The following is a 70,691-nucleotide window of genomic DNA, read 5'->3' on the forward strand; positions in this document are numbered from 1 at the left end:
GTCATTTCCTCCAGTAGTATTATAAGTATAAGTGACAGTAACAGTGATAACCTATCATGATAACCTTCATGATATCGATCAAGACAATGCAAGCTGAGCATTTCAGGTCAGGCAACCAGCTGGTAAGCTGTTCCCAGGAATCCCAACTCGTGTGGATCCCTGTGTTATAAAACACCTGCAGGGCATTCCTAAGTTCCTGGGCCTTCCGGTTCAATCGTTGATTGAACAAATCAATCATTGGTTCAATCATCAAATAATCAAACAATCATCAAACAAATCAATCATTGGCTCTTCCTGGGAGATGATGAATATCGCCCTTTCCAGTCCAATTACCCCAGACTGGATAGGATTGCCCTCCAGGCCATGTGAAACCCTGTGTTCCACACTGCCATCGATTGGCTTTCGATACCAATGCAGAAAGCTAGATTCAATACTCCGGAGGGATTGCCACCCAAGGGGCCCTACAGGTTGGGACGTAACGGCCCTTCCACTCAGGGGGTTATGTTTTATATGCTGTTTTGTTTATATACAAAACCAATACATCCTTGGTTCATTCAGGATAGGGGAGATGCCTGATCCACATCTCTGTCCTACAGTTTCTCTTCCCACACATCACATGGCCTGTAGATTTCATCGTTGTGGGTTAATCTGGGAATCAGAAACTGAAACACCAAGGCTATGGCAGCATTGGTCTCCTTCCTGACACGCCCAACCACATGGAGTTTAGTTTGCTTGCCTCTTCCCTTTAATCTCATAACGGGTAAGAAATGAAACATCCTGTAGGTAGCACAACAATGACTCAATCAAGTAGATATTTCTGTTCTCTCAGTGTTTCTTCCCAACAATTGAGAGACATCTTACATTGGTCCTTCAGGCTGGAGCACTGGTCAGGGAGTAATCCCTGTGGTTGGCACAGATGATGCCGAGCCATAGATACCAAAAGGGGTACCCCAGGTGTACGTATCATCCCTGCATGTTTCATTGCTCACCAGAATCCCCACTCGCCTTGTACTCCCTCCATGCAAATGAACAATGTACCTGAGGGACCTGTATGTTCTCCATCATGCGGAGGGAAACACTTCCCCACATTCAGCTGTGCACTCTGACATTCCTCCCGAGGGGGCTCATAAGCATCCTATGCAGGGACAAACCCCATTCACAATGCCAACAAGCCAGGTGTGGGCACAGTAGCCATGTGGTATCCTTTTGGATGCCAATAGGATAATGCAACCAATGCTCCACTCTCCACCATTCAGGTATTCCCAAGAAGAACCAATGCCGTCCCCATGCATGGCTAAAGGCCTTAACCTCTCCTTAACCTGGGCCCCACCTCCCCTCCATGTGGGTCTCCAAGCAAGGTCAGTTAGTGTTGCTAACCCAAACAAGACCTCATCCCACACGTGGGGGGGGGCCTTATCCACCATGTGAGGGGTACCGGGCCTCCTAACCAGGCAATTTGCGCAGTATGTCAGCACATGTGCCCACCCAGAAGTCCTTAAGCCCGGTGGCAAGGCCTGTACCTTGGGGGTGGGGTATCACTTGGCCCCAAGTGGTTGGGAACAACATGGTTGGGGGGAATACAGCAACCCACAGTCAAACCTGAGTGACTAAACAGGTAACTTGGCTTCTCCTACCCCACTGAGTGCTCCTCAATATCTGTGACAGAAATCCACAGTAACACACAAAAATGCATTCACAAGTATGCTGCAAGAGCCATCCCCAACCCCACAGTCACGGACATCAAGGCTCCCCAGACTGTACACGTAGAGGCTGGTCAGCAGTAGGTTGGGGACACAGGCATATCCGGTAACAAGTCTCTGCACCAGTTCCTGTACACACACACCTGCTGTTCATCATCCCCCCTCACAAGCAAGTCAATGTCAATCGTGACATTCGAAATGGGAACCGCCCATAGAACACCTCAAAAAGGGGCAAAAGGGTCAGACGTGCACAAGAGAGCCAATGGCAATGCCCCAACCCAGTTTCAATGAAGCTCCAAAGCCCAACACGTCAAGTGTTTCTTTAAAAAAAACTTATCCATCCAGGAATTCTTCACCCAGCAAGGCTGCTTGACACTTCAAATCACGACATGAATGCCCGCTCCCTCTGTTGACAACCACAACCTATCCCCTCCCCACTTCTTCGAACACAACCGGGTGTTAAGGATCAACTTGGGGTCAACAAAAGGCTGGGGTCGTCGAACAGGTAGAGTCACTGTCCCTCTCGGGGAATGAGAGGCACCAAGTAGAGTGGGTATAGGCTTCTCAGGGCACGGATATATGCAAGGCTGTCCTCTGGATGCATACAGGCCTTCCCCAGATACTTGGCACCAATTTAGATATGCGGCATCACTCTAATTCCATCAGATATTTGGCATCAGTAACTACAACACTCCGGGACGTATGAGAAGCAGGAACAAGAAACCTGCGTCACGACCCTTTCCTCGAATCCAAAACAGGGCAGCCAATGGATGTTCCGTCATCATTGGCCTGGACTGGGAATGCAAATGGGGAACCCCGCTTTCGGGTTAGCCTGGCCTGTCACACTGCCAGTCCTTTCTGGGTCAGGACTGTTGTCCTCTGCTCAAGACAATCCTGAGGCTATTTTCAATTTGATCATTAGGCATTTTCTTTCCAACTTTCCTTTCCTGCTTGACCTTTTTGCCTTTCCCCAAAGTCCAAAATAGGGGATGTCCTCAATTGGGACTTGCGACAACTGCTGTTGACAACAGGTTAAATGCTTCACCCAATGAGCAATCCGGAGCAGGAGGCAAAAACAATAAAAACCCAAAGGGAAAACAATAATGAAGTCCACATCCGTCCCCCCTTGTTGGAAAACACAGTCTCATCACTCGAGAGGCCACAACAGAAATTCCAGCGCTTGAATGTCACGAAGGCCCTTTGGGTGGAACTGACAGTCCCATTCCCCCATCGCCTCATAGAGTCTCTCTTATGTCCAGCTGTTCTCCTGAAAAGTCCAAAGCAGTGTACTACATAAGTCCTATGTCTGTACACAACAATCTTTCAAGGCAGGCCAAGCAGTGTAAGTGGCTGGTTCAATATCACCCAGCAAGTGTCATGGTCAAATGAGGATCCGAACTCAGGTCTCCCCTTCCTAGCCCAGCACTCTAACCTAAGTGGCTGCCTACATACTCACAGATTCCTGTTAGGGCAATCAATCTCCATCCAGCGTACCTGACTTCAATTGTCAGTAACATTTGGCCTTTGGGATTTTCACTGTCCCCATCTAAGCCACGTGTAGGTAGTGTTCCAGCTCTCCATCTTCAGCCTTATTACTAGCAAGCTTGGTAGGGCAACAGTATCCCCATAAAAACCTATAAAAGAAACAGTCCTTGCCCCAAACAAAAATACTATACCTTTAAAATCTCTTTTGCGAGGTCTAAAGTCTCATGAAACAAACAGGCTTCTTTAATAAAAAATGTGTTGTCCATAGTCTTGCAGAAAAGTGAAGCCTGTGATAAACACAATTTATTATCAAATCTCTAATCAGGAGCTGTGAAAACAGGGTGTGGGTTTTACAATAACACACAAAAACTTGATCCCTTTAAAACTGGGAGGTTTCCCGGGTAAAATGCAAACTGGTCCTTTGGAACTCTCTGCTACTTGGTATAAATAATCTGGAGTCCTAAAGTTCCCTGTGAAAGCAAAGCAGGGCTGGCGGTAGGACAAATTTATAAATTTTTAAGCCTCAGACCCATTGATAATACTCTTAGTTTACATCAAAATCAATTAGCAGAAATATCTCATCCATATTGCAAAAATATAAAACAATAACTCCATTCGACTATTTGACTTGAAATCCTTTTTCCTTCTCACCCACAATAACAAGTTGCCATTCAGAGATCTTCCTTCTCACTCAATAGTCTCCATTGGCTCTGAATTTGACCAATTCCATGTTGGAGACACTTTTCCATGTATAGTCTATATAAAAAAAAACAACTTAAACAAAGTTAGAGGAACCGATATACCTGCTTGGTGTACCTACACACTTACACTCAAGCAATTTCATTACAGCCATAGGCCATACAGAAAACGTGACGAAAATTAAAAGTATACATTTATACAAGGCTTTTCTCCAGCCTCCCTTTAGCTCAAGAAAGTATTACAGGTTTGTAAATAAAGAAGTCATCAAAGGCCAGTACTACAGTATAAAATCACATTTGGCAAAAACAATTGCATCCCGTGTAACAAGGAATACACACGCAAGCTGACACTGGGAGAATGGAGTAGACAAAACCCGCCCTTTCTCCTGCATACCTTGCAACCATTTAGCAGCCGTCTCCCACTTTGCAGAAGAATCCAGCAACCTTTCTCCCCCTTTGCAGAAGGAGGAAAACCCACAAAAAAGCCACTAAAACACTTTCACATATATAACAAAAGTCCCATCAGCAAAATGAATAGGCAAAAAGGCAGAATACCCTCTGCATTCTAACAAAATGTGGAATTCCACACAAAACCTAACAGAAGCATAACTGGAATCATAACATCCCCCTGGAATCAACATAAGACACAGTCAATATTAAACAGTGTTAGATGGGGGGGACAGAGTTATACACAGTTCCCCTAGAATTAACATCAGGCATAGTAACACTGAACACATACACAAACACCCCCACAGCAACCCTGAAATTAACATCAGACGCAGACAATATTTAAACAAAGCTCTTGATGGGAGGCAGAAAAGCTCACACGTTCGTGATACAATTAAATATCATTTCAAAAGCACACACACATACATAGCTCCCCTGGAACTAACAGCAAACGCAGTTAACCTTCAGACAAAGTGTTTGGAGGGAGGCAGATAAGTTCGCAGGTTAGGGATACAATCAAATTCCATTTTAACAAAATGAACAGTTACATACTTTAGACTGCATTTAAACAAAATAAAACTGTGGTTCCATTTAAATACCATTTAAATAAAAACTTCCCTTTTGTCCTTCAATCCACATAGCAATACATTCCATCCAAATTCCCCTTCTTACTTACAAACTTTCCGCTCTCCTAAGCAGTGCGCTCTAAAGTGCGCTCCTTCACCCCTTCTCCCCCTTTCTCCCAGCCAAAACAACTAACCGAACACAGATAACATGATTCCAGCAGGAAGGAAGGAAGAAAAGAAAAGAAAAAAAGAAAGAAAGAAAGAGGGGAAGGGGAAAAAAAAAAAAAACAGCCTTCCCTGCCTTTTTCAATTTCAGTCCACAAACTTTAGAACATATAATGTTAAGCAAACCTCCCAGGCAGAAGTGGACCACCAACTGGACAGAAGTGGATAACCAATTCCCACCCAGGTACAAAACAATAGAAGTTGCAATATCACTTCCAAAAGCCATTTCATTCCATCCAAGTCATAACAAAACCATATTTTTGACAAAGACCAATCATTTTGCCTTAACGGGACGCCACCCGCAAGGAACCAGTCGGGTCTATAAAACACATTCCAACGGGGCTCATGACTCCCCTTTCAAAATGGCTCTGAGCATTCCCCATCACTCTATGGGGCTTGGGAGCGGGACTGAAACCAAGTGGGACCTCCACCCACCCTGTGCACCTGGACTATTGTGTCCAGGCCTGCACAACACTCACCCGTTCCCTGGGACTCTAACCCTTGCGCGCTTCTCAACCAGTGATCTGCCTCTCTGGACTCCTCACTTGTGGTGGCCACTCGGGGGCTGCTCTGCTTGTGAAAAAGGACCCGGGAAACTGCCCGGTAGCCGGCATGCCCTTTTCACCCAGCAAGAGCCCCGGAGGGGACGCACCGCCCAGTGGGGGCCCTGATTGCACCCCATATCCGAGTCACGGCACCACTTGATGTAGGGTAACCTTGTCCCCAGTAAGGAGGTTCGTTCCTGGGCAGATGGAGCCCAATAATCATCAGCCCAGGCAAGATAACAAGATCAAAGGTTTTATTCTGCCTTAAGAACAGAGGTCTTACTTTGGCTATTTGCTCAAAGTAAGACAAAGGAATATTCCAACATCCATACCTTGATCCATGACCAATGCAAAAGTCATCCTCACAAGAAAACAACATATGATGCCAAGGTGCCTAACCAAGGCCAGAAAACAAACTCTAAACACGTACGCAGGCAGACTGCCAACATCTTCCTCGTCATATCAACCCCTTCTACAGATCAACTTCAGCACATTCCACAGATGGTCGAAGTAACCTATGGGGGATGGAATATTACTGGAGAAACATAGTTTTGACAATGCTTTGCACTGACAAGCAAAGAAACGTCTCTTGCAGAGAACCATTATTTCAAACTAATTCAGGCTGTGCAATTCTATGCATTTCTAATTTATTATACATTATGGGGACCTTGCGGTAGAATGCAGCCGCTCGTCCTGGCAACTGAGCCCGCCTCCACGCCGCCAGTGTGCTATTCCAAGCTGGGCTGGCGCCACGTTCCTCAGTGCTTTTCCGACCACCGTTGCATTCGGACCTCAGTCTGTCACTCCTCATCGGAAAGTGCTTCAGAAAACTTTTTGCTATAGTGAGGTTCGTTCATATATAAAATTTTATTTCTTTTAATGGACGGTTAATTCGGTTATTTGACTGGTCATTTGGCTTCCGGACAACGTTGGCGTTTTTGACCCTCAGAACAGGCTTGGGACTACACTTCTGCTTGTCGTTCTGGCTGAGGAGAAATGGAGCTTTAAGGGGTGCAAGGTATCCGGAGCTAAACTCCCCTTAAAGACCTCCATGGTTTGTGCTTCGTCTGCCCTGGAGAAGAGCACAATGTTTCTGCTTGCAAGACATTTCTCTTTCTCAAAACAGACGCACAAAAACCAGACTCTGAGACTTTGCCTTTGTACGTAGCGGGGCGTAACTACCATTAGGCAGGGGGAGGCCGTCGTCTCGGGGCCCCACTGCCTGGAGGGGCCCCCCAGAGACCCCTCACAGGACTCCCCATTGCCCCCTGCCCAGCCCCAAGGCCCTTCAACCACTTGCCCCGCTTGCCCTCCTCCCTCCTGCTGGTCCTCCTGGCCGGCAATCACAGCAGCAGGGCAAGCTGCTTCTCTCCCTGGCGCCTCTCAGCTGGTGGGCGGGGGGGGGGGCAGCGGGGCTTGCAGGGAGGCCTCCGTGTAGGCCCCAGTGAAGTCTGAACTCGAGTCGGCTGGCAAGCCCCAGGAAGAAGCCTGGCACAGTCAGAGTGGCCACGGCAGCTCTCTGCAGCAGACCCTCTTCTGCCCAGGCCAGGCAGCTCAGCCTTTGCCAGGCAGCATGTGAATTCCTTTTGTGGTTACACTCCCCCCCCCACCCCCTATATAGGGATCTGCTTGCCATAGGGCTTTGATGGGGGGGGGTGGAGACTGAGAAGTCTCTGAATATTTAATTTAAAACTGATTGGAAAATTTGCTGGCTTAAAAAAAACCCTCTAAAAAGTCCTATAAGTGGCTTGTTTCATGGCAGGAAATTACAAAAACTTCTGGAACAAATTTATTTATGTATTAATCAATTCATTCATTCATAAATACACTTACGTTCAAGTTGTTTTGCAACCCAGGTCTGAGTGAGAACTGAGACATGAGTGAGAATTGTGACGCATGTGTTGTGCTTTTATATTGTCCCCCCTTAGGGTCAGTCTGGCCCACCTGTGAATGCAGCACCTCCATCGGTCCAGAGGAGGAGGAGGAGGAGAGGTGTGTTCAAGGGCTTGCAAAGCCTCTTGTGAACAACCTCCTGGAATAGAACTTGACTGAATTGGTTCAGGATTCTGAGAAAACAGACAGAGGCTCACCCTGCAGGGTTGAAAGTCTCCTTTGCTAATCTGCAGCGAGGGGCCCATTTTAATAATTAGTGTTTCTAGTGTGTTCTAGGCATTAAAAGTAGCACAAATATATAGTATTCAATGTATATCACTATATATTGTGAAGTGTGTGTGTGTGTATTCAGTGAAATGTATTTCTTGGCAGCATACTTATTTTGAAATATCAGACTTAAATCCTTGGAAGCCTGGGGTGTGTGGAGGCCCTGGACTTTGGGGGGGGGGGCATTTTAAAATCTCTTCTCAGGGCCCACTCCAACCTTGCTATGCCCCTGAGCGCATTCGGCTCCGCTCTTAGAGCTCTACTTCGAAAATGGAGCACAATGCAGAGAGCTTCACAGTTGAAAAGGGAGCTGGATCTGCTGTCCACAGAGCCACCACCGGGTATTCCTTGCTGGCAGACTGGAAGTCGCTTAGATGAACTTCAAGCTCAAATCCTTGGTTTTGCAAATACACCATATGAAAAAGGAATTTTTGACTTGGAAATAGTTGTGCCTGAAAGGTATCCATTTGAGCCTCCGAAGATGCGCTTCCTGACTCCTTTTAAAAAAGGTTTTACTCCCATATAATTCTTCTCTTCTCATTTGCTCAATTTTGTACATCTGTTTTTTGTATGTTTTGAATGAGGACAGAAATGTGAGAATAAAAGCCCCCTGCTTACTGGGCAAAGAGGCACCTTTTTCTCTTTGTAAACCGCCCTGAGCCATTTTTGGAAGGGCGGTATAGAAATTGAATTTTTTATTATTATTATTATTATTATTATTATTATTATTATTATTATTATTATTATAAAATTTCTCGGTGGGGGGGCCCGTTTAAGAATCTTGTCTCAGGGCCCACTCCAACCTAGGTACGCCCCTGGTACGTAGTCCGGAAGCTTCAGTTGGTACAGAACGCGGCGGCCAGGTTGGTCTCTGGGTCATCTCGGAGAGACCACATCACTCCTTTGTTGATGGAGTTACACTGGCTGCCAATAGGTTTCCGGGCAAAATACAAAGTGCTTGTCATAACTTATAAAGCCCTAAATGGCTTAGACCCTGGGTATCTAAGAAAACATCTTCTTCATTATGATCCCCACCGCTCATTGAGGTCGTCCAGAGAGGTCCGTCTCCAGTTGCCGCCAGCTCGGCTGGTGGCCATACGGGGACAGGCCTTCTCGGTTGCTGCCCCGAGACTGTGGAATGCGCTCCCTGCTGAGCTACGATCCTCCCCATCTCTGACAATTTTTAGAAAGCATTTGAAAACCCACCCAAGCTTTTTCTGTTCTTTAAATTGGAAGGTTTTAATTCATGGTTGATTTTTAAATTGCTGGGTTGTTTTAGGTTTTTGTATGTATTTTAACTTGTTTTATGCTATTGTTAACCGCCCAGAGACGAAAGTTTGGGGCGGTGTAAAAATGTAATTAATTAATTAATTAATTAAAATTCAGCTGTGCAAAAGATGGTTCAGAAGTAGGAGCTGATTTATGGAGTTTGAGTGGGTTCTGAAGGTCATTTGGTCCCCTGGTCATGGGTGTAGCCACCATTGGGCAAGGGAAGACAGTTGTTTCAGGGCCCGCTGCCTCAAGCCCCCCCCCGACATGTCACATGACTCCCCATTACCCATAGCCCAGCCCGGTATTTTTTAAAAATCTTTTTACATTTTTGTTGATGCATGGCCGAGCGATGGCTGCTGGGGAGTGAGCCAGGACATAAGTAGTCCTTCTCCTCCCCACCCGCCTCCACCGGCAGCTGCAACCTCACTCGTGAGTCCCAGAGCGATGGATGCAGGGTGTTCAGCCCCGGCCAGGTCTCTTGCCAACTGCGAGGTGCGCCTGCGCAGTGGAAAGAGCGTCGCAGCAATGGGGCGGAAGAGGGTTGGGGCCTGCCTGCCCCAGAGGGACACGCAGGGGAAGGAGATCACACCATAGGATGAGCTCTCGCTGCGTCCTGAAGGATGGTCTTCCCACTCTTCTCTCTGGCGCTCGGTCTGCCCAGTCAGGGCAGGGACAGTGCTGCTCGGTCAGCCAGGTCTCCTCCTCACCCTGTCCCCTTCCGTGGGCGTGGCGAGAGAAGCCTGTCTGCTCCGTGTGGCCTTGAGTTTCCTCGAGGTGGCAGGTGGGTGCTTCAGTTGGGCATCCGGGGCCTGTCGGGGCCTCCAGGAGAGCAGCAAGAGCGTTGGCGAGCTCTCTCCTCTGGGTGCCTTGGCCCAAGGGTGGGGAATCGTGTGTGGGGCTGGGCCGGGCGGCAGTAGAGTGGGCACAGTTGCCTGGGCAGGCAGAGGCGATCTGGGAGCCCTCGCAGTGGAGATAAAGCCCTTGTGTCCTTTGGGAACTAGTGCCATTCGAGTCTTCCCTGCGTGCTCCATGTGGGAAAGGGCAGGGAGGGAGGGAGGGGGGGGAGTTCAGCAGGCGATCGGCACCCTTTCTCTTTTCTTAGGGGGGAAAAGTGAAAAAGGAGGTTGAGAGGGGGAAAGAGGAAAGAGGGAAATGAAAAGGCAATCGATATCGAGTTGGAGAGAGAGAAGCTGCCCGGAGCACTGCAGGACTGGGAGAACTGGGGGTGGGGTCCTCCTCCCAGCATTCGCCACAGTGAGGCGCACCTCGCAGTTGGCAAGAGACGCGGCCAGGGCCGAAGGCCGTGCATTGCTCTGGGAGGGGGGGGGGGGCGAGAAGGACTACCAAAAATGTAAAAGACAAGTAACAAAGTCAACACAGAGATGTTTGGCGGGATAGGGTGGCTCCTAAAGCCTGCCGCCAGCCTGCCCCCCCTCTCTCCAAGCCTCCAGGCCTGCCCCATCCTTTCCCTCTTTCTGAAGCCTCCCTGCCCCCCATCCTCCCCCCCCCCCCATTTCTCAAGCCAAGCCTCCTGCCCATCCTTTCCCTCTTTCTTTCAAATGGAGATTTTTATTGGAAAGTTCTATGCTGGTCTCTGGCCATCATAAAGGTTGATTGACTGAGATCTAAAAGTTCAAGTTACACACCGCAGCGTCAAAACACTATCATTGGCCAGGTTTATTTACGGCAAGAAGTTGAACGGGTCTGATACAAGCATATTCCCTTAGCATCCTGCAATCAAGCAAGTACACAAGTCTATCACAGGTACACAAAAGCAAGATTGCTGGGTCATTTGACAATCCGGATCACATTAAAGAGTTCTTTACCAGCCATCCTCTTCTAAATGCGCCCCCTGCTGTGGTGCAAAGTCAATGTCCTTTTTCTGAATATGTGGGGGGGTTGTGCCAAGATAGTTAGCACAGGAATCCAAGATGCTTGGAAACAGGAACAGAAGGAGCAGCGGTTTTAGCTGCAGCATCTGCCATCCAATTACCCTTTGGCACTGGGTCATTTCCCTCTGGTGACCTCTGGTATGGATGACTGCAACCTCTTCTAGTCGTGTAACAGCAGTCTAGAGTTCTGATATCTGTGTCCCATACTTGACTTCCTTGTTTCCCACTGTTAAAATCTTCTTTCTTTCCAAGTGGCCCCATGAGTTGTGTAAAAATTACCTTGAAGGTGATGAGCTCTGCAAGCTGTGCTGAGATACCTGGAGAAAGAGATTCCACCACCAGGACTTCATGGTCAGTCACTACTGCATAGCCAGCTTACATTGTCCATCTTACATGAAGCTGCCTCCATCCATGTACAGCTCAAAGTCTGCATTTTGGAGAGGTTCATCTTTAAGATCAGGATGGCTTGGCATAGATGCAGTCCACAGCTTGCAAGCAATCATGTTCTTGGTCTTCTGTAAGCTCAAAAGGAAGTAAAGTAGCTGGATTAAGAACAAAAGTAGTAGCCATGGAAACCCCAGGATTCCCCACCAAAAGGGGGGGGGGAGTCAGCCATCTATTGCCCCAGACTAATCCCCTTTAGCTGGGAAATTTCCAAGGTGAATTGCAACCCGGTACTTTGGAACACCTTGCCACTTGCAGGGGTGAAAAAAAATCACTTCATTTCTTCAAATCTTCCGTCTGGGTTCTGGAATCTGAAGGTTCAACTACTGTGAAGGCAAAGGCAGGGCTGGCGGTGAGACAAATTAAAAATTTAAACCTTAGACCATTTGATCATTGGCTCTCAGTTTACATCAAATTCAGCTAGCAGAAATATTGCATAGATTTTGCAAAAACATGACAGTAATACAATTAGACTAATTTATCTTAAAATCCATTTTTCCTTCAGAAAATAGGTAAGAGACCATCTCAAGGAAATCAGTAAACATAACATATAAAGGCTGTTGATACTCAGTAGTGGCAGAAATATCAGAATCAACTTAATATAAGAATGAATGAAATAGAGCTTGCTCTCATGCCTAATGCATTTAGCCATAAGCAGCACTTTTGCAGAGGTGAGAAGATTCAGAACCCAGTTGGCCAGCTGGGACTCTAAAAGTTCCCCCTGTTGCTCAGGCCATGACCAATTTTATGTTCAATTAATACAATAACTGTGAATTTTGGAATTCAGTGTCAGAGCAAGTTTGGTCTGGAACAGTTTACCAAAAAAACACATGTCACTAGAATAAATACATTCAGAATAAATACAACAGAAACCTCATCTTCACAGAGATGAGCTATAAGATTGATGTAGAGTTGAATTCCTACACAGAACCAGAGCTTTGGGCTCCCGTTCAGAAACATGCACACACACACACACACACAGGCTTGTCTGTGTATTTCACAGAACAAGGGACTAAACAAAAGAAATTTTACAAAGAATTTTATAACATTATATATATAAAATTATAATATATATATAAAATTAAGAGCTAAAACCCACATTATAATATATATATAAAATTAAGAGCTAAAACCCACATTCTAGTCATTCTCCTAAGGCTGGAAGACCCCAACCCTCTTAAATACTTTTAAGCCTAGTCTTGATTCCAGGACCATGATAGTGATTTATCTCTCTATGGTTTCATCTTGCAGAGATCTTCCAAACTGGCTGAAAGAAGAAAATGGGTGAGTTTTAATTACATCTCTCTAACTCACGATATCTTAGCCTATATCTAGCTAAGCAGCATAAATATTCTTACTGTACCTCTAGTGTTTCTAGTGTGTTCTAGAGCCGGGTCTCACGATCCGTCAGACCCGGTTTCTTCGGGTGAGTGGGGAGGAAGCCCTGAGTGGCCGGATCGGCCGCCCACACAACTGCTGGCTCCGTGACGGAGCCGGCGAGGGCTGGGGGGAGCGGGGGCTTTTTGGCCCCCCCAGGCTCCAGCATGCCCTGCGCGAACACGCAGGGCATGCTGAGGAGACCCCCGGAGCCGGGAGGCGGCTTTTTGCCTTCCCTCCTAGGGTCTCCTCGGGAGTAGGCGTGGCATGAAGCCACGCCACAGCGACTCACGATCCTGGAAACCAGGTTTGCGGAGCACTCGCTCCATAAACCTGGTTTTAGACCCGTGATTTAGTGATTTAGACCAGGGATTTAGACCAGCGAGCCCAGTGGTTCCGAGGCGGGTAACCTGCCTCACTACGCCTGCCCTAAAACCAGGTTTGCGGAGCGAGAACTCCGCAAACCTGGTCTGAAAGATCGTGAGTAGCCGCAGTATTCCTCTCTTCAAAGCTCATGAGAGTCTCTTAGGGGCGATTCGCACAATCCGCAGAAATCGGGCTAGAAGAGCCGAGCTCAAGTTTTGCTGATTGCGAGAACCACCAGGCTCAGCTGCAAGCCCCGTGGTTCTAGAGTGGGTAACCCACTCAAGTACCCCACCCCTAAAACCAGGTTTGTGGAACGAGCGCTCTGCAATCCCGTTGTTTTCGATCGAGAGTAGCCGTGGTGCAGCTCCGCGCCACGGCTACTCACGAGGAGACCCCCCGAGGGGAGGCAAAAAGCCACCGCCTGGCTCCGGGGGTCTTGCCAGCATGCCCTGCGAGCACCGTCACGGAGCCAGCAATCCTGTAGGCGGCTGATCCGGCCACCCAGGGATCCCGCCCAGATCATGAGTGGGGAGAAGGGGCTTAGCCCGCTCTCCCCGCTCAGCTCACCCAACCGGGTCTCACTGATCATGAGACCCGGCTCATGGTGTAGCGGGATCACATCTCCTTGGGGTTGCTACAACCTCCCTCCCAGCTTCTGCAAATGGTGTATTTTTCAAATGGGTGTCACTGTTACAAAAACATCGTGATTCCATTAGAAATCTAGTTGGCAAAGCCTGTTTACAAAAAGCCGGCGGGCTCAGCTCAGCAAATCAATCTCTCTCTCTCTGACAGGTCAAGATCTCGGACATGCAGAGGCGTGGCACCCCAAGGCACTTGCTGCCTGGAGACCCTGTCTGCAGCCCGGCAGGAAACCCTCACCGAACCCCGACCCCAACCCCATCCCCCCCAACCCCAACTCCCAATGCCAAAACCAACCCCCCCCCACCCCCACCCCAACCTCAATCCCCAACCCTCACCCCCCCACTCCCCCACCCTCCCTCGCACCCAAATGCTAAAACTCCACCCCACCCCTCAACCCTCACCCCCACGCCCATGCCACCCCCAACCCACCCCATGCCAGCCCAACCCACCCCCACCCCACACCACACCCCACGCCACCCACACCCCACTCACCCCAACCCCATGCCATCCCCACCCCATGCCACCCCCACCCCCATGCCACCCCCACCCCTATGCACCCCCACCCCCACACCACCCCCAACCCAACCCACCCCACACCCCACCTACCCCCACCCACCACCCACCCCCACACCACCTCACCCTAACCATCATCCTAACCCAGATCCTAACACTCATCCTAAATAGGCTTGTGCCCGAAACGCGCGCTCGGGACTTCCAGCCACTTCTGGCCGACGGGGGGAACGGGGCGGCAGGAAGGAACACTGCCGCCCCGAGGGGCTAAAAATTCAGAAAGCGCCAGCGGGGGAAACACAGCGGGGGGGGGTGAGTACACTCTCCCCCGCCCTTAAAGCCATACCCCCTCCGGCACCGATATTTTTCATGCACATCCCTAATCCTAAACCTCACACTCACCTGAACCCGCATACTCACTGGGAGGCTATTCACACGATTGAAGAACATCGGGCTCGCCTCAGATAGCCGGATTTTCTTCAGTCATGAGAATCACTAGGCTCGGCCGCGATGCCAGTGGTTCTTGAGCGGCTAATCCGGTTAGGGTTAGGGTTTTCAATTTTCAAAGATGAATGAGCTTGACTTATATATTTCTTTTTTTCCCCAATTCAGTTTTTATTAATCCTCAATAATAAAAGCCTTGGTGTCCCTCTGTGGACACCAAGGCGTGTGTTCGTGCCTCCCTGGCGTGTACTGGGCATGCGCGAAGCGCATGCCCACAACAGTACAAGGGAGACACGACCGGCGGCCAGAAGCGGCTGCCCCGAAAAGGCCGGGTGTGCGGCGGCAGGGGAAACTGGCCGAGGCGGCGGCAGAGCCGCCGCCTCGGCCAAAAAAAGGGAGCAGAGGCCACCGGCGGCACGGAGGCCGGGGGCAGCACGGCGGCCCAGAGCCGACCGCGAATGGCGCGGTCCGGCCGCGGAGGCCGGCAGCAGCGCCCCCAGAGTCCGCCTGGCTGCTGAATGAGGGGGAAAGAGGCGGCGGCGGAAGCCGGCCAAGGCTCCGCCGCCGCGCCGGAGCCGGGAGGGAGAATTTGGGGCCTGAAGCCGGGCAGGGGGGAGAAGCGGTGGGGGAAACTGGCCGAGGCGGCGGCAGAGCCACCGCCTCGGCCAAAAAAAGGAAGCAGAGGCCACCGGCGGCACAGAGGCCCGCAGCAGCACGGCGGCCCAGAGCCGACCGCGAATGGCGCGGCCCAGCCGCGGAGGCCGGCAGCGGCGCCCCCAGAGTCCGCCTGGCCGCTGAATGAGGGGGAAAGAGGCGGCGGGGGAAGCCGGCCAAGGCTCCGCCGCCGCGCCGGAGCCGGGAGGAAGAATTTGGGGCCTGAAGCCGGGCAGGGGGGAGAAGCGGTGGGGGAAACTGGCCGAGGCGGCGGCAGAGCCACCGCCTTGGCCAAAAAAAGGAAGCAGAGGCCACCGGCGGCACAGAGGCCGGCGGCAGCACGGCGGCCCAGAGCCGACCGCGAATGGCGCGGCCCGGCCGCGGAGGCCGGCAGCAGCGCCCCCAGTGTCCGCCTGGCCGCTGAATGAGGGGGAAAGAGGCGGCGGGGGAAGCCGGCCAAGGCTCCGCCGCCGCGCCGGAGCCGGGAGGAAGAATTTGGGGCCTGAAGCCGGGCAGGGGGGAGAAGCGGTGGGGGAAACTGGCCGAGGCGGCGGCAGAGCCACCGCCTTGGCCAAAAAAAGGAAGCAGAGGCCACCGGCGGCACAGAGGCCGGCGGCAGCACGGCAGCCCAGAGCCGACCGTGAATGGCGCGGCCCGGCCGCGGAGGCCGGCAGCGGCGCCCCCAGAGTCCGCCTGGCCACTGAATGAGGGGGAAAGAGGCGGCGGGGGAAGCCGGCCAAGGCTCCGCCGCCGCGCCGGAGCCGGGAGGAAGAATTTGGGGCCTGAAGCCGGGCAGGGGGGAGAAGCGGTGGGGGAAACTGGCCGAGGCGGCGGCAGAGCCACCGCCTCGGCCAAAAAAAGGAAGCAGAGGCCACCGGCGGCACAGAGGCCGGCGGCAGCACGGCAGCCCAGAGCCGACCGCGAATGGCGCGGCCCGGCCGCGGAGGCCGGCAGCAGCGCCCCCAGAGTCCGCCTGGCCGCTGAATGAGGGGGAAAGAGGCGGCGGGGAAAGCCGGCCAAGGCTCCGCCGCCGCGCCGGAGCCGGGAGGAAGAATTTGGGGCCTGAAGCCGGGCAGGGGGGAGAAGCGGTGGGGGAAACTGGCCGAGGCGGCGGCAGAGCCACCGCCTCGGCCAAAAAAAGGAAGCAGAGGCCACCGGCGGCACAGAGGCCGGCGGCAGCACGGCAGCCCAGAGCCGACCGCGAATGGCGCGGCCCGGCCGCGGAGGCCGGCAGCAGCGCCCCCAGAGTCCGCCTGGCCGCTGAATGAGGGGGAAAGAGGCGGCGGGGGAAGCCGGCCAAGGCTCCGCCGCCGCGCCGGAGCCGGGAGGAAGAATTTGGGGCCTGAAGCCGGGCAGGGGGGAGAAGCGGTGGGGGAAACTGGCCGAGGCGGCGGCAGAGCCACCGCCTCGGCCAAAAAAAGGAAGCAGAGGCCACCGGCGGCACAGAGGCCGGCGGCAGCACGGCAGCCCAGAGCCGACCGCGAATGGCGCGGCCCGGCCGCGGAGGCCGGCAGCAGCGCCCCCAGAGTCCGCCTGGCCACTGAATGAGGGGGAAAGAGGCGGCGGGGAAAGCCGGCCAAGGCTCCGCCGCCGCGCCGGAGCCGGGAGGAAGAATTTGGGGCCTGAAGCCGGGCAGGGGGGAGAAGCGGTGGGGGAAACTGGCCGAGGCGGCGGCAGAGCCACCGCCTCGGCCAAAAAAAGGAAGCAGAGGCCACCGGCGGCACAGAGGCCGGCGGCAGCACGGCAGCCCAGAGCCGACCGCGAATGGCGCGGCCCGGCCGCGGAGGCCGGCAGCGGCGCCCCCAGAGTCCGCCTGGCCACTGAATGAGGGGGAAAGAGGCGGCGGGGGAAGCCGGCCAAGGCTCCGCCGCCGCGCCGGAGCCGGGAGGAAGAATTTGGGGCCTGAAGCCGGGCAGGGGGGAGAAGCGGTGGGGGAAACTGGCCGAGGCGGCGGCAGAGCCACCGCCTCGGCCAAAAAAAGGAAGCAGAGGCCACCGGCGGCACAGAGGCCGGCGGCAGCACGGCAGCCCAGAGCCGACCGCGAATGGCGCGGCCCGGCCGCGGAGGCCGGCAGCAGCGCCCCCAGAGTCCGCCTGGCCGCTGAATGAGGGGGAAAGAGGCGGCGGGGAAAGCCGGCCAAGGCTCCGCCGCCGCGCCGGAGCCGGGAGGAAGAATTTGGGGCCTGAAGCCGGGCAGGGGGGAGAAGCGGTGGGGGAAACTGGCCGAGGCGGCGGCAGAGCCACCGCCTCGGCCAAAAAAAGGAAGCAGAGGCCACCGGCGGCACAGAGGCCGGCGGCAGCACGGCAGCCCAGAGCCGACCGCGAATGGCGCGGCCCGGCCGCGGAGGCCGGCAGCAGCGCCCCCAGAGTCCGCCTGGCCACTGAATGAGGGGGAAAGAGGCGGCGGGGAAAGCCGGCCAAGGCTCCGCCGCCGCGCCGGAGCCGGGAGGAAGAATTTGGGGCCTGAAGCCGGGCAGGGGGGAGAAGCGGTAGGGGAAACTGGCCGAGGCGGCGGCAGAGACGCCGCCTCGGCCAAAAAAAGGGAGCAGAGGCCACCGGCAGCACGGAGGCCGGGGGCAGCACGGCGGCCCAGAGCCGACCGCGAATGGCGCGGTCCGGCCGCGGAGGCCGGCAGCAGCGCCCCCAGAGTCCGCCTGGCTGCTGAATGAGGGGGAAAGAGGCGGCGGCGGAAGCCGGCCAAGGCTCCGCCGCCGCGCCGGAGCCGGGAGGGAGAATTTGGGGCCTGAAGCCGGGCAGGGGGGAGAAGCGGTGGGGGAAACTGGCCGAGGCGGCGGCAGAGCCACCGCCTTGGCCAAAAAAAGGAAGCAGAGGCCACCGGCGGCACAGAGGCCGGCGGCAGCACGGCGGCCCAGAGCCGACCGCGAATGGCGCGGCCCGGCCGCGGAGGCCGGCAGCAGCGCCCCCAGAGTCCGCCTGGCCGCTGAATGAGGGGGAAAGAGGCGGCGGGGGAAGCCGGCCAAGGCTCCGCCGCCGCGCCGGAGCCGGGAGGAAGAATTTGGGGCCTGAAGCCGGGCAGGGGGGAGAAGCGGTAGGGGAAACTGGCCGAGGCGGCGGCAGAGACGCCGCCTCGGCCAAAAAAAGGAAGCAGAGGCCACCGGCAGCACGGAGGCCGGGGGCAGCACGGCGGCCCAGAGCCGACCGCGAATGGTGCGGCCCGGCCGCGGAGGCCGGCAGCAGCGCCCCCAGAGTCCGCCTGGCTGCTGAATGAGGGGGAAAGAGGCGGCGGGGGAAAGAGGTGGCGGGGGAAGCCGGCCAAGGCTCCGCCGCCACGCCGGAGCCGGGAGGGAGAATTTGGGGCCTGAAGCCGGGCAGGGGGGAGAAGCGGTAGGGGAAACTGGCCGAGGCGGCCGAGGCCTGGCGGCGACGGAGCCAGGCGGGAGGGCGAATATGGGCCCTTTCCCTTCCTAGCGCCCGTTATTCAACGGGCTAGAATTAACTTGTTTTTAATAATAATCATAACAATCATAATCATAATAAACACAAATGGACTTCCCGCGCACCTCTCTTCATGAAATTACAACTATAAAGTTTACCCTTATTATATTACTAATCAGGAGAAACACAAATTTAAACTTTTATTATAGAAAAAAACACACCCATTAATCTACCCTACCTGCATTTGAAATTTTGGGCCTGAAGAATTTGGGGCCTGAAGCCGGGCAGGGGGGAGAAGCGGTGGGGAAACTGGCCGATTTGAATTGCAGGTAGGGTCTCTCTCTCTCCCCCTCCCTCCACCCCTTCCCCACCCTACCCCTCACCCCACTGCTACCCCAACCTCCCTCACCCCTCCCACCCCTTCCTCACCCCCAGCCCCACCCTCAACCCCCTCCCTCACCCCATCCCCACCCCTCCCTCACCCCCAGCCCCTCCCTCACCCCTCCCACCCCTCCCTCATCCCCTCCCACCCCTTCCTCACCCCCAGCCCCACCCTCAACCCCCTCCCTCACCCCATCCCCACCCCTCCCTCACCCCCAGCCCCTCCCTCACCCCTCCCACCCCTCCCTCACCCCCAGCCCCACCCTCACCCCTCCCACCCCTCCCTCACCCCCAGCCCCACCCTCACCCCTCCCACCCCTCCCTCATCCCCTCCCACCCCTCCCTCACCCCCAGCCCCTCCCTCACCCCTCCCACCCCTCCCTCATCCCCTCCCACCCCTCCCTCACCCCCAGCCCCACCCTCACCCCTCCCACCCCTCCCTCACCCCCAGCCCCACCCTCACCCCTCCCTCACCCCATCCCCACCCCTATCCCCACCCTCACCCTCAGCCCCACCCTCACCCCCAGCCCCACCCCCACTTGTTATGGACTTATTAGGTTTGAGTCATGTTACTGGTGTTGTATTATTCTGTTCTGGCTAAAATTGGTTCTTCCTTAAGTGGGATTATTTATGTATGTATTTATTTAATTATCTTTTTTGTGTTTTTGTACTCTGGTCTATGACCATAATAAAATTGGATTGGGAGTCGCCCCTTTCTCCGGAGGCCAAGCCCGGAAGGGCTGAGTAGCAGGGGCTGCCAGCTGTGAAGAGAGGGCCGGTGCCCGGCCGGCCTCAACGAGGATGTTTCCTTTTCCCACCATGGGGCAGCCCCAGGAGACAGTTCCTCTGAGTCACCTCACCAATGCCTTCCATTCGCCCCAAAGTCCAGCTCCATCTTTCACTGCAGCGTCCATCCAGTGTGTGCAAAGGGAAGCAGCTCCTGAACATGATGTACAGAACACGGAGCCAACGCTTAATCTACGAGATCGAGGACGACCTGATTGGAAAGCTAGCCAGATTGATGAACTAGTGGACAGGCTACTTCCTGGCTGTTGTATAGAAAAGAAAACCCCTTCCCACGGGCAAACGTCCTATATATCTGCACAGTCCTTCTTGGGAAATAAGTATGGTTTTGCAGATGTATTTAGTGTTTTGTGCTCATCTGATCTGTATGGACAGCATCCTAGCCCTCTCCAGAATGTATGCAAAAATCTTCAACGCTGGCCAGTTTTCGTTCAGTCTCGAGGTTTTAAAACCCTGAAATCAAGAGCAAGACGACTGCAGTCCACATCAGAACGATTAACAGAAACAGAAAATGTAGCACCCTCATTTGTAAAGGGTCTTCTGAGAGATCGAGGAACTGATTTTGAAAGTTTAGAGAAATGGATGAAAACAAAAAACATACCTGAAGTTCATCAAGATGCTTTTAAAACTGGGTTTGCAGAGGACTTTTTGAAATCACAGGCACTCTCACAGCGTACAAATGATTCCTCAAGACGAAACCGTTACATTCTGGTTCTTCTGATAATGCTTAGTATTTATGCTTTATTTAAAAACCCATATTTATCTGGTAAAGGCTCCTTTTCTGATACTGTGCGTTTCCGAGCAACTTCTGGGCTTGATGCAGCAGTGGACCCTATTCAGATGAAAAATGTCACCTTTGAACATATCAAAGGAGTTGAAGAAGCTAAGCAGGAGTTGCAGGAAGTGGTAGAATTCTTGAGAAATCCTGATAAATTCACCGTACTAGGAGGTAAACTTCCTAAAGGTATTCTTTTGGTGGGACCACCTGGTACTGGCAAAACCCTTCTTGCCAGAGCTGTGGCTGGAGAAGCTGATGTTCCATTCCATTATGCCTCTGGGTCTGAGTTTGATGAGATGTTTGTTGGTGTGGGAGCCAGTCGTATCAGAAATCTGTTTAGGGAGGCCAAAGCAAATGCACCTTGCGTTATATTCATTGATGAACTGGATTCTGTTGGTGGCAAAAGAATAGAGTCTCCAATGCATCCCTCGTCAAGGCAGACTATAAATCAGCTCCTTGCTGAAATGGATGGCTTTAAACCTAATGAAGGAGTCATTATCATTGGTGCAACAAACTTCCCCGAAGCGTTAGATAATGCTTTAATACGTCCTGGCCGCTTTGACATGCAAGTTACAGTGCCCAGACCAGATGTTAGGGGCCGAACAGAAATCCTGAAATGTTATCTTAATAAAATAAAGTATGATCAATCTATTGATGCAGAAATCATTGCAAGAGGTACAGTAGGATTTTCTGGAGCTGAGCTGGAAAACCTTGTGAATCAAGCTGCATTAAAAGCTGCTGTTGATGGGAAAGATATGGTTACTATGAAGGAGCTAGAATTCTCAAAGGACAAAATTCTCATGGGCCTTGAGCGAAGAAGTGTAGAAATTGATGATAAGAATAAAACGCCTACTGCCTATCATGAGTCTGGGCTTGCCATCATTGCATCTTATACTAAAGATGCAATGCCAATTAACAAAGCAACAATTATGCCAAGAGGACCAACACTTGGACATGTATCTTTGCTACCAGAAAATGATAGATGGAGTGAAATTAGATCCCAGTTACTTGCGCAGATGGATGTTAGTATGGGAGGAAGAGTAGCAGAAGAGCTCATATTTGGAGGTGATCATATCAGCACAGGTGCTTCTAGTGATTTTGATAATGCTTCTAAAATAGCTACGCTTATGGTGACTAAGTTTGGAATGAGTGAGAAGCTTGGTGTCATGACCTACACAGATACAGGGAAACTCAGTCCTGAAACCAAGTCTGCAACTGAACAGGAAATAAGAACACTGTTAAAGGATTCGTACGAGCGGGCAAAGAATATCCTGAAGACCCATGCAAAAGAACACAAGAATTTAGCAGAAGCGTTACTGACCTATGAGACTTTGTATGCCAAAGAGATTCAGATTGTTCTAGAGGGGGGAAAACTGGACGTGAGATGATCGCTTCCTTGACAAGAAAGGTTCCAACTGATTACTCTGAAGAATGCAGCAGTCTCCTTATGCAGTGTAGCTTTCTTTTCCTCCTGATGTGTGTGTGGTAATAATCACATTTCTGAATAAAATTGGATTGGATTGGATTGGTTTGGATTTATTTAACATATGTATATATCGCCCCAAACCAAGGTGTCAGGGTGGTTCCCAACAAAGCAATAAACAAAACATTAAAATCAATTAAAATTCTAAAAACAAATGGACACAAATCAATAAACAGTATAAAATTTAAAAAGTTAAAAAGCCTGGGTAAAAAGATCAGACACTTTTTAAAAGCAAGAGAGACTCTTATTCCCACGGGAAGACCAGAGAAAGCCCGTCCCTGGGTGGCCACCAGATGACTTGGAGGTAGCCACAGGTTAGCCTCCCCTGATGTACGCAGTGGACGATGGGGATCATGCAGAAGAAGACGCTCTCCTAAATACTGTCGGCCGAGGCTGTTTAGGGCTTTATAGGTTATAACCAGCACTTTGTATTTTGCCCAGAAACTTATTGGCAGCCAGTGCAACTCCTGTAATATAGGAGTAATATGGTCTCTTTGAGATGACCCAGAGACCAACCTGGCTGCCGCATTTTGTACTAATTGTAGTTTTCGGACTACGTACAAAGGCAGCCCCACATAGAGCACATTGCAGTAATCATGTCTGGAGGTTACCAGCAAGTGTACTACTGTTCTGAAATCATGAACCTCAAGAAACAGACGCAGCTGGTGTATCAACCGAAGTTGATAAAAAAGCACTTCTGGCCTCTTCCTCACCCTGGGGAACCAGGGAAAGGTGTGAATCCAGAAGCACTCCCAGACTGCGTACCTGTTCCTTCTGAGGAAGTGTGACCCCATCTAGATCAATATTGCTTCCCAAGTGGACCCCACACAATGAGTACCTCCGTCTTGTCTAGATTCAGTCTCAGTTTGTTATCCCTCATCCAGCCCATTACTGCTTCCAAGTAGGCATTCAGGGAGGATATGCCTTCTCCTGATGATGTTGACATGGAGAAATAGATTTGGGTGTCATTAGCGTACTGATAGCACCCAGCACCAAATCTCCAGATGATCTTTCCCAACGGTTTCATGTAGATATTAAAAAGCATTGGAGACAGTATGGAGCCCTGAGGGACCCCATATAAACGCTTAGATTTTGAAGAGCAACAGTCTCCAAGCGACACCATCTGGAATCTGCCAGAAAGGTAGGAGCAGAACCACCGCAAAGCAGTGCCTCCCACCCCCAACTCCCTCAGACATTCCAGAAGGATACTATGGTCGATAGTATCGAAAGCCGCCGAGAGATCCAAAAGGACCAACAAAGTCACACTTCTTCTGTCAAGTCCTAATTGGAGATCATCCATCAGGCTGACCAAGGCAGTCTCCACCGCATAGCCCGTCTGAAAACCAGTTTGAAATGGGTCTAGATAATTAGTTTTCTCCAAGACCTCCTGGAGCTGGTGTTAGGAATTCTCTTTGGTGAGAGAAACCCTTTTTCATTATAGCAGAGTGCACAGAGGCACAACAAAGCGGAATTTAGTTAGGCATGCGTGTATGCTGAGAGTAAAGTAACTTGGAGCCAATTCATAGTTTCAAATCAATATATAAGGCATTTATTAAGGAACTCCATTCTAGATAGGAAAGTGAGGAGTTAGGATCTCTAATCTATCTATCTATCTGGATGCAGATGGATTCTGCATCTTCTCTGCACACATGGTGCAGGGAGAGGAGCTTGCCATGTTGCAAGGTAGAAGGAACAGGTAAAGGAGAGAGAGAGGAAGTTAATCCCTAAGAGTACCAATCTACATTTCAAAGGGATAGTGTCAGAGCAGTAGAGAAGGGATGACCAATGTCTTGAGCCTCTAGCCCTCTGACTCACTAGTCTGTCCTCCACTGTCTGAGACAAGAGATAGCGCAAAGTCCTTAACTTCCAACAGCTGGGAGGTCACCACCCTCTCAATCTCCTTGCCCAACTATGGGAGGTTGGAGACAGGCCTGTAGCTATTGAACTCTGAGGGGGTCCAAGGCAGGCTTCTTAAGAATAGGTCTAATAATTGCCTCCTTTAAACAAGGAGGCATGCTGCCCTCCGTCAGAAAGGTATTTTTAATTGCCACCAGGCTCTCCCCAACAACCCCCTTGCCAGATAATATAAGCCATGTTGGGCAAGGATCAAGCAGACAGGTGGCAGGACACACCGTTCCGAGCAGCTTGTCCACATCCTCAGGAGTCACAAACTGAAATTGATCCAGAGGAGTTACTGGAGACCTCTGCATCTGACACTGTGCTAACTGTGGAGTCTAAATCTAGATCGACTCGAATATGAGAGATTTCCAGTGCCTGCCTTCTCCCCCAAACAAAAGCCTGAAATGTGCCTTGCAAGGGGGTAGGTCTGAATTATGCTCTCCCAGTCTTCCTCCGGGAGCCTGGCTTCTTTCCTTCCTTGGCTCTCTTCTTTTGCTTTCTCTGCAAGGACCTTTTGCAATGAGGGAGAGGCGTCGTGCAAAGACCTGTGAGAGGAATCCTAGCTGAGAAGGTTTAACCTCAAGGAACAGGCCCCGCAGTTTTTGTAAAAGCAGGTCTCACGGATCGTGAAACCTGCCTCCAGCTCACCTCCCCTGACCTGCAGCCACAACAGCAGAGGCTGTGCTTGGCTTAACTCAGGGGTTCGCCAAGTTGCGCGGCCAGAAGTTGTTGGACTACAGCTCCCATCACCCCCTGCAAAATCAAAGGCTGGAGGTGATGGAGTTGTAGTTCAGCAACATCTGGAGACTACCATATTGAGAACCCCTAGCTTAATTTGTTCATGAATAGTCCCTACATTTCCACCCACCCACTGGAGAACCCCCTAATTCCAGAGGGTTAAGAAAGGGTCTCTTCACTCCAAAATCAAGAGATTGCATATCGAAATCCTGAGGTGTGGAAACCCAAGTTGCCTGGGTTTCTGGAGTCCACCGAGGGCAGTGAATTGGCATTTTTTGGTCCAGGGTTCAGTCTGGAGAGTCTTTATGGGTTCCCCAAACTACTCAAGGGTTCAATGCTTCATTCTCATGCAGAGCGGTGCTGGGCCCCAGCCTCCCTAGGAGCTCTGCTCTCTGACCCAGCGGCCTTTCCTCCCACTCCCAACATGGTTCCTAAGCTGGAAGGGGAAAGCACTCTCCGCATGCTTGCTTAGTGGCTGCTCTTCAGGATGGACTCTGGCCCCTGGAATACAGCTCTTCTTGCAGCAAATACGGGCTCTTGTGAGGCTACCAGGACTTTTTAAAAAGGTACAACCGGACACAAAATGTGTCGTTCCAAAATAAAATGTGTGCAGTTCAAACATTCAAGCCATGCAAGAGCTGAATTGTGTTAGATGTTGCCAAGAGTGCCTGGTAAGGACGGTCCAAGTGAAGCGAGTCCTCCAGACCTCCTCCAGGCTCCTCTGATCAAGCCCCCCCCATTTCTCCTCCCCCTGCCGAAGACGCTCTCCACAGTCTCCACAGCGACTCCCCACAGGGTCCAGGGCCCTCTTCGGCAGCACTGCTTCCAAATGCCCAGCTTGGAGGATTTCCTCCTACTCCCTGTAGGCTTCTTCGTGTGCTGGAAGGGGACTCTTTGCAGCCCAGCCGATGTGCACAGACCACAGACTGGGGAAAGGCCTGGCTGTGGGGGGCTGGAGCAAGAGCAAGAGCAAGAGCACTGACATTTATATACCGCTCTATAGCCGGAGCTCTCTAAGCGGTTTACAATGATTTTTTAGCATATTGCCCCCAACATTCTGGGTACTCATTTTACCGACCTCGGAAGGATGGAAGGCTGAGTCAACCTTGAGCCCCTGGTCAGGATCGAACTTGTAACCTTCTGGTTACAGGGTGGCAGTTTTTACCACTGCGCCACCAGGGGGGCCATGCATGCATATCACACACACACACACACACACACACACACACACACACACACACACACACCACTCACATCCCATTGTGCAGTTCTGGGTTTTCCCTTCCTAGGGCCCCCCCTTCTTCTCCCCACCCCCTCCCATCTCCAAGCAGGCCAGTTGTTGTGGGCCTTGTAAAATGAGATACTTTGAACCCAGCGGGCTTGGAGGCAGCCTGGTGTCCCCAGCAGCAAAGGTCCTCCCTCCTTCCCCCTCCCTCCAGAGTCCCACCCCCCCACCACCACCTCCCATTCTCTGCCGGCTCCCCCTATAAATTGCGCCCTCCTTCCTGGCGGAGAGGGACACGTGATGGGCCCAGACTTCGGACCCTTTGGCCCTTCAGAAACTTTGACTCAGTTTCCCCTCCTGCAGCGTTTTCCTGTCAACACGGATGCTTTCGGAAACAGGGGTGTGCGTGTGTGAAGCGTGGAGACTTTCCTTCTGAGTATTTCTGACCTGAGATTGTTCTTGCAGCTCCAAGGCCAGGAGTTTTGCGTAGATCTGAAACAAATGGCATTTTAAATTAAAAGAGCGTAATCGCTTCTTTGGGCTTTGATCCTGCTGCAGAACCCTTGTTCTCTTCTATTTCCTAACCACATTCCTCTTCGTTGATATTAGAGTTGCCACTTTCCCCTTTCTCTTTGGAGGCAAGCACTGTGTCTCAGCAGCCACACCACAGGCAGAAACAGCAAATGTAGGGAACTGCCTTTTACAGAGTCAGACCTTTGGTCCATCTAGCTCAGGATTGTCTACTACACTGACTGGCAGCAGCTCAGGCTGAGGTTCCAGGCAGGAGTTCTTCGCAGCACTACCTGGAGATGCCGCCGGGGCCTCACCTGGGATCCTTCTGCATGAAAAGCAGAGGCTCCACCTCCATTATTCAGCACACTGAAAAAGCATGCCAAACGTTTTCCAGCACGGAGAGAGCTGCATCAGTTGGATTTCTGCCTGTATGTCATAGGAACATAGGAAGCTGCCATGTACTGAGCTCTCAGCCCTATCTTGGAAATATTTTACAGTGCTCACACATCAAGTCTCCCATTCAAATGCAACCAGAGCAGACTCCGCTTAGTTAAGGGGACAATGCATGCTTGCTACATAGGAGCATAGGAAGCTGCCTTATACCGAGTCAGATCCTTGGTCCATCTAGCTCAGTATTGTCTTCACAGATTGGCAGCGGCTTCTCCACAGTTGCAGGCAGGAATATTTTTTGCACAATTTAAAGCTGCAGAGGAGGAATTTACAGAGAGTCAGAAGCTGGAAGCTCTGTTCCTAAGCATGCCCCCCAGCTATAGCAATATAATTGGCCAATTGGAAGTCCACACCGCTCTAACCTTTGAGAGAGCAGTGGAAACCATGTCTTCTGAGGCAAACAGAAGAAAAGTTTTGAATTCTCGCTATGAAAATGAATTGGCAAGTAACTTTGCTCTTAAAGCAACAATTGGCCGTTCCAGAAGAAACCCAAGGTGGGGAGGGAATGCTGCAAGAGGAAACCGCATGGGGCCCCCACATTTGCATACAAAGAGGTCTGGCTTCGTTGCCAAGGAAACTCGGTCCAGAGAGAGAGGTCACATGACCGCCAGCAGGGAGACTGCTCCTGGAATGAGGCCAATTGGGACTAATGCCTTTAGATGTTTTCTGTGTAACCAATTTGGCCACAAGGTGGCGAACTGTCCCAAGAATCAGACAAGAAGAGTTGATTTTACTGAGAGAAATTTAAATAAGGACTTTAAGCGTACAAATACCAATAAGAATTTCGGTGCTTCACTGTTTCAAGGAGATGGAAAATTCATATTAGACAGTGGGTCCACAATTCATATCTCAAATCATTTGGATTTCTATACTGAACTGTTTGATATTCCTGAAGAGATTGTTCATTTGGGCAATAATACTACAATTAAAGCAAAGAAAAAAGGCAAAGGAATTTTGTATTGCAAGTTATTGGATGGATCAATTAATGAGGTTTTTGTGAGTTAAGTTTTGTATATTCCTGACTTCTCAAGCTCCTTGCTTTCAATATCCCAGCTAGAGAAACAAGGCTGTGGACTGTATATTAGAAATGGACAATGTATTGTTACCCAGAATGGAGAAGTTTGCCTTGTAGACTCTGAATGCAAAGGCCTGTACAGCGTGCAGGAACAACCTGTACCAAAGACAGACAGAGAGAGTCCAGCCCAGTCCAAACCTGAACATACCAGCCCAATGAAGTGAACCTTGGTCAGTCATGCCTGCATGAAAACTGCTTGCAGCTGTGGCATAGACGCCTGGGACACAGGAGCTATGAGTCAATCCAGAACATGAAGGAAAAGGGATTAGCTGATGGCATTGATTTTGTACCATGTGACATTGTGACTAACTGTGTTTGTTGTCTTGAGTCCAAAGCAGTTAACAAGCCATTTCCTAAGCAGAGTGAAAGGAAGACCAGAAGACCCCTGGAGCTGATCCACAGTGATATATCTGGACCACTACCAGCAACCATAGGTAATCAAAAATATTTCTTAACAATCACAGATGATTTCTCACGATATTCAGTTGTCTTTCTACTAAAGGAGAAATCACAGATGCTCGAGAAACTCCAGGACTACGTGGCCATGGAAAGCAACAAAGTTGGGTTGAAGCCAAAGATCTTGCACACAGACAATGGAGGAGAGTATATGTCCAGCGCCACACAGCAGTTCCTGAGAGAACATGGAATCATGCATCAAACCACGGTAGCTTACAACATGTCCCAAAATGGAGTCTCAGAAAGAAAGAATAGAAGTCTACTGGATATGGTAAGATGCATGCTTGCTGATGCACACCTCCCACAGAAACTCTGAGGAGAAGGCATCATGACTGCTACATACATACAAAACAGAATGCACACAAAGCCAATAGGAACGACACCATATGAACGTTGGCATGGTCATAAGCCGTCCATGACACATTTGCATGTCTTTGGAAGCACAGCTTACCCATACATCCCAAAGGAAAAAAGGACTAAGTTAGGGGCTAGGGCCACAAAAGGGATTTTTGTAGGCTACTCAGCTCAATCCAAAGGCTACAGAATTCTGGATCCTGACACCAACAGGATAACCATAAGCAGAGCGGTGTATTTTGATGAGAATGAAAGAGCTACACCTTCAGAGGGGGCCTACACTGAAGTAAGCAACCAGACCAAGCACCCTGATGACTGGATTATGCTTCCTGATCTCAGAGGAATTGAGGAGGAGGAGACAGCAGATCCAGATCCAACCACGCTCGACACAGAGACCCCCAGAGATCCACCAGATGCACCCGAGGTAATGGAAGGGACCACAGAGGGTGAGGTGAGGCGATCAATGCGCTCAACCAGAGGTGTCCCAGCCCCAAGACTGTCCTACCTCGCAAGAATGGCAGAACAACCAGAACCCTCATCATGGGAGGAAATATCCCAGCTACCACAACCAGAAGCCCAGGAGTGGAAACAAGCTGCAATTGAAGAGCTTGAGGCTCTACAGAAAAACAAAACCTGGACATACCTCAAGGTAGGAAGGTTATAGGCTGCAAATGGGTTTTCAAACTCAAACATGATGCTGATGGTGAGATTCAGCGCTACAAAGCCAGATTAGTAGTGAAAGGATATTCACAACAATATGGAGAAGATTATGATGAAACATTTGCACCAGTGGTCAAACATACCACAGTAGGCACTCTGTTAAGTATAGTTTCTAGCAAAGGAATGCATGTTGAACACCTAGATGTGAAAACTGCATTCTTGCATGGTGAACTAGAAGAGGACATTTACATGGAACAACCACCAGGTTTCTTAGAGAAAAGCAAAGAGGACCTTGTATGCAAACTGCAAACGAGCATTTATGGTTTAAAACAGGCTGCCAGAGCATGGAACACAAAACTGAATGATATGCTGCTTCAAGCAAATTTCAAAAGAAGTGAAGCTGATCCTTGCCTGTACACGGAATTCATAGATGGCAAATGGACTAACATTTTGGTGTATGTTGATGATTTGAGTCTTGCCTATGAGAATCCAGATGACAGCAAGGAAATAATGCATTATCTGAACAGAGATGTGGAAGTCAAGCAACTTGGCAACATTGCACACTACTTGGGCATTCAAGTACAAAGAGAGAAAGATGGAAGTTTCCTCATCAACCAAGAACAGAAAATTAAAGACCTGATAAACTTGCTCAGACTGGAAAATGCGAATCCTACACCAACTCCAATGGAAGTGAACTACATAAAGCAAGAAGATCAAACTGAGCCACTAGCTGACAACCACAGATATCGTGAAGCATTAGGTAAGCTTCTATATACAGTATTAGTACACTCAGTAGGCCAAATATTAGTACAGCAGTTGGCTTATTTTGCAGAAAGACTGCATCACCAACAGTCAAGGACTGGAATGCAATTAAGAGACTTGTTAGGTACCTAAAGGGTACTGCACACTTTAAGCTCAAGCTGCCAGCTAACAGTCAACCAAAACTAGAATACAAAGATGCAGACTGGGGTGGAGACCTAACAGAAAGGAAATCCACCAGCGGTCACATAATTTTCTCTGGAGATGGAGTCGTAAGCTGGTCAAGCACCAAGCAAGACATAAACAGCATCATACTGTAAACCAATGAAGCAGAGTATGTATCAGCTGCATAGGGCTGTCACGAGATACAATGGCTGTGTCAACTACTGAAAGATCTAGGTACAGAGGTACCACAGCCCATACCAGTGTATGAAGACAACCAAAGCTGCATTCAACTCTCCAAACAAGAAGATGTAAAGAGGCTTACCAAACATATTGATATGAAGTACCATGTAGTGAGAAATCTGCAAAAGGATGGACTAATCAAGCTGATCTACTGCCCAACCAATGAAATGCTTGCAGATCTACTCACTAAGCCACTACCAAGAACTTGCTTTGAAAAGCTGAGAGAGAAAATGAATCTTGTGAACTGAGTCACGAGACATCGAGAGGGGGTGTTGGAAGTGAAGGACTTTGCGCTATCTCTTGTCTCAGACAGTAGCGGACAGACTAGTGAGTCAGAGGGCTAGAGAGTCAAGACATTGGTCATCCCTTCTCCACTGCTCTGCCATTATCCCTTTGGAATTTAGATTGCTAATCTCACGGACACTTCCTCCTTCCTCTCTCCCTTCGCTTCCTGTCCCTTCTACCTTGTAACATGCAAGCAAGCTCCTCTCCCGTGCACCATGTGTGCAGAGATGCAGAATCCATTTGCATCCAGCTAGCTAGATGGATTAGAGATCCTATCTCTCCACTTTCCTATCTAGAATGGAGTTCCTCAATAAATGCCTTATATATTGATTTGAAACTATGAACTGGCTCCAAGTCACTTTACTCTCAGCATACACGCATGCCTAACTAAACTACTGCTGTGTTGTGCCCCTGTGCACCCTGCTATCATGAGAAAGGGATTCTCTTACCAGAGAGAATTCTGCTGCCTGAGATGCCTCACTTCTTGTGGGTCGGCTTTGTTCTCCAGGAGAGTAACACATTCCTCGCGCCGGTGCTGAGGGCTAGCTGGCTCTGGCACCAATGCCTTCTGCTTGCTTTTCCACTCCTCCAGCTTGTCTTTCCAGAAGCCCAGCTCCCAGCAGAGCCGTTCGGGTTGCTCAGTCATGAGGGGCCTCCCCGCCCGCCTCCGGCACCAATCCACTCGCCCTTGGTGCCTATAGCGCCGCCGCGCCCTCCTGCATACAACCGTCTGACTGTCATCAGTGTTCGTGTAGGTGGTCGCCGAGCCCTCTGAACTCCTGTCCTCCTCCTCCTCCTCCTCCCCCACTCCCCCGTGGATGACTCAAGCAGGGAGGAGGAGGAGAAGCAGCCCTCCGGCCAAAGGTCCAAGTCCAAAGGAGAGCGCTGTGCCTCTCCATCCGCGCATCACTCCCATGAGCCAGCAAAGCACAGGGGTTCCTTTCTCCTCTGGGGACCTCAATGTCCTCCCTGTCTGCCAACATGCTCACCTCCTCTGCTACTTCCACGTCATCTGCTGCCACGGCCATGTCTGCATCGGATGCCCTCGCTCGGTCCGAGGAGGGGGTGGCCCCACGCATCTTTGAGCACTGAGCTCCTCTCTTCTGGCCACTGTCCAAACTCCTTCTCCCCCCCCCGCTGCCGCTCCTGTGGCCCCTTCTCCTCCATGCACTCCTGTGGTGGGGGGGGCCAGCAGGAATGGTGATGCCTCCCCTCCGCCCCTGTCCAGACGCACCAGTTGGCTGCCTCTGGTACTCCTGCCTCCTGCACCCCCTCACACTCTCGGCACCTCCGGTCACCCTCTCTAAGCCCAGGAAGAAGTCCTTGGGCAGGTGGCGGCGGATCCTGCCCGTGACTGGGCCCCTGTGGAAACACACCGCCGCCCTGTATTCTCCAGGCCAATCGCCCATCTCAGCCCACACTTTCTGAGGCGTGGTGAGCCCCTCCCTCTCCCTCTCCATGCTCATCTCCACACCTTCCGAGGGGATGCCCGTGGAACGCAGCGCCACTGTCACAGTCCTCGGGTCCACTGGCGACCTAGGAATCAAGTGGGAGCCCTCCAGCAGGTCCGGCCTCCGGTGATCGACAATCTTGGCCTGTGCCCAGAGGTGCTCCTGGGCCCCCCAGGCTCACATCCACCTCGGCAGAGCCGGGCTGCTGAATGATGCCCGCCCCGGGGAGGCGGGGAAGAGCCCAGCGCCTCCTCCACCCACGGAGGAAAGGCAAGCGGCTGGGGCTCTTGCGGGGTGGGGGGGGTGCCCCTCCTCGTGGCCTCCCTGTGCACCTCTCCCTCCTCCTCCGCTCCAGCCTTGCGCTCCACTGCACCGTAAGGAGGGGGTGGGTGAGGCTCCCTGCTTGCATCCTGGGAGCTCGCTTCTTCCCCTCCCGAAAGGGAGCCCAAGCCCTCCGCCCGCGGCGGGTCTTCTGGTCAATCCAGCCAAGTGGCCACTCTTTGCAAGTCCTCCTGCACCTCTTGAGCCCTGGCCAAATGGTCCCCCCCCCACGACCCCCTTGGGAGATGCCTGTTTGAGCAGCAGCAAAGTGACTCGCCGGCAGCGGGGCTTGTCGGAGCTGCCCGCTCTCCTCGGAGACCCTCCAGCTCCTGCGTTCCCTGGCACAGGTGCTGCTGCTGCTGCCCCTTTGGGGGCGCTGCTGGAGAAGTGCTTGGCTGCCCCTCGAGGGCTCTCGGCTGTCTCTGCAGCCTCACCACCGCCTGAGCCTTGATCTCTCTCTGCTGCCTCAACGCCTCCTGGAACCTCTCTGTGTCGGTCGGTGCCAAGATCGGGGGGGGGGGGACGGGGAGGGACACTCTCCCACCACACGGTGCTCCTCAGAACCGACGGGACTGCCGGGAGGACCCTAACCCTATGGAAACTGAAGACGCCGCTCCTTCTGGGGTGGACTCTGGCCCGGGAGGGACAGCTGCCGCCGCCTCCTCTGTCACTGTCACTGTCTCTGCCACGGTCTCTGTTATCAATGCTGGTACCTCTCCCTCCACTGGAGCGGATGGAGGGGGCAGAGGGGGACTCCCCCTCTCCTGCTGGACCTTCCTCACCCTCACTCGGGCCTCCCCCTTCCAATGAGGGGCTGCGGGGACATTTCGGGGGGGGTGACCAAAGGAGTGCCATGCTGCGCCCCTGTCTTACTCCCAGACAACTCCACCTCCACTTCTTCCATCTCCTGCGTGTCTGTCCTCCTCCTCAAGCATCAGGGGGCATTTGAAAATGGAAACAGCCCCCCCCCCCCGCGCAGCAAGACTTCCATCGGCACTGGTGCGGGCTCTGGATGCGTGTCCATCTCTGAGAGACTGCTCAGCTTGTTGGAAGACTACTCTGTGAAGAGCAGACACATCTGGGGGAAGTGAGCAAGCTTTTCTAAGCATCTAGCCCTTCCCTCCTTCAAACCAACAAACAGGAGCAGGGGAGATTTTCAGGGGCTGGTTTCTCTTTAAGGGATAAGTCCTAGTCTCTGTGTGTGGGTTTGTCCCTGCAAGGGGTAGAAATTGCAAGGGTTAGCTAACTCCAGTGTTTGTTGATTGTCCCTGCCTGGAGGGGATGAAATCAGATAGGGCTAGGGGAGGCCCCACATTCCTTTGACTCACATCCTGTGTCAGTTGGAAGACTACTCTCTACATAAGAGGTTTAGGGCCGAGAGCATAGCGAACAGGAGTAGCAAACAGGACATCGGAGTTTTGCAGGAGTTTAGAGGGAAGTGTGCGGGGGGAGCCTGGAACAAGCCCCAGTGATCACAAGGAGACTGGTGGAGAAGAGGACATAAGTACAAATCCCTTCCTCATATTCTTGGGAAAGGCTGCTTGGACAGTAAATACCTGACCATTACAGCTGAGACCTATCCTTCTAATAAGCTAAATACTGTAAATAGACAACAAAAACTCTCAATGGACCTTCCAATGGGCCTCCCCATGTACCCAGGGAGCTGTCACTCACTGCCCAACAGAACTCAGGAAGCCTCAGGGGGCCTCAAGGGGGGAGACTGAAAATAAGACGGCTAATATGATAATGCCCTTATACAAAACTATGGTGCAACCACACTTGGAGTACTGCATACAATTCTGGTCACATCATCTTTAAAAGGACATTGTAGAACTGGGAAAGGTGCAGAAGAGGTCAACCAAGATGATCAGGGGCCTAGAGCACCTTTCTCATGAGGCAAGACTACAACACCTGGAGCTATTTAGTTTAGAAAAAAAGACAACTGCGGGGGAGATATGTTAGAGGTCTTCAAAATCATGCATGGTGTGGAGAAAGAGAAATTCTTCTCCCTCTCCCATAACACTAGAACCAGGGGTCATCCCATGAAATGGATTGCCAAAAAATCTAGGACCAACAAACGGAAGTACTTTTTCCACACAACACAAACTCAGCTTGTGGAATTCTCTGCCACAAGATGTGGTGACAGCCAACAACCTGGATGGCTTCAAGAGGGTTAGGGTTAGATAACATCATGAAGGAGAGGTCTATCAGCTACTAGTCAGAGGGCTACAGGTCACCTCTGGCCTCAAAGGCAGGATGCCTCCGAGTCCCAGTTGCAGGGGAGTAACGGGGGGGGGGGGGACACGGCATGCCCTCAACTCCTGCCTGTAGGATTTCCAGCGGCATCTGGTGGGTCACTATGTGAAACAGGATGCTGGGCTAGATGGGCCTTCTTGGGCCTGATCCAGCAGGGCTGGTCTTATGGTTATAAAAATTCCATTGTGTAAAAGTTTGGGTAATACAATGGGTAAAGTTTGTTAAAGGGTTCCCGGTTTTAAACATTCCATTTGTAACAAACAGATTTACGTGGCAGGCACAGGAAACTCTTAACAGACATGTTGTTAGGGTGAATGTTGTAAGCACAACACCTAAGCCATTGAAACAACGTCTAGTTAAATCCAAACTATACAATGATAAATGTCAGGGGAAGGATTGTTCCATCTGTGAGGAGGGTGAAGGGTGATGCGAGGTGAAGGGGACACTGTATAAGACAGAATCTGTGGAATGTCCAGCATTTTATATTAGGGGGGAAGGAAGACGGTTGATGAAAATATATGAACAGCATTTGGCTGATTTGCAGCACAATAAAAATAAAACTAAAATGTGGGTGATGCACATGAGGGGAAAACATCAAGGAGAAGTAATACTGGCAGTTGAAAGGAATTTGAGATGTAAGAATAAAGCAGCAATGTTTATAGAGCAATTGCAACCAAATATTGAGGTAAAAGAGATGAAAGAATCCATGTCACTGAATTAACGAGGTTTGCTCATTTGTTTCTACTTTTGTATTTAAGGGTTAGGTGTTTCCTGCTGATATGTGTAAAAGAGCAACAATAAGGGTGTCTTATGAGTGAGTGAAAGGGATTGCCTGTGAGTGGACAGATGCTACAGAACTGAGCCAGACAGGCACTGCTTTGCGGTGGTTCCGCTCCTACCTCTTGGACAGATTCCAGATGGTGTCAGTTGGAGACCCTAACCGGCTCTTCAAAATCTGAGCTTAAGTATGGTGTCCCTCAAGGCTCCATACTTTCTCCAATGCTTTTTAACATCTACATGAAACTGCTGGGAGAGATCATCAGGGGATTTGGAGCTGGGTGTTACCAGTACGCTGACGACACCCAGATCTACTTCTGCATGTCAACTGCTTCAGGAGTTGGCATATCCTCCCTAAATGCCTGCCTGGAAGCAGTAATGGGCTGGATGAGGGAGAATAAACTGAAGCTGAATCCAGACGAGACGGAGGTACTTATTGTGCGGGGTCAGAACTCTAGAGACTATTTTGATCTGCCTGTTCTAGGTAGGGTCACACTTCCCCAAAAGGAACAGGTTTGGTGTCTGGGAGTACTTCTGGATCAACGTCTCTCCTTGGTTTCTCAGGCTGAGGTGAAGCCAGGGGTGCTTTCTATCAGCTCTGGCCGATACGCCAGCTGCGCCCATTTCTCGAGATCAATGACCTCAAAACAGTGGTACATTTGTTAGTAACCTCCAGACTTGACTTCTGTAATGCACTCTGTGTGGGGCAGCCTTTGTACGTAGTCCGGAAACTTCATTTGGTTCAGAATGCTGCCAATAGGTTTCTGGGCAAAATACAAAGTGCTAGTTATCCTATACCATAAAAGCCTTAAGCGTGCAGCCGTGCTGCCCGTGTCTTTTTGGGCCGTTCTGAGCATGCGCGGAGCGCATGCTCAGATCGGCCCAAAAAGACACGGCCGCCCAGACACCGACGGCCATCTTCTTTTGAATATTGTGAAGAACGTCTAAGGGCTAAAATGCCCTATTAAATTGCCCCTGCGGCTGCCGCCGCCAACCGTCCGCCCCCCCTACAAGCTTTAAACCCCCACCCCCACATTTAAGGGCCAAAACGGACCTTGAAAATGCCCCCGTGTTTTCTCCAAAACGGCCCCTAAAAATGGCCACACGGCTATCGCCGCCAACCGCCCGCCCAGCTGCCGAAACCTGCTTACCCCACACACAACTCTCATTCCCGGGAAAACGTCCTTAAATCGTTAGCCTAGCCAACGTAGCGAAGGAGAGAGGAGCTCGCATGCAGACCTCCTCACTCCTGAAAGCCTCTTCCTGTACTGGCGCTTTGGATAAAAAGGACGAAAGAGGTGTCCTTTTCGGTCAAAGCGGCAGTACGGGATGAGGCTTTAAGGAGTGGGGAGCTCGGCACGTGAGTTCCTCTCTCCTTCTCTACTAACTATGCCAGGACGTGGACCCGGGGAGAAGAGGTCTCGGCAGCTGGGAGGGTGGGCGGTGGCATTTTGAAGGGCCGTTTAAGCCCCTAAACGTAAGAGGGTGGTGGAAGGGAGGACTCAACCAGCTGGGAGGGCAAGCGGGCGGCGGAGGGAGGGACGTGACGCAGGGCAGAAGAGGTCTCGGCAGCTGGGAGGGCAGAAGCTGGGTTGCTGCCAACAGCCCCAGGGACATGTTCAAGGGCCGTTTTTGCCCTTACACGCGGGGCTTGGAGCTTAATGTGCACAAGACAGCTTGGTCAGCGGCAACAGCAGGAGGTGTATTTCAATTCGCCCTTTCAGCCCTTACATGTGGCGGGGGGGGGGGGGGAGGAGGACTCAGCCAGCTGTGAGGACCGACTGCCAGAACACACAGTTTCACAAGCACTGCAGCTTCCATTTCCTCACCCTTTCCCTGGCCAGCCAATCACATTCAGAGAAATCCCCCCCCCCTTCCAAGTACGGGCGGGAAAACAGCCTGGATAAATAGCAACTGCGCGCAGCAGCCCAGTTGACTAACGGTCTCCACTTTGTCACCGTTAGAGCAGCTTATTTCGAGAGCGAAACACAACACTTACTACAGGCACTTCATTGCCAAAATTTACTCAAAACATCCAGGAGCGGCTTTCTATTACTGAATTTCAACCAGATACTGCCAGGAGCCAAAACTCCCTGAAGGGAGTCAGCACACCGACCGGGAGGGAAGCCCTCAGAACCAGAAAAAATTCATTTCCACTCACAGTGGAATAAGCATTGATCTTTTATTTAGCAAGCTCAAAAAACAGAGCACCACACGTTGATTACTACTGTCACCAAATTGCCAAGAGATACTAACGGGTACCTTGATATTACACCAAACTCAAAAATCTCTGAGGGGAGACAGCACACCAACCTACACGGTAGCCCTCACAACCAGAGACAATTCCTTTCCACTCACAGAGAACTAACCTGCAATATTATTCTTAAAAAGCTGTGAAGTGAAAATTGATGACTGCACATTTAGTAGTTTAACACACACACCCCCCATAAAAAAGGCTGAAGGAAAAATAGGAGAAAGAGACAGATAGAGAAGGAGGACAGGAAACAGACTGCTTGAAAAATACAAAAAGAAAAGAAAAACCACACTGCTTTAAATTTAGACCAGCAGCTGCAGCAAGATAAATTGACAGACTAACACTGTGAGTCTCCTGCCATTACTCTTTAATGCAACAGGAACAGTGAGTATCTGTCACCATCCATCAAAAAAAGGAAAAATAAAAAAAAATATATATATATGCTGGGGTGCAGAAAAGATAAAGGATAAATTTTAAAAACAAAGATTTAGAAACCACTTCTCACTGCTGCTCTAGGGAGTAGATTCAAAACTCAGTACAAAGTGAACTCACTGCACAACATATTTTAATAGAAAATACTTCTCAACACTGCTTTTGGGATTATACCCACGATAGATAAGACAGTGAGAAAATTGCCTAAATTGAGGAGGAAAGCAGAAGGGGCACAACACTCCAACATTTCAGCAGCTGCAAACAGAGGGGGGGGGGGAAGGAATAAGAAAGACATACACAAAAGTTAGCCCTGAGAACTACCCAAAGAGTGGGAAAATTATAATTACACCAGAACCACTGACTTCGCCATACAGGCCATACTATAACGCAGCAGAGCGCAGATTACAAATTACTCCACCCTAAACCACTTTGGCATAAATCCTCATCCCACTGCTCAGGGAAAAAAGGGGTAGCCAGAGCCTGCTTCAGCAAGCAAGAGACATAGAAAACCAATATTATTCCTGATACCAGCAACCTGAAAAGAAGCACATACCTTAAACCAGAGTTAGAAGGAAATAAAACAAAAAACACAACCCTTGCTGTAGAGGAGATACAGATCAAACAAACATAACTACACAACCCTACTAGCGCCTGTTATTTTAACGGGCTTAAAAATACTAGTAACTTATAAAGCCGTAAACGGCTTAGGCCCTGGGTATTTAAGAGAGCGTCTTCTCCACTATGAGCCCCACCGCCCACTGAGGTCATCTGCGGAGGTCCGTCTCCAGTTACCGCCAACGCGTTTGGTGGCTACACAGAGACGGGCCTTCTTGGCTGCTGCCCCGAGATGCACTCCCTGCTGCGATACGATCCTCCCCATCTCTGGCAATTTTCAAAAAACACATCTCTTCAACCAGGCTTTCTCAGCTTTTTAAAACTTGTTTTTAAATTGTTCTGATTATTTAATTGTTGTTTTATGATGTTTTTAGTTGTTAATCATTGTTTTTATGCTTTATCATTTTTGTTTTAATTATTAACTGATTTTAATGGTGTTTTAATGTAAACCGCCCTGAGCCTTCTGGAAGGGCGGTATAAAAGTTTTAATAATAATTTAAAAATAATAAATAAATAAATAAGAGATGACATTCTAACAGTCCAGAAAAATCAAAGATTAACAAATCACCAGGGCGAGATGGCAAGAGCTCACATGTTGCCAACCTCCTTGCAAATATATATATAACTTATCCCTACAGTCAGACTCTGTACCAGAGGACTGGAAAGTAGCCAAGGTAACACAGATTTTCAAAAAGGAATCTGGGGGTGATCTGGGAAATTACAGGTCAGCTAGCTTAACATCTGTGCCAGGCAAATTGATGGAAAGCATTCTAATAAAAGCCCTGCTGGATCAGGCCCAAGGCCCAACCAGTCCAGCATCGTGTTTCACAGTGGCCCACCAGGTTATTTTAAGAATAAAATTGTTAAACATACAGGACAAACCCTGCTGAAAGAGAACCAGCATGGCTTCTGCAAAGGTAAATCTTGTCTCACAAACCTTTTGGAGTTCTTTGAGAGTATCAACAAGTGATACATTTGACATAGTCTACCTGGACTTCCAAAAAGCTTTCAACAAAGTTCCTCATCAAAGACTCCTGAGGAAACTTAGCAGTCATGGGATAAGGAGACAAACACATGTGTGGATTGCTCACTGGTTGAAGGACAGGAAACAGAGGATAGGTATGAATGGAGAGTTTTCACAATGGAGGGAAGTCAGAAGTGGGGTCCCCCAGGGCTCTGTACTGGGACCGGTGCTCAACTTGTTTATAAATGATCTAGAAGCAGGGGTAGCCAGTGAAGTGGCCAAATTTGCAGATGACACCCAACTATTTAGGGTAGTGATTGCAAAACTGATTTCAAGGCACTCCAAAAGGATCTCTCCAAACTATGTGAGTGGGTGACAAAATGGCAAATATGGTTCAATGCTGGCAAGTGTGAAGTGATGCTTATCCCAACTTCAAGTATATGTTGATGGGGCCTGAGCCGTCAGTGACTGTGCAGGAGAGGGATCTTGGGCTCATAGTAGACAGCTCGTTGAAAGTGTCGACTCAAAGCGCGGCAGCTGTGAAAAAGGCCGAAAATATAGTATGGCCCCATTCAGACTACCATGTACAGTTCTGGACACTATACCTCAAAGGACGTTATAGAACTGGAAAAGGTGCAGAAGAGGCAACCAAGATAAGGCATAAAACACATTCCTTACGAGACACAGCTATAGCATCTGGGGCTTTTTAGTTGAGAAACAAGGTGACTATGGGAAGACATGATAGAGGTCTATAAAATCATGTTGTCTGGCCAGAAAGACATGATATCCCTAAATGTTGCCAAGTTTGATTGATAGCAAAATTGGGCAACAAATACTAATTTCTGCGTAGCGGGTTCAGGTTGTGGAAAAGGGGCTCCAGTTCACTCTGTGCCGTATAGGTTGATACTGCTAGTTCCCATTCTAATTGTCCTGTTGCAGGATGTTTACTCCCTTGTTCTCTATTTGCTGGTCTGACTGTATCAAGAAAGACTAATTGCTGAACAGATCCTCTGTCATAAGGCAAGTGCACTTTCAACATGATGGCAGCCTGGCATGATGCTGAATTTTGTGCATAACTTTGGGCTATTTTGCAAATTTCAGAAACTCGAAAAACAAATGGCTAAGCAATACAGAAGGAATAGCAGTGGCAGGGAGAGTTCTCATGTTTTACGGCATGTCCACACACCCCAGGAAAGCACCATTCCAGAAACAATGGGTGTCTAGCCACATGCTTATTTGGGCTCACGAAGCGAAGGTATTTTTGCCATTTAGGCCTCCAAAATGGCTTACGCACCTCTGGGGGCACAGATTTTCCACTCAGACTAAACCAAAAGTCCCCCACAGCTCTGTGTTTGTGTCACTGAATAAACCAATTCCATAGTAAAACATGGGATTTGGGTGGCAGGGAACAACTCTGTTGGTGCAGGAGCACATCTCTCTCCTACACACACAAACACACACACACACACACACACACACTAGTGTGGGCAACTGAACCAAAGTTTGTGTGCGTACATGTACAGCGTTAATCAAGAAGATGGTTTCCTGTTATTTGGTGAGGACAGGACAATGGTATCGCCACCAGCAGCTGTTGCGGCCACTGTGCTTCTAGTACTTCAGAGGAGGATTTGCCACAGACTGTGCCTCTGGCATTTGACCTCTGAGATGATCTCCAAACATTTCCCAGTCGTGGAATCACAAACCACCCAGGTCCTCACTCAAAATCTCAATCAAGCAAGGTAGTTTATCTCAACAGACGTTTAGGAAACACCAACAATGACCTTTTGAAGACATGATGCATCCTTGACAATGTTTCTGACAGATGGAGGGAGGCAGCGGGTGGCCGGTGCCCAGCTCTTGGGAGCCACCATTGGCAGTGCTGAAGCAACACTCCACCCCCAGCAGTGGAGCGGCGTTTTCCACCGTAGCAGAAGGCCACAAGACGTCCCCATTCATGCTCTGCCTTGCCTTCAGGGTTTCCATTTGGCCAAGCAGAGCACCATAGGAGCCACGTTTCCAGAGACAGCCGTTTCCAACCTCCAAAGCTGTCAGACACAGGGTGGGCATCAGGTTCCGAAACTCACATTTAACATCTGCTTTTCCAGCAGCCAACACTGATTTAGTAGACATTGTAAACAAGTCATGAAATTGAAACCCGCAGCTCCAAAGAGGAAGGGATCAACTAACAGGAGGAAAGCTAAACAAGCACAGGGAAATAGTGGCCTTTCTGCTAGAACAGGTGCAGAGAAGGGATCTCTCCGATGGAACAAATGGACCTAGATGTGGAGGAAGCCCAGGCCTGCCTTCCATTTCCCCCTCACTCAGCTCTTGAGCCAGGCTCCTTCAAGCGGGCAGCTTGGACCATCTGTTATCGTGCACCACTCACTGGGCTCTCATTGCAACAGGCGTGTTTATGGCCAAGTTCTCTCACAAAGAGCAAATGACCTGGCAACCCCCTACCTGGACCGTATGACTTCAGGCGGGGGCTCACATGATCAAATATTCCTCCAGACCAAAATTCCTGCCATCCAGAGAACCAGCCTGTCAGGCTAGATTCCTTCTCTGCGACACCTCATTCTGAGCAGGGATTTTCTTTTCTAACGAAGGACTGCTCAATCACGCAAGCGTCAGAAGCAGCACAGTCCAGACACAAGCCTGCCGCCTCAGCTATGATCTGTGCGACCTGGACGGCCATGAACGGGATGTCCTCTCTCCGTTGCACGTCAGCATGTGCTGTGCAAAACAGCTGAGGCCTCCATGCCGAACGCCCTTTGGCAAGAGCCAGCGGGCTATCTTCAGACACCTAGATGAGGATTTCCTTGCAAAGCAGCACAGCCCGGAGCAAAGCTGGCTTCTCGGGGGTTTCCAGGGGAAAGACTACAGGGAGGGACTGGGACTGGTTAGCATTCAGAAGTGGCAGCAGCAGCAGCAGCAGCAGGGGGTCCCCGGGCAAGAGAGATTTGGCTAATACAAATGGCTTCAAGAGGAAGCGGGGAGGAGGAGGAGGAGGAGGAGGCGGCTGAGCTCCGGGAGCTGAGAAGTCAGATGGAACAGGCTTCCCGGAGACCAGCTCCTGGCTTCCTCTCAGGGCAGCTGCTAACATGCTCAACACTGAACAGAACAAAACAAACGAACATTGGCAAGTCCTGCAGCCTCCTGGCCCAAGCACAGTGTCGAGGGCTGGGCCTGACCCCGCTTGCAGCCAGCCAGCTCCCGCAGCCACCGCCAAGCCCTTCCAGGACCACCAGACGCCTCTCTGGACTGGAAGCCAAGAGCTGTTCTCTGGTCTGTGGCAGGCAGGTGCTTCCGATTATGTCCGGAGTTGGTAATCTAGGGCAGGAAAAGCAAGATGGGAGGAAGGGACTCTGAATGTCCCTTGAAGTCTCTGCTCCTCCCCCCCCCCGCTTTGGCTCCCCTGGATCTGCCCAGAGGGTCTAGACTGCACTCAGCACACCCCTGGGGGGCCTGCGAGGTGGAGGGAGGGGCAGCCGCTAAGCACCAGCTCTCTCCAGCCCCTTCCCACCCAAGAACAGCTCACCCGCCCCATGGCCCCTCCCTGGCAGCTTTCCAAGTCATGGGGAGGGGAAAGCACTTACCCCCGTTCTGGGTGATGTAGCGCACCCAAGGCAACGCCTGATAGCCACTCTTCTCAATGATCTTCAAGTAGCGGACCTGCAAGAAGGAAGGAGTTACCCTGATAGGGGACGGGGGCCAACGCCCTAAGCTGGAAAGGGGGGGATTCCCCCACTACACATAACGGTCCTCCTGGGTGGGGATCGGTGTTCCCCCTCACAGGGATGCCCAGATGTTGTTGACTACAGCTCCCAGAAGGCCCAGCTGCAATGGCTTTTGCTGGGGAATCATGGGAGTTGTAGTCATCAACATCTGGGAATCCCAGTGAGAGGGAACACTGGTGGGGGTGACTGGGGCCAGGGAGAACATAGGAAGCTGCCACATACTGAGTCAGACCATTGGTCTATCTAGCTCAGTATTGTCTTCACAGACTGGCAGCGGCTTCTCCAAGGTTGCAGGCAGCAATCTCTCTCACCCCCATCTTGGAGCTGCTGCCAGGGCGGGAACTTGGAACCTTCTGCTCTTCCCAGAGCAGCTCCATCCCCTAAGAGGCAAAAAATCTTACAATGCTCACACATCAGGTCTCCCATTCAGATGCAACCAGGGCAGACCCTGCTTAGCTATGGGGACAAGTCATGCTTGCTCCCACAAGACCAGCTCTCCTCTCCAGGAGAGACACCCTTCTACTGAAATGGAACCCGGAGCACTCCCAGTGGGGCTGGATCCCCTCTGCCACATTTAGCTTGGCTGTCAGTGATAAAACCCTGAAAAGGGGGGGTGGGGGTGGGGAGAAGGCCCAGAGGTCAAGAGACACCCACCTGGATCCCAGAGGTGGTGAAATAGGGGATTTCAAACTTCACACTGATGGGTGGCTTCCCCTCCTTGTCCTCAGCTTCCACACTGGGGAGTCCGAAGTGGGCCCGCATCAGGTACTCCTTCCCACCCTGCAGGCAGCAGAGGGAGGGGGGAGGTCAGTCCCTGCATCCCTCATCCAACTCTCAGACAGGACACACCTCTGCGCAAGAAGCAGCAATTTCCCGAGAGCAGGTCACAGCACACATCAAATGTGGTCTCTAAGTCGGCTCAAAAATGAAAGATTTTGTCTGTCTCTTAGAAGCATCACAGTGGTCAACCACTAGTTCCAGGTCCAAGGTCAGGAAAGGAGGGGACCAGATTAGTCCTCTCATGACCCTAAACAACTCAGCTGACTGTGGATCGTGTCCACTGCCCTATTGAGTTCATTGTTCCAAACCTCCACCAGGGCATCAACAGGATCAATCCTAAAGCCAGCAGAACCAACCCTAAAACCTTCTAAAGTTTCTTGGAATTCTAGTGGATCCAATAGTCTTCTCGGGCGGATCATCCCAACAGGTCCTTCACTCCTCCAGAGGTGGACTGTGACTGCAGACTGAACCTCAGCCAGATGGTGTTCCGTCCATGACAATGGGGAAGTCACAGGAGCCCCCACCGGGGAACGCCTCCCTGATCAGAGAGTGAAAGACTAAGTCTTTCCCAGGGCTTCATACTGTCTCCAATGTTGTTTAATATCTACATGAAACTGCTGGGAGAGATCATCAGGAGATTTGGTGCAGGGTGCTACCAGTATGCAGATGACACCCAAATCTATTTCTCCATGTCAGCATCACTGGGAGAGGGCATAACCTCCCTAAATGCCTACCTGGAGTCGGTGATGGGCTGGATGAGGGATAACAAACTGAGCCTGAATCTGGCTAAGACGGAGGTACTCATTGTCTGGGGTCGGAACTCGAGAGATGATTTTGATCTGCCTGTTCTGGATGGGGTCACACTTCCCCAGAAGGAACAGGTACGCAGTCTAGGGGTGCTTCTGGATCCGAGCCTTTCCCTGGTGTCCCAGGTTGAGGCAGTGGCCAGAAGTGCCTTCTATCAGCTTCGGCTGATACGCCAGCTGCGTCCGTTTCTTGAGGTGAACGACCTCAAAACAGGTTAGGGGCGGGGGGGGGGGGGGCGGATTTCTCAAGAGGTGATTGGTTGGCCGGGGAAAGGGTGAGGAAATGGCGGCTGCACTCCGCTCCATGAGCTGGGCTTGCAGGCAACTTGGCTTGTGCTTTTGCAACGGTGTGTTCTGGCAGCCCGTCCTCCCGGCTGGCTGAGTCCTCCTCCCCCCCCCCCGCCATGTTAAAGGGCTGGAAGGGCCCATTGAAATGCCCCCGCGGCTGTTGCCGCCAACCGGCAGCCCGCCCTCCCAGCTGAGGGCCCAAACGGCCCAGGAACATGCCCCCGCGGCTGCCGCTGGCAAACAACTGCCCGCCCTCCCAGCTGCCGAGACCTTTTCTGCCCGTGGCCACGTCCTTTGTTCGACTGCATGAGCAACGTAGAGGAGGAGAGAGGCGCTCGCTTGCAGAGCTGCTCACTCCTTAAAGCCTCTTTCCGTCCTGGCGCTTTGGCCGCAAAGGACGCCTATTGCGAGTCTATCTGCAAGCGAGCGCCTCTCTCCTTCTCTGCGTTGCTCATGCAATCGATTAACGGACGTGGCCTCGGGCAGAAGCGATCTGGCATGGGTGAGGAGGTCTCGGCAGCTGGGGGGGCGGGCGGTTGGCGGCGGCAGCCGCGGGGGCATTTTCATGGGCCTTTTTGGCCCTTAAACGTGGGGCTTGGGGTTTCTTGTGCAAATTTCAGCTTGGAGGGCGGGCGGCCATTCGGCGGCGGTGGCCGAGGGGCCATTTAAATGAGCCGCTTTGGTCTGCCCTTACAATCAACACGGTCTGTCCTTAAATTTTGGTAAAGAGGGCCGCCTGTGTCTGGGCGGCCGTCTCTTTTTCGGCAGTACTGAGCATGCGCTCCGTGCATGCTCAGAACAGCCGGAAAAGACACGGGCGCACGGGATCACGCTGAAGCCTTTTATTATATAGGATATCCTGCTCTTCCTCCAAGGAGCCCAGAGCGGTGGACTACATACTTGAGTTTCTCTTTCACAACAACCCTGCAAGGTAGGTTAGGCTGAGAGAGAGAAGCGACTGGCCCAGAGTCACATCCAGCAAGTCTCATGGCTGAATGGGGATTCGAACTCGGGTCTCCCCGTCCCGAGTCCAGCACTCCAACCGCTACACCGTGCTGGCTCTTTTGCCAATCAGCACCTGGGTTATGCACTGGGCAGCTAGAGGGGAAGGAAGCGAAGGTCAGTAGGCAGAGGGAAATTGGAGTGGGGCAGCCCAGGGAAATCCATGCAGGCCCAAGGCTGAGTGGTTCGGAGCCGCTTCCGGTCTGTGCCCCTTGGCAAGAAAGAAAGAACAGAGAGCAAAAGCCCGGTCAACTTCCCAGTGGCCCGTCAGCTGCCACTATCGAGGCTCAACTTTGCAAACCTTGGCGGAAAGAGAAGATCCGTGTGTGCCGCTGATCCTGGGTGTGTTGAAGCCGTGTCGGGTTCATGGTTCGAGATCAGCCTTCAACTGGTGGCAGCCTACCTTGCAGGAGTGGCGTGCTCCCCAAGTGGGATCAGAGCAATCTCTCGACTGAAGGTAGATCCCCGGGGAACATCATTATTAACGTCCCCCCACCTCTGGTCTGCCACAACCCGGAAAATGAGTAAATAAATGTATTCAAGACTGCTAAAAAGGGGAAGAACTGATATTGCAGTAATTCGAGGAAAGACGCAGGACAGCAGGGGAGGTGAAAGGGAGCAGGCCAAGAGACCCTGAAGGAATCAGGGAATCAGGGAATAAAGGAGTCTCCCCCAGCAAATTGGAGAACATGTAGAGCGGGAAGAGGGCACTGGCATTCAGGACCGGTGTCCACCCCAAGACAACACCTCTCCCCCAACAAGGGTGCAAAGAAACAGAATAGTTTAGAAGAGATGAGGAGAGGGAAAAAGAGAGAAAGGGGAGCCCCTGGTGGCAAAGAAGAGTCACAGAACAGAACAGAACAGCCAAAGGAGTGCAAAAACCTCAATGGTTAGAAACTCATGTCATCCCTGGCCAAATACACTTGTAGCAGGGAGGTTAGGACCAGGAGAAGTGAGAGGAGCAGTTAGAAGGGGCACGGTTGGCAGAGCTGAGAGAGGGAGAAAGTGGAGTGCAGGGACCCTCTGCCCAGACCCACGGCCGCCTTCAAGACCCCAACACAGGGTCTGGCGAGCAGTGGTCTGGAGCACAGAGGGGCGCAGTTTGAGACACAGCTGGGACAGCAGAGAGGTCTTTGGGGACAGGGCTCAAGTGGGAGGAACACAGGAGCAGGAGGAGGAGGAGGAGGACCCTCTGCCCAGACCCACGGCCGCCTCCAAGACCCCAACACAGGGTCTGGCGAGCAGTGGTCTGGAGCACAGAGGGGCGCAGTTTGAGACACAGCTGGGACAGCAGAGAGGTCTTTGAGGACAGGGCTCAAGTGGGAGGAACACAAGAGAAGGAGCAGGAGGTGGAGGAGGAGGAACAGGACCCTCTGCCCAGACCCACGGCCGCCTCCAAAACCCTAATACATCATATGGCAGGCAGTGGACAGGAGCACTGAGGAGGGAGAAGTGACAGGAGCAGTGACAGGAGCAGTGGAAAGGAGCAGTGGAAAGGGGCGGTTTCAAAGACATGGTTGTACAGTTGACAGGAGGGGGGAAAGTTGCCTTGGGAAGGTGTCAAAGTATCGTGAAATATGTATGGTAAACAAACTCCACGCGCCCATCTCCCCTTTATTTAAGCCGGGGTACCTGGGCGTGGTAAGGTTTAATAAAAATATCGAATACAGGAAAAAAGAGTTTGTGTTTGCTGTTTGTGGATTCGCCGTGGGTGCAAAGAAATACAAGTAGGCTGTGTGAAAACACGGCTGGGGAAGGGGCGATCGACCCCACAACAGTTTCCAGACGGGGGCTGCATTGGCAACCCAGAGGGCAACAGCCATCACGCGCCAGATTCCCCAGGAGCCGGCGAGGAAGGCTTGGCCCCGGAAAGGAGACGTCTGTTGGGAAGGGGGGAAACCCTCAGCCCCCCGGGAGGCGAGTTTGGGGATCACAGGACGGTTCAAGGACGCTTCACGGTAACCCCAGGGACGCCCCGGTGGCTCCCGGAAGCTCCCAAGAGGGAGGAGCAGGGAAAGTGGCCTTGAGGCCCACAAGCAGTTGAGCATCGGAGCCGCTGCCCGCGGGGAGGGAGTGTGGAGCGGGCAGAGAGGCTCGCCCGAGAAACAGTCGCGATAGGGGCAGTCAGAGAGGTCAACACCACCTGCACTTTAAAAAAGAGGTGCACAAAAGAGAGGGGAGAAGGTCTTGGCGCTCGTGAGCACCCACGAAGCACCAGCAGTAGGACGAGTAGTAGAAACCCCACAGCACCCAGAGAGCACAAGGGAGCTTATGGAAAAATAACCCCCTAAAGGGAAAGAAAGCATGAGAAAAAACACTGAGAGGGCGCACTTCCTGCGCCGAGGGGAGGTGAAGGGGAGCGGGCCAAGAGACCCCGAAGGAAACAGAGAATCAGGGAATCGGGGAATCGGGGAATCAGGGAATAAAGGAGTCTCCCCCAGCAAATTGGAGAACATGTAGAGCGGGAAGAGGGCACTGGCCTTCGGGACCGGTGTCCACCCCAAGACAACACCTCTCCCCCAACAAGGGTGCAAAGAAACAGAATAGTTTAGAAGAGATGAGGAGAGGAGAAAAGAGAGAAAGGGGAGCCCCTGGTGGCAAAGAAGAGTCACAGAACAGAACAGAACAGCCAAAGGAGTGCAAAAACCTTAATGGTTAGAAACTCATGTCATCCCTGGCCAAATACACTTGTAGCAGGGAGGTTAGGACCAGGAGAAGTGAGAGGAGCAGTTAGAAGGGGCACGGTTGGCAGAGCTGAGAGAGGGAGAAAGTGGAGTGCAGGGACCCTCTGCCCAGACCCACGGCCGCCTTCAAGACCCCAACACAGGGTCTGGCGAGCAGTGGTCTGGAGCACAGAGGGGCGCAGTTTGAGACACAGCTGGGACAGCAGAGAGGTCTTTGAGGACAGGGCTCGAGTGGCAGGAACACAGGAGCAGGAGCAGGAGGAGGAGGACCCTCTGCCCAGACCCACGGCTGCCTCCAAAACCCTAATACATAATATGGCAGGCAGTGGACTGGAGCACTGAGGAGGGAGAAGTGACAAGAGCAGTGGAAAGGAGCAGTGGAAAGGGGCGGTTTCAAAGACATGGTTGTACAGTTGACAGGAGGGGGGAAAGTTGCCTTGGGAAGGTGTCAAAGTATCGTGAAATATGTATGGTAAACAAACTCCACGCGCCCATCTCCCCTTTATTTAAGCCGGGGTACCTGGGCGTGGTAAGGTTTAATAAAAAAACTGAATACAGGAGAGAGGACGTGCCTCTCAGAGCTCTGGACTTGGAGACAGGATCGGATTCCAGTTTTTCAGACTTCGGTAAGCAAGCACCATTCGAGGGACAGGAGACTACTAGGAACAGAGGGGAATCGTCCCCCCTCGGCGACTATGTCGTCGCAGAGTTTGGCCGGAGCTCCCCCAGGCTCGAGACCGGACCGAGCCTCGGATCCAGACCCGGGAGGGGGCAAGAGGAGCGGAACAGGAGCAGGAGTAGCATGGAACGAGCAGAACTCGGAGAGAGTGGGAACACTCGCCTTACGGACAGAGGGGCCAGCCGAACGAGAACCGAGAGGAGAAGTAGGTGGCAACCGAGAGGTTGGAAAGAGGTCTACGGACAACACAATCACTGCCGCCGCGGCTGAGACGGCAACCGGTGGGAAGAGAATTGGAAGCATGATGAAAGCGGTATGGAAAGGAGTACAAGAGACAGCGAAGACAAACAAGATGAAGAAGAAGAAGAAGAAGACGGAGAAGGAGTTGGAGAAAGAGGGGGAGAGAGCTCAGAGCAACATCAAGAAGTCCTCGAGCTGGAAGCTCGAGAAGTTCATAGAGTATCAGAAGAGAATGTCACAGCATCCAGGAAAGGAGCTCCCCTCAGCGGCAGTGGTGGCGGAGGAGGCGGTTAGAGCAGCACAAAGCACGGCAATCAAGAGTCCCGAGCACGAGAGGTGCGGGACCCCAACACTCGGGCTTTTCCCCCGATCGACGGCATCCTCATCAGATACCGAGAGCCCGCAACAGTTCCTCTCTCCGCCGGAGTCACCCCCGCCAACAGTAAAGGGGTCACGGGCTCCGGCGCCCGAGATGGTGAAGCAGCTGAAAGAGATGGCGCTCTCAGTCAGCAAGCAACAGCAGCAGCAGCAGCAGAAGCAGCAGCAGCAACAACAGTCACCCCAAGGTGATAGCAAAGACTTAACCACGGCCGCCGCCGCCACCGGCGCCGAGTCCGTGAAAGACATCCCCGGGACTCGTCTGTCGAGTCTCGAAGAGGAGAGCCGCCGCAGAGTGGAATGGCGGAGGAGAAGGGAGCGGAGGAGAGAAGGAGGGAGTGTCGAATGCGAGGAGAGTGAGACAGGTGCCGTCTTTCAAGAAGCCCCGAGAAGAGAGGCCCGGACGGCCGGGAGAGAGACCACCCCGTGAGAGTGTGGGAGAGAGCGTGGAAGAGAGCGTTAGCGACACAGCTGTCAAGCCGCAGAAGAGAGAGGAGACGAGTGGCTGGAAAGCTCCAGCGAAGTTGACGGACAGCCGAGGCGAGGGAGGTAGCAGCAGGTGTCAGGAGATGACACGCTGGTGGGAAGATCTGAACAAAGGGAGGAATCAGGAGCAGCCTTTCACGGCACAGACGATGACAGTAGCAACCACAGGAGCAGTAAAAAGCGAGGCTCACAGCAGCAGCAGCAGCAGCAGCAGCAGCAGCAGCAGCAGCAGCAGCAGCAAAGAGTCGCCGGGACTGATGGGAGGGGCTCCCGCCCCCCACACGCCCCAGCAACAACAGCAGCGGCAACCACAGGTGCGCCCTGTGAAACTGCCACAGCCCCAGGCTCCGCCTCCAGCCCCCTCCCCCTCGACGAGCACGATAAAAGGAGCGGAGAGCTCGGGAGTCAGAGACCGATCACCAGTGAGAGAGGAAGAGCGATCTTGGAGCGGAGACAAAGGAGGAGACGAAGGAGACGGAGAGGGAGTAAGCCGGAGAGACCGAGGGATACGAAAATGCACCAAGAAGCCGTTGTTGCCGCCGACACCAACAGGGCCCCCCCCTGTCGGCGTCGGCCACGGCAACACAAAAGCCGCTGTCTAAGCCACCGTTACCCCACCCGCCAGAGGGCACGGGCACGGGCCAAGAGCAATTCTCGTGGGGCACGGACCTCGCCGAACTCGAGACCGAGGATGAAGGAGAGGGAGAAGGAGAGACGGGACGGAGAACAGAGCACCAAGTACCAGTCATGCAGCGGTCCAAGAGGCCGACAGACACCCCGACGGGGATCTTCCCAGGCGTCCGGGTGCAGGTCTCGGGCAGCGAGGGAGAAGGAGAAGGAGAGGAGACGATTGGCCCGGGAAGGAAAGGGATCCCCCCCGAGGGAGTTCCTGATGCGCTTCCAGGGCGACTGTCTGGAAGAGTTGATCGACCGAGAGACCCGCCTCCGGCGGAAAACAGCGCGCGGCTATCGGCCGTGGCAGCTGCCAGAAGAACAGGTCTTCTACGAGGAGGGACATTACAACAGGCCGCAGTGGGGGAGGAGGATGAAGTGGCCGCCCGAAAGGGCCAGCTACTTGGTTTGCTTGCAGCCGTTCCTGCGACTGGACACGCTCAAGCTGTGGGCGTACTTGATCGAGAGGGTGGCTGTCTTCCGCCTGCCCTTGTCTAAGGAGACGTGGAAAAAGAAAGCCCGCCGGGAGTTGTGGACCCGGGCAGGGTCCTGTTCCGCTACCTGATGGGCCACTGGATCATCGCACCGAAGCCTATCTATCGAGCAGTGGTCTCCACGCTGGAGATCGCGGAGAGGCTGATGACGGAGGAAGCAGCTCAGAAGGCTCTCGCGACGGGAGAAGCAATCGCGAGTACCAAGGAGGAGGAGGAGGAGGAGAAGGAGGGACAAGGACAAGGACAGGGATCGGGGCTTGGGGAGGGGCCGCCGCCGCCGCCGAGGGGCGCGAGCCACACTCTACCCCCGGAGCCGCGCACCAAGACGGGACTGAGAGCGAAAGACGCAAGGATGCCACTGTGGTTGGCCGACGAGGGCCATTTCGCAGACCTTCTGAACCAAATCGAGAACAGCTGGCGAGCGAAACTAGAGCGCCAGGAGCGGCTGGGACTCCCGAGGCGCGAATTGCCGGCTCCGGTGACCGTGGAGCCAGTAGTGGTCGGAGGACAAGTGTGTGAGAGATGGACGGCAGAATATTGGGTCGACTGGTTGAAGGCGCAGCAAGGGTTCCTGCTCATGCGCCGCCATGAAAGGACCGCGAGGGAACAGCGGCCACTCGTGACCGTTGGGAAAGAAGGTCAGGCCCCGGACTCGATTCCGGCCCCGACCCCGGATCCAGCCCCCGCCCCTGCCCCCGCCCATTCCCCGCCCCCGCCCCCGTCCCACTCCCCAGCCCCGCCCCCGCCTCCACCCCCGTCCCTATCCCCGCTTCAGCACTGGCCTCTTTGTCACCGGACTCAACCCCTACAGACCACGTATCCCTCACCCCCCCCAAAACCGAAGAAGAAGCACTAAGAAACAGACAAAGGATCATAGCAGAACAAGAACGACAGATCGCAGAACACAGGAGACGAGAGCTGGAACAAGGAATCCAGCAACAGTTGCAGCAGCTGCAGATGCCACTGCCACGAACCGCAGAAACATCAGTGACGGGACAACAAGAAACACAAGGAGCAGAAGGGGCGACGGAAACAGCGGAAACAGCAGAAATAGCAGCAGCAGCAGCAGCAGCAGCGACAGAAATGAGTATGGAAACATCCACGGACGGGAGGACAGACGCCTCCCCAAGGAGCGTAAGAGATTTGGGAGCAAGGCCAAAGTTAAGGCCACCGCCGCCGCCACCGCCGCCATCGCAGCAGCCACCTCTCCCACAACGGCAGCCGAGAGCAGCACGAAATGACACGAGTCTCGCACCCACGACACCAATGGAAATCAGCACGACAGAAAGCGAATGCCGCCGACACAGCCACCGACACAGCCGACACCATCACCACCCCCGAGGACAGTCGCGGGGGGGGCAGCGGCGGAGGCGACGCCGGAGACCCTTCTCCAAGGGAGACCAGTAGAAGCACCGAGTAAAGAAGGACCGTCGTGTCCACCGGAATTCAGAAATACGCCGTGGCAGAGGGCGAGCCTCATGCTGCAGGGATCATGGCTGCATGGGGCAGGAGCGGAAGAGCTCTTCGACGCAGCACTCGGCACGCGAGCACAAGCCCAAGCGGCCGCAGCGGCGAGGTTGCAGGAACAGCTCCTGGAGCTGTCGAGGGGAATGAGGACAGGGTACGGCCGAGAGGCGCCGCGGCCGGAGCAGCAGCAGCAGCAACGACAACAGCAGCAACGACAACAACAGCGACAACAGCAGGGACAACAGTCACTAGAGTGGCCGGGACGACAGCTCCACACCGAGAGCCGCCCCCGCCCAGTGGAGGGACACCTCCAGGCAGGGAGAACAACGCCGCCGCCGCCACCGCTGCGACAACGGCGGGGAGAAGCAATAGGGCAGACCCCAACGGCCGCAACAGGACCTATGCCCAAGTAAGCCAAGGAGGAGGGAGAGGGAGAGGAAGCGGGAGAGCAGATCGGAGAGCAGAGGGAGAAGAAGAAGAAGGGACGAGACCACCACCACCACCTACACGGGTGGGAAGGCAGGCCGCCACAGCGAGTGATCCGTGGGGGCCGGGAGGGTTCCCAGCAGACCTCGGGAACAGCGCGTTAGACGCCTGGATCCGAGCCCAAGCGGAACTGGAGGAGGAGGAGAAGGAAGCAGCAGCAGCAGCAGGAGAGGAGGAAGAGGGAAACAGACTTGGAGGAAGGACATCGAGAAATCCCCCAGCACGAAGGTCGCTGTTCCGAGAGACGGAGCAGATGAGGAGAGCGCGGCAACGCGCCAACAATTATGCAGCGCAGACCGGCATCTACCAAGGAGGGGGCCAGCTGGCCACAGCGGAGGAGGTGCGAGACCTACAGGGGGCCGCAATGTGGCTGGACTTTGCGGCCTCGAACCCCCCCCAGCAACCTCGAAAGGAGGCGGGCGACGCTCCAGCCGTAACCATGTGGGACGGAGACAGTGACATGATGAGTGACGATCAGGACGAGGAAGAAGAAGGAGACGGAGAGGAAGCGGGAAGAACAGCGACAGACGAGAGCGAGAGATCGCGTGGCAACAGCAGCAGCAGCAGCAGGTCTGAAAGCGCCATGGACACCGGAGATGAACATCACAGCAGCAGCCCACATCACCGAAGGGGCCGAAGGAAGCATCGAGAGCCAGTTGACGAAGAAGAGAAGAAGCGCCAGAGGAGGGCGGAGAGGAAAAACGCGGCGAAACGCATCATCCGCTTCAGGTACGCCCTCAAGAAGCCCAGCCGCCTGCCGTTCTTAAGAGGGTATATATGAGACCAATGGGTGGAGGAAGCCTTGGGATTCCCCCGCCAAAAGGTCGTCGGCATCGTGCAACAGCCGGGCTCCGCGGAGGTCGATGTGAGCATCAGAGGCCAACTGGCCTACGACGCATTTTGGGCCAAGACTAAGATAGCGGACTTCCAACACCCGAGACTCCTCGAGGGCTTCCAACTGTTGCCCCTGCACCAGGAGGACACCCGGATGCTTGTAGTCGCGTGGCGGACGACCACCATCCCCGCACTGGACGTGGACTTACGCCTGCAACAGGAGGCGGAGATGCTGATGGTGCCCAAGAAGGTGCGTGACGAGAAGGGATATTGGACAGGAGAATACCGCACGGTGGTGCGCCTCCACAGAGACGCCTGCACAGGCCGCCTGAAACATCTCCCCAAGTACTTCTTCCTGGGGGCGGAGAGGGCAGTCACGAGGTACAGCAGGCAGCCACTGGCGTGTTTCCAGTGCGGCAGTTACGATCACTACAAGGCCTACTGCAGCGGAGCGCCCTGCTCTCGCTGCGGTGATTACAGCCACCAGACCGAGCATTGTCATCGGAAGAGGAGATGCAACCTGTGCATGGAAGAAGGTCACACGTACTATCAGTGCGACGAGGCCTTCTACAACTGGAGCAAAGAAGCATGCAAGACGTGGCGGGATCAACTCAGGAAGGAAGAACAAGAAGAGGCGAGACAAGGAGCCGGAGATTTCTCGGTGGGGGGCCAGAGACAATGGTTGCGAAAGCGCCGCAACGGAGAAGGCATGCCGAGGAGGAAAAGAAGGAAGGAGAGAGAAGAGCAACAGAAGGACAACAAGAAGACACCAGAAGAAGAAGGAGGAAAGGGAAAAGGAGAAGAAGAAGCAGCAGCAGCAGCAGGAGGAGCAGGACAGTGGCAAGTTCAGCGGAAAAAGAAACGCAAGAGCCGGGCACCAGGTACGGGATACAGGATCCCGACGATAACGACAGGAAACGCCCTCTCGGATATAGAGATGGCGGTTGCAGTCGACGATGTGATGCTAGTGGAAGAAGTCAATCACATCGAGGAACAACTGGAGGCGGCGGCGGAGGGTGCTTCGGGCATCCCCCCGCCTCCCCCCGGAGGAGATAAGAACCCGTACGCGGTTCTGGAAGTAGAAGGAGACGGAGACGGAGACGGAGAAGGAGAAGGAAAGATAGAAGCCGAGGAGACAGACATCAGCTCCAGAGAAGGCTCAGACACCACGGACACTGGCACCGAGACTAGCGTCAAGGTACAGCGCAGGAGGAAGCGGCGAGAACGGAGGAGGAAAGGCCTCATCCGATGTGACCGCTGGCTGCGAGAAGACGGCACGGTAGCACGCCAGGACAAGATCGAGAGGGAGCTCTCCCACTGGGAAGAGAAGTACACGCACCTGAAGGCCGAGTACAGAAAGAGAGTCGGAGAGGCAGGGGGCCTCGCCATCCAGAGGGAAGAGCTCTCCGAACAGATGGAATACGTGGAGTCGCGAGAAGAATTGAGAAGTTTGCGCAAGAGGGATGAGGAAATGCACCGCCAACAAGTGGAGTGGGGCAAGAAGCTTGAGCACCTCCGCAAACACAAGTCGGTCGCAGAGCAAGTCCTCCGATCCCGAAAGCAATGTCTCCACCATTACAAGGAGCCATCGCCGCTGCCGCCGCCGCCGCCGATAGGCTAAGAGTCCAGCGAGAAGAGACCGGCAACAGTACCAGTAGCAGCAGTAGCAGCAGCGCCAATAGCCCAGAGCACCCCGCGACGCGACGCCCCGTCGATGGCAGCGGCGGAGGAGGAGGCGGCGGCAGCGACAGCAGGGGATGGAGCAGGGCCGGAGGAGATAGCGGAAACAAGTTCCAACACAGAAGTAGTCGCCGGTCCGAGAGGAGAAAAAGGAGAAGGAGAAGGAGAAGGAGAAGAAGGAGGAGGAGGCATGTTGATTGACGAGTCTCTCCTGCAGACAGAGGAGACGGGAAGCATGCGAACCGGCTCCGAGGCGGACGGACTGGGCCCAGCAACATCAGGCTCCGATTCGTCAGCTTCCGTCCCGATTCCGCCGGGACAGCCGCAGCCCACCAGCAGGAGCATAGACCTGTCGCAAGAAGCGGGAGCAGAACCAGATCTGGATCCCGACCCGGATCCCGACACCAGACCGATATTTGAAAACAGTCCCGGGCCGAGACCTTACGCCAGGCCGGAGCCTGACCCCGGCCCAGACCTTGACCTTGACCCGAACATTGACCGAGACCTCCCCAATGATGCTGGTGGTGGTGGCGCCGCCAGCAGAGGGGAATTGCCACAAGGAAATGAAAACGCTGCACCTCTGAGGCCGAGCTCGGAGGGGGCAGAGAAGGACTCGGCAGCAGCCGCCGAGGGGAGTCCGGGAAGCACACCTTCGGATTCGCAGACCGAAGGAGCAGCTCTGCCACAAGAGAAGACTCCGACGGTATCAATGGTGACGTTGTACGCCTCACGGCACCCCTCGCTCTTCTCCACGGAGGAGGAAGAAGAAGAGGAGGTAGCAGCGGCGGCGGTGGCGGAAGAGGTAACAGCAGAACTGGAAGCAGCAACAGAAAGAGAGGGAGAAGGAGAGGCAGTTGCAGAAGCGACAGAGACAGCAGCAGCAGCAGCAACAGTAACAGTAGAAGAAAAAGCGCTGTCGCAGCAACAGCAGCGGCAGCAGCCAATGCGGCCACAGTGACAGACTCCATGATGGAAGAGGAGGAGGAGGGACACGGGCGGACGGACTCGAGCACTCTCCGAGTATTTTCACTCGCTACGTGGAATGTCGGAGACTTGAGCGAGGCGTCGCCCAACCGGGAACGAGTGTGGTCGGTATTGCGCACGGTCGCAAGTCGCTCGGGACTGATCGCGATACAGTTCGAGGGCCTGGCCGAGAGTCGCCAGATGAGGCGCCTCCGGAGCCGCTGGTTGCCAATCGGCCCCTCTTATTGGTCGCTCGAAGCCCCGCCGTCACGGCGGTGGAGGCGGAGGTGGCAGCAGTCCGGGACAGGAGAGGACGCAAGGAAAAAGAGAGGAGTGGCCCTGCTCCTCAACGCCCGAGACGGCTGGAAAGTGCACGGCCACTTGGAAGTGTAGCCGGGCCGGCTGTTGATGCTGGACTGTGCACTGGAAGGAGCGCCCGGCCCGCCGTGGCGGGTCTGTGTCGTGCAAGACGCGCCAGAAGGCCCTCACAGCGACCCGGAAGAAAGACGGCACCTGTGGATGGAACTGAGAAAGCGCACGGCCTCGCTGAAGAGAGCCCCCATAGTCCTGGGGAGCCTGGGCTTCCGGGCGACCCCAGTGGACGAGCTGGACCTCAAGGGCGGCTGGAACACAGCAGGCCGGGCGAGAGAGAGAGAGAGAGAGAGAGAGAGGAATCGCGAGACCGCTCACGCGGAGGGAAGTGAGATCGCAGAGACTCCTCACGGAAGAATGTAATCTACAAGACGTAGCAGGCACGCTGAGAGCAGAGCTGGACTTCCAGCCCGCACAGATGGCGGGCCCTCTAAGAAGACTGCTAGGAGTGGCCCTCTGGGAGCCCTTCTACACGGAGGTCGACCCGTACCACTGCCAGTTGAGGAGGTCAGACAGACTGTACGTACCCGCGGAGTGGACAGTCTTCGGCACCAAGATCGCCTGGACGCCCCACTCGCTACACGCCGTCTCGTCCGCCGGCGTCTGTTGGCTCCGTCCACAGGCACGGCACCAGAACGCACCGCCCGATCACGGGGGCGGCGGCGGCGGGCGGAAGTGGAAATGAAGCTCAGAGGGGAGAGCGAGCAGACAGAGAGGGCGCCCATGACTGGAAGTTGCACCCTCGCTGGCTGAAGAAAGACGAATGGAAGGCAGACGTGCAGAGACTCCTCGCCCCAAGGAAACTCCTCTTCCTGGAGGCTTGGGATGAACACGATCGTCTCCACGGCTCGGTCAGGAAACAGTTGCCCCTGGAAGAGAGACACCTCTCCCCAGTGGAAGACTGGTGGGAGGAGACGAAACAGCAGATAGTGAGGCACGCCAAAGAGTGGGCCAGTCGAGAGAGAAAGGTGGCCATGTCGAAGTTGAACCGAGGGGCGAAACACACGGCGCAGGGGACGGGCGAGTCTCGGACCCCGCCAGCGGAACGCCCGCAAGAACGGAGCTTTCGAGATTCGACTAGAACGATGGACGAGATGGACGAGACGGACGAGGACGAGACGGACGAGGGAGACGAGTGGAGAGCAGACCGGGGATGGTGGCGCAGCCAAGGGCCGCTAGTCGCCCCTCAGGAGTTGGCCAAGGCACGGCCAGGAGAAACAGGTGCCACAGACAAGGGCAGTGGCAGCGGCCACGGAGGAGTACGGCCGTCCCAGGTCACGGGAGGCATGAGAGCGGCCCCGGGAGAGCCCCTCCAGCTCACGACAGAGGGAGCCCTGCGCTGCTTCGAAGCCTTCTTCCAGCAGCTCTTCGCCAAAGATGACAAGGTAGCCGATAGAAGGGCGAAGGCTCGAGAATACGTCCGACTCCACTGCCCGCTGGTCCCGAGCCGGGGCGGATGGACAGAAGAGGAGAACGAGTGCCTCACCGGGCCAGTGACCGTCCAAGAAGTCCGGAAGGCACTCTACGGAGGCAGGATACATTCCGCCCCGGGCCCCGACGGCCTGACGTGGGCGTTCTTCCGAGAGTTCGAGGAGGACCTCGTCCCAGCCCTAACAGCCGTGTTCAACGCGGCCCTGCAGCTGGGACGCCTGGGCCCATCCCTCCGAGAGGCGAGGTTGGTCTTCTTCCCGAAGAGGGGGGACAACACCTTGCCGGAGAATTGGAGGCCGATCGCCCTCCTCAACGTGGATTACAGGATACTGGCCTCCATCCTGAACGAGCGCCTCTCGACCACGGTGGCGCCGCGCCTGGTGACCCCAGTGCAGACGAGTGCGGTTCCCGGGAGACGCCTAGCGGACGCACTCCAGTTGTTGCACTCCCTGTTCACGGCCGTGGCAGAAGGCTCGTGGGAAGGAGAACTCTTGCTCCTAGACCAGAGCAGGGCTTTCGACCGAGAACAACACGATTATTTGTGGACAGTCCTGGAAGAAAGGGGGGTACCACTCGCGGCCGTAGAAGCAGTGAGGACCCTATACCGAGGGGTGACCGTGACGCCATACGTGAACGGCCGCTACGGCCGCCCAGTGCCGGTAGCAGCCGGAGTACGGCAGGGCTGCCCGCTGAGCCCGCTGTTGTATGTTTTGGCCCTGGACCCCGTCCTCTGGAGGGTCAACACGGACGCGCAGCTGCAAGGCTACACATTGCCGGGCACGGCGGGAGTGGACCTGCGCGCGTTGGCCCACGCGGACGATGTGACGCTTGTGGTGGCGGCCAGCGAAGACGGGGGGGAGTGGAGACCGCCCGCCAGAGGGTCCTCACCATCTGGAAGAACTTCGAGGAGGTCTCCGGCTCTTGAGTAAACCTCGAGAAGAGCAAACGAGTGATATTAAAGAAAGGCCACTTGAAAGTGACGGCAGTCCCCACGGAGGAGGAGGAGGAGGAAGAGGAAGAAGAAGAAGAGGAGGAGATGGCAACAGAAGAAGAAGAAGAAGAGGAGGATATGGAAACAGAAGAGGCGAAGAGTCCGGGGAAAGAGAACCGTCACGGAAAGAGGAGACGATCCGCATCCTGGGGATCCGCTACGGGCCCGAGCGGCACGCGTGGCGCAACAACTGGGAGGAGTGGGCCGCAGAGACGGTGCAGAAACTGGAGCGATGGAAAGATTGGGGTCTGGACGTCTATAAGAGGGCGCTCTTCATCACCACGTACATACAGCCAGCAGCAGAGAGCCTCGCAGAGATCTACCCGCCCCCGAAAGAGCTGATACACGCGGTAGAAGAACAGATACTCCAGTTTGTCCTGACGGGCAGGGCAGGCGCCCCATCGCCCCCGGGAGCCACAGAGCGCATCGCGCTGCTCCCGAAGCAACGAGGCGGGCTGGCGATGCCCAAGCTGTCCGTCATCTACGCGGTCAGTTTCATGGTCCACAACTGGGGCTCGTGGCGCTGGGAGATGCAGCTAGTGGCCTTAGGAGTGACGAGTTGCCCAGAGGGCCTCCATTCGTGGGCCGCTCAAGTGTTCCAAACAACCTGGAGAACGACAGAGTGGGGAGAGGCATGGATGGCAGGGGAGTCCAAGCCGAGGGTCACAGCCGCTGCCGCCGCTGGCAGACCCACTGACACGTTCCTGACAGAGGCGACGAGAAGGATAGAGGAGTGGCGAATGGCCGTCGAGGATCTGGACTGCCCCGAGTGGCAGCTGGGAGAAGGGAAGCCGTTGCCAGGGAGAACCCGGCGGAACGCGCAACAAGTGAAGAACGGGCTCCTGAGTGTATTAAGAAAGCGCCTGTGGCAGGCGATCATGGAGGAGTTCTACTGGAGAGAAGACTCCGCGGAGAGCGTGACAGAGGGACTGAAGGCCACCACGGGGTCTAGCCCGGCGGGAGATCGAGTCCGATCATTGTTGCAGCGGAGAGAGGAGAGAGTGAGAGACTATCTGGGAAGAGAAGAGATTCAGTTGCCAGCCCCGCGCCCGATCCCAGAGATGATCTTCAAAAAGTACCCGAGGAAAACTCATCCGAACCTCCCCTACTGCCTCTGGGAAACCCGATGGAAGTTCTTCCACGGGTTGGCACTGCCCACAGAGAAACAACAGGAGGGGGAGGTCGAGAAGCAGCAGCAGCAACAACAACCGAGAGTTCGAATAGAACATTGCAGACTCTGCAATCAAAGGGTACAGTATGGACGGCCGCTGGAGAAACACGTCCTTGTAAAGTGCGCCGTATTGGTGAAGATCAGGAACGAAGTAGCAGAAGCCCTGCACTGGCCGCACTTGAGAGCGGACTCACCAAGGGCCCCGAACGAAATAGAATTGGCAGTAGGAGGAGTCGATAAAGAATCCAGAAAACAAGGAAGAGCATTCCTAGGACCTCTACAGCCTGTTCAAACAGAAGAGGCCATTCAAGGAACAGATGTCACGCCTCGGCATTATGAGTCAACAGATCAAGTAGTTCAAGTTGTTTTCATGCAAATTTTAGACCTACTGAGAATCTACTGGCAACATGGGTTACCAAGACCGGCAAGTGATCCTCATCTAAGCATTGAAGCGGCGACAGAAGTAATCGACCGCCTTCAACAAATGGCAGAAAAAGAAAAACATTTTGTAAAAGAGAACTCATGGAAAAAGAGATGGGGATGGTTGGAAGGCTTCATGATATAGAATTGAGAAAATTAGAAATTTGATTGCAATGAGGTTTGATGCTTTGCATCTCCCTCCAAAGAAGAGGGGGCTGACTGAAAAATTGAATACTGGAAAAAAGAGTCTGTGTTTGTTGTTCGTGGATCCACCATGGGTACAAAGAAATACAAGTAGGCTGTGTGAAAACACGGCTGGGGAAGGGGCGATCGACCCCACAACAGTTTCCAGACGGGGGCTGCATTGGCAACCCAGAGGGCAACAGCCATCACGCGCCAGATTCCCCAGGAGCCGGCGAGGAAGGCTTGGCCCCGGAAAGGAGACGTCTGTTGGGAAGGGGGGAAACCCTCAGCCCCCCGGGAGGCGAGTTTGGGGATCACAGAACGGTTCAAGGACGCTTCACGGTAACCCCAGGGACGCCCCGGTGGCTCCCGGAAGCTCCCAAGAGGGAGGAGCAGGGAAAGTGGCCTTGAGGCCCACAAGCAGTTGAGCATCGGAGCCGCTGCCCGCGGGGAGGGAGTGTGGAGCGGGCAGAGAGGCTCGCCCGAGAAACAGTCGCGATAGGGGCAGTCAGAGAGGTCAACACCACCTGCACTTTAAAAAAGAGGTGCACAAAAGAGAGGGGAGAAGGTCTTGGCGCTCGTGAGCACCCACGAAGCACCAGCAGTAGGACGAGTAGTAGAAACCCCACAGCACCCAGAGAGCACAAGGGAGCTTATGGGAAAAATAACCCCCTAAAGGGAAAGAAAGCATGAGAAAAAACACTGAGAGGGCGCACTTCCTGCGCCGAGGGGAGGTGAAGGGGAGCGGGCCAAGAGACCCCGAAGGAAACAGAGAATCAGGGAATCGGGGAATCGGGGAATCAGGGAATAAAGGAGTCTCCCCCAGCAAATTGGAGAACATGTAGAGCGGGAAGAGGGCACTGGCCTTCGGGACCGGTGTCCACCCCAAGACAACACCTCTCCCCCAACAAGGGTGCAAAGAAACAGAATAGTTTAGAAGAGATGAGGAGAGGAGAAAAGAGAGAAAGGGGAGCCCCTGGTGGCAAAGAAGAGTCACAGAACAGAACAGAACAGCCAAAGGAGTGCAAAAACCTTAATGGTTAGAAACTCATGTCATCCCTGGCCAAATACACTTGTAGCAGGGAGGTTAGGACCAGGAGAAGTGAGAGGAGCAGTTAGAAGGGGCACGGTTGGCAGAGCTGAGAGAGGGAGAAAGTGGAGTGCAGGGACCCTCTGCCCAGACCCACGGCCGCCTTCAAGACCCCAACACAGGGTCTGGCGAGCAGTGGTCTGGAGCACAGAGGGGCGCAGTTTGAGACACAGCTGGGACAGCAGAGAGGTCTTTGAGGACAGGGCTCGAGTGGCAGGAACACAGGAGCAGGAGCAGGAGGAGGAGGACCCTCTGCCCAGACCCACGGCCGCCTCCAAGACCCCAACACAGGGTCTGGCGGGCAGCGGTCTGGAGCACAGAGGGGCGCAGTTTGGGACACAGCCGGGACAGCAGAGAGGTCTTTGGGGACAGGGCTCGAATGGCAGGGACACAGGAGCAGGAGCACCCTAACCCTAATCGGACTAACGCCAAGTTAAGCTCGAGAGGGAGCTGTCCCATTGGGAAACGAAGTACACGCACCTGAAGACTGAGTACAGAGAGAGAGTCGGAGAGGCAGAGGGTCTCGCCATCCAGCAGGAAGAGCTCTCCGAGCAGATGGAATACGCAGAGTCACGAGAAGAATTGAAACAATTGCGTAAGAGAGATGAGGAAATGCACCGCCAGCAAGTGGAGTGGAGCAGGAAGCTTGAGCACCTCCGCAAACACAAGTCGATTGCGGAGCAAGTCCTCCGCTCCCGAAAGCAATGCCTCCATCACTACAAAGGGCTCGGAGAGCAGAGGCCGGCAACGGCGCTGAAAACAGCGCGGGCGAGAGTCGAGAAGGAGAAGGAGAAGGAGAAGGAGAAGGAGTTCGAGTGGGGAGCACCAGGAGTAGCGCCAGTGGCGCCAGTAGCCCAGAGCACCCCACGGCACGCCGCCCCGTTGTCGGTGGCGACGGTGGCGGCGGAGACGGCGGGGGCGGACGAAGGAGACACCGCCGCCGGCACGGCGGCGGCGGCGGTGATGGAGGCGATGGCGGAACTAAGTTCCGGCACAGAAGTGATCGCCGGACCGAAAGGAAGTGACAATGGAGGAGAATCGACCGTCAAGTCTCCCCCCGCAGGCAGAGACGGTAGGAGACACGTCGGCAGATGGGACGGATCTAGCGACAAGTCCCGCTTCGTCGGCTTCCGTCCCAATCCCGCCGGGACAGCCGCAGCCCATCAGCGGGAGCACAGACCCGTCACAAGAGATGGGGGCGGCGCTGGATCAGGATCCCGACCCGGATCCCGGCCCCGGCCCGAGTTTCGAAAGCGGTCCCAGACCGGGATCTCACGCCGGGCCAGAGCCTGACCCGGGCCCCGATCTCGACCTGAGCATAAACCGAGATCCCCCCAATGATGCTGGCGGTGGTGGTGACGTCAGCGGAGGGGAATCGCCACGGGAGAATGAAAACGTTGCACCTCTGAGGTCGAATTCGGAGGGAGCAGAGAATGACTCGGCCGCAGCAGCCGAGGGGAGTCCGGGGAGCACCCCCTCGGACTCGCAGACTGAAGGAGCAGCTCTGCCACAAGAGAAGACTCCGACAGTGTCAATGGCAACGTTGTACACCTTGCGACACCCCTCGCTCTTCTCCACAGAGGAGGAGAAGGAGGCGGCGGCGGCGGCGACAGAGGTGACGGCGGAATTGGCGACAATGGAAATAGCGGAGGCGGCAGCAGCAGTAGCAGAAGGAGAACTGTCGCAGCAACAACAGCAGCGGCAGCAGCCAACGCTGCCACAGTAAAGGACTCCATGGAAGAGAAGGAGGAACATGGGCGCCGAGACTCGAGCACTCTTCGAGTCTTCACACTCGCCACGTGGAATGTGGGAGACTTGAGCGAGACATTGCCCAGTCGGGAGCTCCTTTGGTCGGAACTGAGCACGGTCGTGAGTCGTTCGGGGCTGATCGCGATCCAGTTCGAGGGACTGGCCGCCAGTCGCCAGATGAGGCATCTTCGGAGCCGCTGGTCACCGATCGGCCCCTCTTACTGGTCGCTCGAGGCCCCGCCGCTGCCGCTGCGGCGGCACGGACCCGGAGAGAGCGCCGGGAAAAGGAGAGGAGTAGCCCTGCTCCTCAACGCCCGCGACGGGTGGAAAGTACACGGCCACTTAGAAGTGTGGCCGGGACGTCTGCTGATACTGGATTGTGCATTGGAAGGAGTGCCCGGGCTGCCGTGGAGGGTCTGTGTCGTACGAGAAGCGCCGCAGGACCCTCGGAGCGACCCGGCAGAACAGCGGCGCCTGTGGACAGAGTTGAGAAAGTGCACGGCCTCGCTGAAGAGAGCCCCCGTCGTCCTGGGAAGCCTGGGTTTCCGGACGACCCCAGCGGACGAGCTGAGCCTCGAAGAAAGCGGCGGCGGCGGCGGTAGCACCGGCAGTGGCACCGGCAGGAACACAGCAGGCCGGGTGCGAGAGGGCGCGCGCGCGAGAGAGAGAGGGACTGAGAGACCGCTCACGCGGAAAGAGATGAGATCGCAAAGCCTCCTCACAAAAGCCAGCAGTCTCCAAGATGCAGCAGGCTCGTTGAGAGCGGAGCTGGATTTCCAGCCAGCACAGATGGCAGAGCCCCTAAAAAGACTGCTGGGAGTGGCGACCCGGGTCGACCCGGACCGACGTCAGTTGAGGCGATCAGACAGGCTATACGTACCAGCGGAGTGGACAGTCTTCAGCACCAAGATCACCTGGACGCCCCACTCGTTGCACGCCATCTCGGCCGCCAGCGTCTGTTGGCTCCGCCCACAGACACAGCGACGAGGGAGTTGGGAGGTGACGGGAAAAGCGGAGATGGCACAAAAGAACGCACCGCCAACACCGCTCGATGGAGGAGAAAGAGAAGCCCAGAGGGGCGAGCGAGCAGACAGAGAGGGCGCCCACGACTGGAAGCTGCACCCTCGCTGGCTTCAGAGGGACGACTGGAAGGCCAACCTGAAAAGAATCCTCGCCCCGAGGAAAGTCCTCCTTCTGGAGGCTCGAGACTAACACGACCGTCTTCACGGATCGGTCAGAAAACAGCTGCCCTTAGAAGAGAGACACCTCTCCCCAGTGGAAGACTGGTGGGAGGAGACGAAACAACAGATAGTTGGCCATGCCAAAGCATGGGCCAGCAGAGACAGGAAAGTAGCGGTGTCACAGATGAATCGAGGTGCGAACCGCACGAAGCAGGGGACGAGCGAGCCCCGGCTCCCACCAGCGGACCGTCCTCACGAGCGAAGCCGAGACCCAGCAGGACCGACGGAAGAGATGGAGGGGGGAGACGAGCACAGAGCAGAGTGCAGCACGAATATTTGTGGACAGCATTAGAAGAGAGAGGGGTGCCATTAGCAACCGTAGAAGCAGTGAAGACCCTCTACCGAGGGGCAACCGTGACACCATACGTGAACGGCCGGTACGGCCGCCCAGTGCCGGTGACAGCCGGAGTACGACAAGGCTGTCCGTTGAGCCCGCTGTTGTACGTCTTGGCCCTAGACCCCGTACTTTGGAGAGTCATCACCAACGCGAAACTGCAGGGCTACACTCTGCCAGGCACGGCAGGAGTAGACCTGCGCGCGTTGGCCAACGCAGACGATGTGACGATCGTGGTGGCGGCCAGCGAAGCCGGGAGCGGAGTAGAGCCCGCCAGTGAGAGAGTCCTCGCCATCTGGAAGGATTTCGAGGAAGTCTCCGGCTCTCGAGTGAACCTGGAGAAGAGCAAGCGAGTAATACTGAAGAGAGGCCGCTTGAAAGTGACGGCAGTCCCCACGACGGAACAACAGGAGGAGGAAGAAGAAGAGACGATGGAAACAGAGGAGCCGAAGGGCTCGGAGAAAGAACCCGAGACAGCGTCACGGAAAGAAGAGACGATACGGATCCTGGGGATCCGCTACGGGCCCGAGCAGCATGCATGGCGCACCAACTGGAAGGAGTGGGCGGCAGAGACGGTGCAGAAGTTGGAGCGATGGAAAGACTGGGGCCTAGATGTTTACAAGAGGGCGCTCTTTATCACCACATATATACAACCAGCGGCAGAGAGCCTCGCAGAGATCTATCCGCCCCCGAGAGAGCTACTTCACACGATAGAAGAGCAGATACTACGGTTCGTTCTGACGGGCAGGGCGAGCGCCCCGCTGCCCCCGGGAGCTACAGAGCGCATCGCGACTCTCCCGAAACAACAAGGCGGACTGGCGATGCCCAAGCTGACCGTCATTTATGCGGTCAGCTTCATGGTCCATAACTGGGGCTCATGGCGCTGGGAGATGCAGCTAGAGGCCTTGGGAGTGACGAGTTGCCCAGAGGGCCTCCACTTGTGGGCCGCTCAAGTGTTCCAAGCAGCATGGAGAACAACAGAGTGGGGAGAGGCATGGATGGCAGGGGAATCCAGGATGGACGTTGCAGCTGCTGTTGTTGCAGCCGCCGTCGCCGAACGACCCGTTGATTCGTTTCTGACAGAGGTGACGAGAAGACTAGAGGAGTGGCGAATGGCCGTCGAGGATCTAGACTGCCCCGAGTGGCGACCAGGAGAAGGGAAGCCGTTGCCGGGGAGGACCCGGCTGAACGCACAACAAGTGAAGAACGGACTTCTGAGTGTATTGAGGAAGCGTCTGTGGCAAGCGATCATGGAGGAGTTCTATTGGAGAGGGGACTCCACAGAGGGACAGCAGACCACAGGGTCCAGCTTGACGGGAGAACGAGCCCGATCGTTGTTGCAACGGAGAGAAGAGAGGGTGAGAGACTTTCTGGAGAGAGAGGAAGTCCAGTTGCCGGCCCCGCGTCCGATCCCAGAGATGATCTTCAAAAAGTACCCGAGAAAAACACACCCGAACCTTCCCTACTGCCTCTGGGAGACCCGATGGAAGTTCTTCCACGGGTTAGCACTGCCCACAGAGAAGAAGCGGGAAATGGAGGTCGAGCAACAACATCCGAAAACTCGAATAGAACATTGCAGACTATGCAACCAAAGGGTACAATATGGGAGACTACTGGAGAAACACGTCCTCATGAAGTGTGCTGTATCTGTTAACATCAGAAATGAAGTAGCAGGAGCCCTACACTGGCCGCACTTGCGGGCAGATTCACCCAGAGCCCCGAACGAAGTAGAGTTGGCGGTCGGAGGCGTCGACAAAGAATCCAGAAAACAAGAGAGAGCATTCTTGGGACCTCTGCGACCTGTTCAAACAGAAGACGTTGCTCAAAGCAAAGACAAAGTACCTCAGCATTTTTTATTGACAGACCAAGTAGTCCAAGTAGTCTTCATGCAAATTCTGGACGTGCTGAGAAACTATTGGCAGTATGGGTTGCCACGACCAGCGAGTGACCCATATCTGAGCACAGAGACGGCAATGGAAGTGGTTGGACGTATTCAACAAATGGCAGCAAAAGAGAAACACTTTGTGAACGAGAAATCATGGAAAAAGAGAAGGGAATGGTTGGAAGGTCTCCAGAAAGTGAGCGATTATATGATCGAGACGGCAAGAAACTTTACCTGAACACGGATTATTGAGAAAAGCACAATAAGGTTTGAATTTTGCATCTCCCTTCTTAGAAAAGGGGGCTGACAGAAACAAGCGAATACCTGAAAGTGAGTCTGTGTTTATTGATTGTGAGTCAAATGAGAGTGAAAAGAACCTCAGGTGGGCTGTGTGAAGACACGGCTGGGGAAGGGGCGCTTCACCCCACACTGGTTTACAGACGGGGGCTGCATTGGTAACCCAAAGAGGTAACAATCGCGGTACACTAGGATCACAGGAGCTGACGAGGAGGGCTTGGCCCTCAAAGAGGGGACATTAGTTGATGGGGGGGGAGAACCCCCGGCCCCCGGGAAGTGAATCCAGCGACTATAAGACAGCTCAAGGACGCCCCACGGTAACCCCAGGGACACCCCGGTAGCTCCTGGAAGCTCCCAAGAGGGAGGGGCAGGGAAGGTGGCCTTGAGGCCCACAAGGAGCTGAGAATCGGAGCCGCTGCCCGCGGGGAGGGAGTGCGGAGCGGGCAGGAAGGCCCGTCCGAGAAGCAGCCACGATAAGGGGCAGTCAAAAAGAGTAAACACCACCTGCACTCCGAAGAGGGGTGCTCAACAAGGTGGGGAGATGGTTCTGAGACTCAAGGGTATCCCCGAAACCCTGACAAAAGGGCGGGTGGTTGAGTCCCACAGCACCCGGGGTGCGCCTGGGAGCCCGCCTGGGAGCTCACCGGAGGAGCGTCTCCAGTGTGCAGGAGAGGAGAAGATACTGAAGAGGTGCACTAAAGGGGGGGTAAAAGAAAGTGGGTCGCAAAACTTCGAGGAACACAGAGCAGAGCAGACGGGGGCAGGAATCCGAGAGATTCTCCTGCAAACCAGCAGTCATGTTGAGCGGGAAAAGAGCAATGGCATTCGGGACTGGTATTCACCCACGGGCAACACCTTGCCCCCAATAAGGGTGAGAGGTTTGAAAGGAAGACAGAGTGATCAGGAAGGACGAAGAGACGAAGAGAAGAGAGAGGAGAGCCCCTGGTGGTCAAGATGAGACATTGTGCAGAGAAGAAGTGCTAAAACTCACTGCCCAGGCCCCACGCCACTTCTGGACAAAAACACCTGTGGCAGGAGAGGGGGGGCCAGGAGAAGTGAGAGGAGCAGTGAGAAGGGGCTCAGTTTAAGGGGATGAGAAAGAGGGAGTGTGGAGTGCAGAGACGAGACCCTCTGCCCAGGACCCACAGCCGCCTTCAGACCCCGCAACACAGGGTCAGGAGGGTGGGGGTCTGGAGCACTGAAGGGTGCAGTTTGGCCACAGGAATGGCCTGGAGAGTGACTGTTGGGATGGAAGTCGAGACTTGTAGTTACAGGAGGAGTGGGAGGGCTGAGACCCTGTGCCCAGGACCCTCTGCCCAGGACCCACAGCCGCCTCCAAACCCTGACCCTGACCCTGACCCTGACCCTGGCCCTGGCCCTAACCCTGGCCCTGGCCCTGGCCCTCACCCTCACCGCCGCAGCCCTCGACCTCCTGTCAACAGTTCCCAGCGCAGTGCCGGGAGTCAGAGATTCATTTGATGAGCTGAAGCAGCGGGGCGGCTTTTCCGACCGCCGTTGCCGCCGCCACCGCCACCGCCGTGCAATGATGCCATTGCAAGTGACCCTTGGAGAAGGGGAGAGCCGCAGGAGTCGTTGCAGTCCCGAAAGAAGATCATCGCTGCAGTCGCAGTCGCCGCCGCCGCCGCTGCAAGTGTCCCAGCGGCTGTCGTACTCGTTCATACAGAATGTCATGTCCC

General features: G+C 54.0%; 1 protein-coding gene and 2 long non-coding RNA genes across 4 annotated transcripts; 1 reads left to right on the forward strand and 2 right to left on the reverse strand.

Annotated features, from left to right (window-relative positions):
- Nucleotides 1–10,757: 10,757 nt before the first annotated feature.
- Nucleotides 10,758–39,586, reverse strand: LOC128350851 (uncharacterized). Of its 2 annotated transcripts, none has more exons than XR_008319472.1 (2): nt 39,132–39,586; nt 10,758–11,780 (listed from the first exon to the last, which is right to left on the reverse strand). It is a non-coding gene; the product is annotated as an uncharacterized LOC128350851 (long non-coding RNA). The 2 variants fall into 2 exon arrangements; XR_008319473.1 differs by lacking the exon at nt 39,132–39,586 and adding an exon at nt 31,537–32,711.
- Nucleotides 19,729–22,310, forward strand: LOC128350850 (ATP-dependent zinc metalloprotease YME1L1-like). The gene has a single exon (XM_053309641.1). It carries the CDS (start codon nt 20,005–20,007, stop codon nt 22,171–22,173), a length of 2,169 nt encoding a protein of 722 aa, XP_053165616.1. The 5' UTR covers nt 19,729–20,004; the 3' UTR covers nt 22,174–22,310.
- A 2,295-nt stretch (nt 39,587–41,881) lies between the features above and the next one.
- Nucleotides 41,882–44,676, reverse strand: LOC128348905 (uncharacterized). The gene is made up of 3 exons (XR_008318421.1): nt 44,549–44,676; nt 43,754–43,829; nt 41,882–43,487 (listed from the first exon to the last, which is right to left on the reverse strand). It is a non-coding gene; the product is annotated as an uncharacterized LOC128348905 (long non-coding RNA).
- Nucleotides 44,677–70,691: the final 26,015 nt, after the last annotated feature.

This window comes from Hemicordylus capensis, chromosome 3, assembly GCF_027244095.1.
Source record: "Hemicordylus capensis ecotype Gifberg chromosome 3, rHemCap1.1.pri, whole genome shotgun sequence".
NCBI lineage: Eukaryota > Metazoa > Chordata > Lepidosauria > Squamata > Cordylidae > Hemicordylus > Hemicordylus capensis.

Coding starts and splice junctions, on each gene's coding strand:
- LOC128350850 (XM_053309641.1), top strand. CDS start 20,005: ATGTTTCCTTTTCCCACCATGGGGCAGCCCCAGGAGACAGTTCCTCTG.